This window comes from Euphorbia lathyris, chromosome 3 (assembly GCF_963576675.1).
Source record: "Euphorbia lathyris chromosome 3, ddEupLath1.1, whole genome shotgun sequence".
Taxonomy (NCBI): domain Eukaryota; kingdom Viridiplantae; phylum Streptophyta; class Magnoliopsida; order Malpighiales; family Euphorbiaceae; genus Euphorbia; species Euphorbia lathyris.
In genome coordinates this window covers 108,611,160-108,683,248 of record NC_088912.1, presented here as the reverse complement: position 1 = coordinate 108,683,248, position 72,089 = coordinate 108,611,160, and the positions used below count along the sequence as shown (strand labels likewise).

Below are 72,089 nucleotides of genomic sequence, written 5' to 3'. Positions count from 1 at the left end.
TCATATGGAATTAACAGACCAAGCATTGTTAATAATGTGGAGTGTGCTTTGTCTCTAGGTAGTGACACTACTAGGACTTCAGAAGCAATCATAATTAGAAGTTACATTCATGTGTGTGAGTTCATTAACCTCTGCTGCGTGACTTCCATAATGGATCATCTTCCATAACGGCTCATCTTCGGCTCAAATAATGCATGCACTAGAAATACAAATTTTCCTTTGACTCCCTCATCTATTTCTTCCCCAATCACCAGGTCTTCTCTATGGGTAGACTAGACTCTTCCCTACATATTACCCATTTTCATTCCTCTTTGCCTTCCACTTCTCCTGTGGAACCAGCTTTCCTTGACTCAATCTCTCATCCTGCACATTGCCATCCGATGCATCTTCGACCTTCCACAATGCAGTCTTGTCGCAAATTTTCAGTCCTTTCCTCTTCCAAAGTTGATTCTTCTACCGATCCTAGTTGTTTCTCGAAAGCTATCAAAATTAAGTAATGTGTAGATATTGTGTCACTTGAACTCAAACCCCTTATGGGTAATATACTTGGTCCTTGGTTCCTCAAATGGATACATTATCACATGTCAGTGGCTTTTTCGTACTAAGAAATATGTCGATGGCTCAATTGAGCGATATAAGAAATGTATCAATTTATCGTTCATTTATATCATGGTATGCTACAATTACTATTCATTTTTTACTGTACTAATTATTTTACTTATGTTAAATATCTATATAAATGAGATGAAAAATTTCTAAAACTGAACAAGTTGGAGAATCTTGACTTTAGGTGACAATCAGATCTTTTTACAGTACTTTCTTCTTGTGTCTTTATGGTTATGTGAATTATCTACAAGGACTTGATTATGACTATGCATCCATATGCCTTTTCATAGTAAAAATTGCCATTTTCTTTTTGTTTTCAGGCATACATTTGTGTATTTGGTTGTTGCTTTATTATCTTTAGTTACTTATTTTCATCTTCCAGGTGATAGTTCTGTTGTTTTTGTAGGAATAGGCAAGCATGTCAAAGCAATCTCTCTCTCTTTGTAAGCAAGCATACATATACAACCTAAATCACCATCAATCAAATGGGGCAAAAGAATGATGTATTGGGCAGAATTATATATATAAACTCAAAGTTCAAATTGGCAAGCCATATATATATATATATATATATATATATAAATTAGACACAATTTTGAACAAACATACCAGTAACAAGTCATTGAAAAAATATTCAAAAGGCCTTAATTTTTGAACGAGTCATTCAAGTTTACCATGGAATTTTAGTATCATGTATCGAGTCTAGCATCCTAGTTAAATCTGAAACACAGGTCTCAATGTCTCGCGACTAACGTTTATTATTTTATTGGTTTAATATATTTATTTGATAAGATTAGAACTGATGTAGTAGGGCTCTTGCGCCATTCTATTGTGGTGTAATATATATTTTTATCATTTCAGTATTTATTTATCGCTTTCAAACGTAAATCCAAAATTAAATGGAATTTGATTAGAATATAAATGATATTTTAATAAAAACAAGTTTACACGTTCATTAATCAGACTTTTTAAATATTTAAATTACGAACCTAACTTTGAAGAGATGGCATGTTGTGAGCCCATGTTCCATCTAAAATGTCATATGTTCCCGAACATTCAAGCTCGGGTGGCCACTCTCATATAATTAAACAAGCCCACAAACATGATAAAGGCGTTAGTAAATAATCTGAATGCATACATTCGAAACGGAGACGCTAAGCATCATCCTTAAAAATGGTAAGGGATGGTGTTATGTAAAAACGATCTTATTTGATGCTCACATCACTTTAAGTCTATCGAAAGGTGACATCACCATTATGATGGGAACGCAAAACATATAACTTGTCTATCATTTTTATCCTTTTAATATAAAGTTTCCAGCTTTGTGACCTATGGAGTTCTCACAAGTGTTAATATTTCAATAAGTCTGTTGTCTTGTCTTATCCATTCAATTCGACTTATTCTTAATTAAGCTAAGTCTTAATCATCATAATAATTATCAAGCATCATATCATACATGTCATGCATGGAGGTCTAACTCATCACCTAATGTGCACCGCCTATCTCACAATTGTCCGAAAACATAGTTCTGTCTCACCCGAGCAAGGGTTGATTAAGCAGAAAACCAGATTCAAAACTAGAGCTTCAGAATCTTGAGGAAGGTTGTCAGGTAGTGATTCAGACAAGATCTTAGCTTTAGTTCAAAGTTGGTCTGAATCTCTAGTAAGACATGCTCCAATAGTTGATTTGAGACAGATGATGGAGGACATGCTCCAATAGGATTCCCTAAAGAAAGTTTTGTTTCTAGTGCTGTTAAGGCTTCTAATTCCACATCTAATTCTGGCGAGCATAAGCAGAAGTTTGATACTGACGGGAATGAGATTATTTCCTCAGATGATGAAGAAAGTGAGGGAGATTGCAAATATGATCAGCAGATGGCTGAAATGGAGAAGCTCCAAGAGAAGCTCGAGAAAAAGGTCCAAAATCCAACCAGGCTAGTGTGTTTGGATGTCAACGCTCATTATGAGAAAGAGACTGGTACTTTCCCAACGAGATTCCGGATGCCCAGGCTACCAACTCCTATGTCATGATCGGAGCATGAGCTACATAGAGCCAACTGATCAACTTATTTTCCACCACTTTAACTGATGTTGCACTACTCTGGTACAATAATCACACAAAAGAGGTTCAGAATATCTGGAAGCTCCTATTTGATGCTTTCCTTGACCATTATGGGTATCACACCCAAATCAAAGTCACGATGAGCGATTTAGAGATTGTCAAACAGAAGCATAATGTAGCTTTCAAAGATTAGTTCAACAGGTGGATGGATAAAGAGTTCCTTCTTAAGAACAAACTCGGTAAGGAGGACATGGACATCAAAGTGTTAGAAGGTTCTCTTTCTGCTTTCAATGATGCAATGAAGTATTTGAATCTTGAATCCTAGGATGAGGCTTACAGAATGGCTCTTCGTGGTCAAACTTACAATCAAGTTGACCCACATGCTAACTTTAATAATCCGAGTAGGGTAATTGATTCTCAAAACAAAGCCTCTACTCCTGTAAAGGTTCTTGATGTAGCAGCTGTCACAAATACGAAGAAAGAATCTGCAAATAATCAAACTATCAGTCGATGAGGATTTCCCCCGAGTTGAAGAAGGTGAATCTTCTTGAGTCACTTAAACCCTATGCTAATCTACCTCAGGTAAGGGAATTTCTATTTCTATCATCAGAATATGAGTCATCACACCAATAACTGCAAAATACTTGAATGGGACATTCAGCTCGTGATCGACGATGGAAAGGTAGTCGATCCATCGAAATCTAGTACTACTATAGTAATCCGCTTCAAGATTTTGGAAAATGAGTTCACATGGTACTTTGAAGGGTGAGTGAGAGCTTTGTTTTCAACAAGATTAGGATGGAAAATCGAAGGAAACTCAACACCTTAAACTTATTCAATTTGATATATTGAGTTATTGTAACCTATTGAATTATTGAATTCGAATACTTTGGTGATCGTGAAATTTCATAAAGCCAAACGATTATCATCAAAATGAATTTGTATCTAATTCTTATGATTTTATTTTGTATGTAATTGAGGTTTTATAATGAAAATACTAAATGTATCTATGTACATATTGAATTGATAAAGTCTCTTCATATGCAACACAAGAAAAATATTGATTGTAATAGTTTATAGCATAATAAATTGATGTTTTTTTCATTTCAACATAGACGATATTCTTTTTGTATCGTAGATATAATGTTTAATTTTAATTGTATTTTAATTTAATTTTAGGTTTTTGATCGTATTCTAATATATTTCTTAATTAATCTCATATTTTATTATTATTATTATTTTAAAGAATTTATGTTAGAAAAACCATATGAAAATCTATATATTAAAATTACTAAAAGGTACAAATCATTAATTTTCGTAAAACTAAATAAATCATTCACATTTAATTAAAATTTCATAAAAAAATTAATCAATTTTTATTTTCAAAATTAATTTAATTTGATTTCAATTATCAATAAAAAAAATATATATATTAAATTGAAATATACATAATAAAAAATATATAACACCAAAAAACTTAGTCTAATGATTCAATACCATTAAAATATAAAATAAATCATACTGAATAAGAAAAAAATATTTATACGATATAGATGTTAAAATAATATTAAAAATAAACTTAATGTTTTTTAAAAAGAATTGAAATAGTTGATGTTTTTTGTGTCATTAAGTACAAGAAAAAAGTCAAAATTGTAGGCATAAAATTAAAGTTTATTTTTGTGGTATTAAATTGTACAAGTATGTGGTAGGAATTGAAATGAATAGGCTATATATAGTATTGTAATATGTAAAAGAAGGAGATGTAAGAGTGCAATAAAAATTATAAGTTATTGTGTCTTTTGTTGCTTATTTCCGAAAACATATTTGGTCTTTCAAAAATATATATTAAGTCCTTGGTAAATTGTCATTTTAGCCTCTCTAATTCAACAAAGTGGTATCAGAGCCACGTTACGAGAGTCAGTCTTCCGCAAAACAAACCCTACAAAAATGTCAGACGGTCTCAAACTTCCTTATCAATACCCTCAGCTCACCAAAACCAATTATTCAAGTTGGTGTATTCGAATGAAGGCGTTACTCGGATGTCAAGATGTCTGGGATATTGTCGAAAAAGGCTACGTAGTCCCGACCAACGAGGCAGCGTTGACACAGGCAGAAAAATATACTCTGCAGAAAAATCGCAAAAGCGATCAAAAGGCGCTTACTCTCATCCATCAAGGTTTGGATGAATTAATGTTCGAGAAAGTAGCCGAAGCTACCACCGCCAAACAAGCGTGGGAAATCCTACGAGTTTCTCTTCAAGGGGAGGAGAAAGTTAAAAAAGTTCGTTTGCAGATGCTGAGAGGAGAATTTGAGATGATGAGGATGAAAGAGACAGAGGCTATTAGTGATTACTCATCCCGAGTAAAATCTGTCGTGAATCAGATGCGGCAGTATGGAGAAAAAATTGAAGAGTCCAGAATTGTTGAAAAAATTATACGATCACTACTACCAAAATTTGATTACGTAGTGGTGGCTATGGAGGAGTCCAGAGACATCAGCGAAATGTCCGTTGATGAAGTTGTAGGGTCATTACAAGCACGCAAGGAGCGATTTGAGAAACGAAGAGAAGATTCTGCAGAACAAGTCTTAGCAACAAAGACTGTGTTTAAAAATGGCGAAAGTAGTCAGTCCGGCAGAGGACGCAGAAGAGGTCGAGGAGGAAATGGTAGAGGACGAGGACGTGGCAGAAATCAAGGCAGAAATGAAAACGGCAACAACAACAATGACAGAAGCACTCAATTCACCAGAGGTAGAGGAAGAGGCCGAGGACGCGGTCAAGGAAGAGGAAACTGGAGGCCGAATGAAGGACGCGACAAGTCCAATATTCAGTGTTATAATTGCTCCAAGTATGGTCACTACGCGGTAGAATGTTGGAGTCCGCCTAATGAGGTAGAGGAGACTGCCAATAATATTCAAGATGAGGAAGTAACTGGCACAGTGTTACTTACCTACGAAGGTGAAGAAAATCGCGAAAATAATATATGGTATCTTGACAATGCGGCAAGTAACCATATGTGTGGTGACAAGAAGATGTTCGTGGAGCTCTATGAATCTGTTCACGGTAATGTTGTATTTGGAGATTCCTCCAAGGTTCCTATTACAGGCAAAGGAACAATTCTTATTCGGCTCAAAAATGGCGCTCACCAGTTTATTGATAATGTTTATTATGTTCCTAACATGAAAAGCAATATTTTGAGTTTGGGACAATTACTGGAGAAAAATTATGAAGTTCACATGGTGGACCGGAAACTACTCCTGTTGAATGAGAAAAAGGAGCTGATTGCACGAGTACCCATGGCGAGAAATAGAATGTTCACAATTAACATTCATACGGACGTGGCCAAATGTTTGAAAGCTTATGTGCAAAGTCCCCCCTGGTTTTGGCATTTACGGTACGGACATCTCAATTTTGGAGGTCTGAAGCAGTTGGGACAGAAGCAGATGGTAAACGGATTGCCTCACATTGACCAGCCCCATCAACTGTGTCAAGGATGTCTTGTTGGAAAACAATTCAGAACCAGTTTTCCAAAGGAGTCCATGTCAAGAGCAAAGGCCCCACTTGAGCTAGTTCACACAGACGTGTGTGGACCGATCACTCCACAGTCATTGGGAAAAAATAAATATTTTCTACTTTTCATTGATGATTATAGTAGAAAAACTTGGGTGTATTTTTTGAAGGAAAAAACAGAAGTATTTGAGACATTTAAAAAATTCAAAGTCCAAGTAGAGAAAGAAAGTGGTCATTTTATTAAGGCACTCAGATCAGACAGAGGCGGTGAATATATGTCCATCTCTTTCAAGCAATTTTGTGAAAAGCATGGAATCCGTCATTTCCTTTCAGTCCCCAGATCACCTCAGCAAAATGGCGTAGTAGAAAGAAAGAACAGAACGGTGCTCAACATGGTGAGGAGCATGTTAAAAAGCAAAAATTTACCGAAGGAGTTATGGGCCGAAGCAGTAGACTGTGCTGTCTACCTATTGAACAGATCGCCAACTGTCAGTGTTTGGGATCAAACTCCACAAGAAGCATAGAGCGGAATAAAACCCAGTATTTCTCATTTGCGTGTTTTTGGCAGTGTTGCTCATGTCCATGTACCAGATGAAGAACGCAAGAAGCTAGATGATAAAAGCAAGAAATATTTGTTTGTGGGCTATTCAGAACATTCCAAAGGGTACAAAATGTTCGATCCGCAGACTCAGAAAATTATAATCAGTAGAGATGTCACCATTGATGAAGAAGCAGTTTGGGACTGGACCGGTGAAAAAGAAAACAACTACAGTTTTTATCCTTTCATGGATGAAGACAATGATCAGGAAGAACCAGCCACAGTCACAGCCACAACACCAGCAACCAGTTCGACATCAGCAAGCTCATACAGTTCGAGTTTGTCCTCGAGTGATGGAGACAGTTCAGATGAACATCTGCCCGGAAAGCCAAAAAAATTCATACCTATTAAAGATCTCTATGATGTAACAAGAAATCTCGAAGATGAATTAACTCTTTATTGTTATTTTGTTAATGATGAACCAACAGATCCAGAAGAAGCAATGAAGGATGAAAAATGGAGACAAGCCATGGAAGAGGAGATTCATTCGATCGAAAAAATAAAACATGGGAGCTGACATCACTTCCGGCCGGTAAAAAACCCATTGGAGTTAAATGGGTGTTCAAAGCAAAGAAAGATGCAAACGGTGAAATTGTCCGACATAAAGCAAGATTGGTGGCAAAAGGGTTCAGTCAACGACCCGGAATTGACTACAATGAAGTTTTTGCTCCTGTTGCCAGAATGGAGAGTATCAGACTGATAATTTCAGTAGCTGCTCAACACGGATGGAGAATCCATCAAATGGACGTGAAATCCGCATTTCTCAACGGATATCTGGAAGAGGAAATTTATATCCAGCAACCACCTGGGTATGTTGTGAAAGATCAAGAAAATAAAGTGCTAAAATTGAAAAAGGCACTTTACGGTCTCAAGCAAGCACCACGAGCCTGGAACAGTCGCATTGACAAATATTTTCAAGAAAATGGTTTTGTCAAATGCCCACATGAATATGCCCTGTATGCAAAGGTGAAAAATGGAGATATGTTACTTGTTTGTTTGTATGTGGATGATCTCATTTTTACAGGGAACAATCCTAAGATGTTTGAAGAATTCAAGAAGACAATGGCTCGTGAGTTCGAGATGACTGACATTGGTCTAATGTCATATTATCTTGGCATTGAAGTGAAGCAGAATGACGACGAAATTTTTATTTCACAAAGTGGTTTTGCAGAGGAGATCTTAAAGAAGTTCAAGATGGAAAATTGTAATTCCGTTAGCACGCCAGTGGAATGTGGAATCAAGTTGACAAAAGATGAAGGTGGAGACAGAGTCAACCCGACACTATTCCGAAGCTTGGTCGGAAGTCTCAGATACTTGACATGTACGAGACCGGATATTCTTTATGCAGTCGGCTTAGTAAGTCGATACATGGAAGCCCCAACAGTGTCACATTAGAACGCAGCTAAAAGAATTCTCCGTTATGTGAAAGGTACAACTAATTTGGATTTACTTTATTCAAAATCTGATGATTTCAAATTAGTTGGGTATAGTGATAGTGATTGGGCCGGTGACAAGGATGACCGAAAAAGTACAACTGGTTTTGTATTTTTTCTGGGTAATACCGCATTTACATGGAGTTCGAAGAAGCATGTAATTGTGACGCTGTCAACCTGTGAAGCTGAATATGTTGCTGCAACCTCATGTGTGTGTCATGCAATTTGGCTCCGGAAATTGCTAAAAGAATTTCAGATGACTCAAAATGATCCAACGGAGATTTTTATCGATAACAAGTCTGCACTGGCTTTAGCGAAAAATCCGGTGTTTCATGAACGAAGTAAACACATTGATACGAGGTATCATTTTATTCGGGAATGTATTGAGCAAAAAGAGGTGAAATTGAAGTACGTGAAGACTCAAGATCAAATTGTAGATATTTTCACGAAGTCGTTGAAGTACGATACGTTCAGCCATTTGAGAGCTCAACTAGGAGTCACGAAAAATTAAGTTTAAGGGGGCATGTTAAAATAATATTAAAAATAAACTTAATGTTTTTTAAATTAAAATATTGATGCATATTCAACCATGTAAGAAAATGGTTTCCAATGCATTTAATGATGTTCCAAAATGAGTAGACAAAGAATTGAAATAGTTGCTGTTTTTTGTGTCATTAAGTACAAAAAAAAAAAGTCAAAATTGTAGGCATAAAATTAAAGTTTGTTTTTGTGGTGTTAAATTGTACAAGTATGTGGTAGGAATTGAAATGAATAGTCTATATATAGTATTGTAATATGTAAAAGAAGGAGATGTAAGAGTGCAATAAAAATTATAAGCTATTGTGTCTTTTGTTGCTTATTTCCGAAAACATATTTGGTCTTTCAAAAATATATATTAAGTCCTTGGTAAATTGTCATTTTAGCCTCTCTACTTCAACAATAGATTCATTTAGAGTATTGTAAACTATTTAAAAAAAATAAGTAAACAATTATATTACTTATAATGCAAACTCACTACTATATGTTTCTTAATGTAAGAATTTACAAAATTTATGAAGCAAATGGTTGTATGGAGAGAAATGTCATTCGAATCGTTAACTATTTTTTTGAAGAACCAAAAATTATAACAAGTTATTTTTTTAAATAATCTTTTTTTTTGTAAATTTAAATAATTTAAAAAAAAATTATTATTATTAATTAAAAAAAATATATAATTAAAAAAATATGAAAATATTAAATTTTTGTACAAAAATTTAATCGGTCCGCAAAATTCTCGAAAACAATACTATTACATAATAAAATGTTTCGTATATGGAAATCCCAGCGCATAATGTCTAACCTTAACAGATAAAGATTATAGTTTATAAAAAAAAACACATAAAATTATTGAACAAAAATATGCTTCCAAACAGGGGGGAATCCAGCATGGGGGCAGTTGCCCCCACTGAAATTTGTATTATTTTTAAAATCCATGTATTAATTTTGAAGTTTTAGTGCTTTGCCCCCTAAGGTTTAAGGTTAATTAGTTTTATAATTGAGGATGAAGAATGATTTTAAATTTGAGATTTTATTTTTATTTTTTTTAATTCTGTTTTAAAGCAAAACAACATCGTTTTATTTAATTAGAACTATGTCGTTTTATTTACAACAAAAATACAAAGTAAATATTTAAATGTAAAACTAAATAGGTTCTAATCCCTGCAAAAAAAAAAAAGTTCTAAAACAAATCATCGGTCTCTCTTAGTCTCTTTAATCTATTTAGTTCTTCTTCCTCAATTCCTCTTTCTTCTGAAGTCTAAATTGAAATCTCTAATCCTAAGTAAAGATTAAATCAAAATCGATAGCCAATCCCTCCGTAATTGGATCGTTGGTCCAGCACTCCATCTAGATCCTCTCTGCTTTGGTATTTTTTTGCTCCTACTTGAATTTTGATTTGATATTTCTACTACTATTTTACTTGAACTTGAGCTTTGATCCCTGGTTTTATATAATTATTATTTTTTGGATAAACAAAAAGATTCCTATACAGAAACCCTAACTCTCCCAAATCTCATATAAATACCCGTTCTTTATGGCCGCCCAGTCCTAAGGCCTTCTTTGGGTCCATGTACGAGTTAAGACCTACAAGGTGTGACAGTTGTAGATTCTGAAGGAGCCATTGGTTTTGGTCTTTTCTCTTTCAGTGAGTTCTTTTTGTAAACTTGTATCCTTGCTTAGAAATAGAAATACAGGGAGATATGCAAGTATAAGGATATTCAGTTCCTTTTCTAAATCAAAAGAAAATTTAAACAGATCCATAATGATAGGGAAAAATCGGAATTGATATAGACATCAAATGATTTTAACAAGAATAAAAGATGATTTTAACCTAATTGTGCAGGTAAAACCATGGGGAAGAAACATGAAGAAAATCAATGTCAATATGTGAATTCTTTGAGGGATCCTCTACCAGTGATTGCAGAATGTGGCCGGCGAAAACATCATCTGAATATGATAAGAACTTGCAACTGTGATGAAGTTTTGAATTGCTATTTTTTTTTTATGTTAACATGTTGTTCCTGCAGATACATGCATTTTTATTTACTAAATTATTCATATGTTTTTATTTTTATTTTAGGTAAATCATAATTTTGCAAATTAACTTAACTTGGGTAAAGTAGTCTTCATCAATCTTTTAGAATTTAAAGAAAGAATTGGTGTAGTAAATTGTAATTGCATACTTAAAGTTTTGAAATTTATTTTTGAAAGGTATACACTTGAAAATTTACTAAATGATTCAAATGTTTTTATTTTAGGTTAATCCTAATTCTGCAAATTAACTTCAATATATGAATTTTTTACCAGCATATATATATGTACATTTTTTTAACAACTAACTTGAGTAAAGTAGTCTCCATCAATCTTTTAGAATTTAGAGAAAGAATTGGTGTAATATTGAAGAATCATTTTAACTAATTATGTTCCCTGAATACACTTGTTCATAATGTATTAAGGGTCAACATGCCCCTAAAGATGATAGTAGCCTAATTCTAGATAATAGTTGGTAATGTATTTGGGGTTGGTAAAAGTTGGTAATGTATTTAGGGTCAACATGCCCCTTAAAGGGAGGATATTATTTGTGGATAGAAAGAGACAGTTTTGATATTACTGCTTTTTCTTAACCTAATATTTATATTCCTCAATTAATATGCAGTGATTGCAATAGAGAAAATACTTTATGCAGCGAACAATGATGAAAAATCCACAGATTTTGCAATGTGCATTGGGGATGACAGATGCTATGAAGACAACCTCAAAAGCATTTGGAAAACAGCTTAGAGTATGTTATGTTCTTCAACTCTTGAGATTTTTTCATGCAAGTTGGACGACAAACCAAGCAAGGCTATGTACTATCTAGATGATACTGCTAATGTACTGCCATTAGTTGCTTCAAAGTTTGGTAACTCCTTCATGTTCGAAACTCAGGTGCAATACATAAGAAAAGTTTTTGTTTATTGAAATCTAAAAGCTAAATTTTTTTTATGGAATTTTATTTGGGTTGATAAATGTAGTCTTATACGGTATATTGAACTTATTTAGAGTTGACATTTTGAAAGGTTTAAACATGAAAATTTACTAAGTTTTTATTTTTATTTAACTGAAACATAATTCTACAAATTAAATTCAACATATGAATTCTTAGCCACTATAAATATACTTTTAGACTATTAAATTGGATAAAGTAGTCTTCATATATTTTAGAATTTGGTGCAGTAATGAAGATTTATTTTAACAAATAAATGGACAACTTGCAACAAATTTTGTTCCATGAAAACAATGGTTGGCAATGACTTATTAATTGATTTATGGCTAGTCTATTTTCATTTTTAAGATTAAACTTTTTGTGAATTTCTGTCCTTTTTCCCCTTACTTTCTCAAATTCTCCTTTTCTTTTTAGCTTTCAATTTCGTTTTTCATATCTTCTATTTGGGTTTAGTTTACATTACTTTCTTCATTCTTTTTGGTGATCGAAGCATCAATTAAGCATTGGTTGTTTGGTTTTTTTAAGGGAAATTATGGAACCTAATGGGAATCAAGAAACTGATGCTCATACTCTCACATTTCCTAGAAGAAAATAATTTTCCATTTTCTCTATTGTTTGGTTGCTAAGAAGATGTCAAAGGCACAAACTTTACTCATAGATGTGCTAATGTTAGTTCCTTTTTTGTTATTTTATACAGTTATCAACCAGAGGCATTTGAGAAGGCAAAAAACCGGAACACCATAGTTTACTTGGTGACATTTGATTTCCATCATGCTTATCCAAAAGTTATGCTTACATTCTCTCAACCCTTCTCCTTTCATTGCTATTTTCATGGTTCCCAAAGTTGTACTCGTCAAACAAGTATCACAAATCTGTTACGTCTTCTTGTATGGAGTGTCCTAAATAGCATTTAATCATGCTAGAGAACAACTCAGGTCCAAAAGGGATCACGATTCTCCCTTTTTGATGGTTCCCAGAGTTGTAGTCATCAAACAAGTATCACAAATCTCTTAGGTCTTCTAAGGAGTGTCCTAATCCTCATGACAATGTAGCATTTAATCATTCTGGGGAACAACACAAGTCCAAAAGGGATTACAATTCTCCCTTTTTGCCAATCACAATTTCTTAGTTCTTTTCACATGTGGTTAATCAATGATGGGTTCTTCAATATAAAACTCATACTTTGAATTAAAAGTTAGCATACATCAAAGCTATGTGTGCTCTGTCCATGAGGAGTTGAATTTTTAAGTTGATCTCCTTTGACTTTACATACCTTGCCATTTCAAAATTCCTTCTTGTACAATTTCGTTTTCTGTTTTCTTTGACTGACTTTGCAAACACGTATTGTTTGCTGCTATAAATTGCCCCTTCCAATGATTATATATTGGAAATCAACAGCGAAGTTGTATTAGCATATTAATGCATCTAAACAATAAAATAAGGATGATTGTAAGCAAGAGGAATTCACCCAAAGCTTGGGCCAAATGTGGGAACATGAAGCGTACTGTTCCTCTCTTTCGAATTTCACTTTTGGGGAATATATTATATGTAATATCTTCAAACCTGGATGAGTCATAGAAACAAATTTTGATACTGTCCAATTCTAAGTCGAATGTGTTCTTGAGCTTCAAACAATATCAGTTGATAAGGATGAAGAATGCACCCAAAGCTTAAGGCTACCCGGCAGTAGCATTCAATTGATGCAGCTTCCTTGGATGAAATCGAACAGCTTAAGATTCCGCCTGAGATGGTGTTAAGATATTTATTGAATGTGAGCTCACCTACACCCACTTGCACTTGATTCCCGTATATTTAGGCTTTCAGTTGTAATTTGTTATTTTAGCCTTCAACTGTGTATAAATAGCATTGATTACTATCTAATAAAGAAAGGCAATATTTACCAATTTCTTTCTGCATGGTATCAGAGCACAAGGCTCAATAAAAGTTTGCGAATCATCCTTTCTTCCATGTTCTTGCTTTACTCTTTCCTCACCTAAATCAGAATCTCTCTTCTCTGGATTTTTTTCTTCTTTCTCCTGCACTTCTCAACAATGGCGGATCTTGCTGGTTTTGATCGAGTTAGCTTTGAGGATGAAGAGGATTCATCAGATTCTTCACCTCCTTCACCTGTTAGATCAGTTGCTGGAAAATCACCGGTGGAAGGACCGATTCCGGCTCAAGTTTTACCGATTCCATCGAATCGACCTCCAACTCAATCGCAGAAGAAGAAGCATAACAGTCAGGTTCCTCCTGTTGATTTTTCTTCTCTTCATACTGATAACAAGATATCTTTCCAGTATCAGCTTACTACGGCTGATAATCCTGGAGTAAGCCTAGTTACTGTTCCGTTGGACGGAAAAAACTACGTTTCTTGGAGCAGAGCCATAATTTTAGCCTTATCAACTAAGGAGAAGTTGAACTACATATTATGTGATGATTTTCAGCCTACTCAAGGCTCACTCATGTATTCACACTGGAAACGAGTTGACTCTATGGTGATTTCGTGGATTCTGAACTCCATTGCACGCGATCTGGTTGAGGCATTCATCTTCACAACTTCAGCCAGAGAACTTTGGAAAGAGTTGGAGCAGAGATTCGGTGCATCAAACGGACCACTTCTATATCAACTCAAAAGAGAGATAAGTGATTTCAAACAAGGTAACTTGTCTGTGGCAATTTATTTTACAAAATTAAAACGACTCTGGGATGAGCTTGCATATCTGTGTCGTGCTGCTATATGCACTTGTGAGGCTTCACAAATGTGTTCATGTTTTGTTGCAAAGAAAACATATAGTTCTCATAATGCTGACCAATTAGTTCAGTTTTTAATGGGGTTAAAGGATGAATATGCTCATGTCAAGGACCAGATGCTTTTGATGGATCCTTTACCAAATATTCAGAAGGCTTATTCCATGGTTCAGAATGTGGAAAAACAGCGGGAAGTTCATTCTGAAACCTCTAGCCTTGAGATCGCAGCACATATTTCTACTCCCAAGCCAAATAATAGTGATAGAGGGAAGAAACGTGACTCTGGAAACAAATCTGATCGTTTCTGCTTTCATTGTAATAAATCAGGACACGAGAAGGAATCTTGTTTTAAATTACACGGCTATCCTGAGTGGTTTTAGGAGTTTAAGAAGAAATCTAAACATAACAAAGCCAAGGCAAATGCTGTTTCTGCTCAATTTGAAACTCCAATGGGTAATTTTGATGAAGGAACTCATACTAATCTCCCTCCTGGATTTGCTGAGTATGTTCAGAAAGAGATTCAGAAAGTTATGAAGGGAAAGGGATCAACAGAGTATGCTGAGGAAGGAAATCAATCTCATTCTTTCTCTGGATTTTCTGGTTATGCAGGTATTAACTCTCTTCCTTCCTCTCACTTAATAAATAATTGTTTTAATACAAATACTAAACATGCTATACGTTCCAATATTTGGATAATTGACACAGGTGCAACATCACATATGTGTGGTGATCTTAATTTGTTTCAATTTTATAAATCAGTGTCACCTAATCATAAAGTTCACTTACCTGATGGGAGTAATAAATTGGTTAAACATATAGGTTATGTTCTATTAGGACCTGATTTGCTTATACATAATGTCCTTCATGTTCCCACTTTTCAACATAATCTACTATCTGTTGGAAAATTGATCCATGATTCTCAATTTATTGTTAGGTTTCTTCCTAATATTTGCTTACTACAGGCCCATCTCTCTAATAAACCTGTTGCTGTGGGATTTTATCATGAAGGACTTTATGAACTAAACTCATCTTCCTTTATACCACATATCTTAGCTCAATGTAGTAGGGATACTGATATTTCTGCACATTTTACTACCTCTTTACATTCCAGTAATTTTGTAAACGATCCTGTAGTTGATCCTATATGGCACCTCCGCCTTGGACATGCTTCTGCTTCTGCAATGCAACATATACCTGTTGTAAATGGAAGATTTAATAAAATTACTTGTGATGTTTGTCCTATGGCCAAACAACACAGACTCCCTTTTACTTCTAAAAATATAACTACTACACATAAATTTCAATTAATACATGTCGATGTTTGGGGACCGTATAAACTCACTTCCCTTAGCGGTGCTAAATACTTTCTTACCATTGTAGACGATTACACACGTACTACATGGACAATTTTGTTACTAAATAAAACTCAAGTACTATATGCCTTAAAAAATTTCATAAATATGGTTGAAACTCAGTTTTCAACTAAAGTTCAGTACTGAGTTTATAAATAACAATTGTAAGGATTTTTTCCAATCTAAAGGAATTCTCCATCAAAAATCGTGTGTTTATACCCCTCAACAAAATGGAATTGTTGAGAGGAAACATAAACATTTATTAGAGATTACAAGAGCACTCTTATTTCAAGCAAAATTACCAAAAACCTTTTGGGGAGAAGCCTTATTAACAACTACCTTTTTAATTAACATTCTACCCACTAAAATCTTAAATTGGAAAACTCCTTACCAATTATTATATTCTAAGATACCCGATTATAAATTTTTGAAGGTTTTTGGATGTAAATGTTATTTTTCTAACTTACATCCTACTCGTGATAAGTTAGATCCCCGTGCTCTTAATGGTATTTTTGTGGGATATGCCATTGATCACAAAGCCTACAAAGGGTATGATACACAAAGTGGTCAAATTTGTATAACACGTGACGTTATATTTTGTGAGGATATTTTTCCGTTTGACAATATATCATCTTCTCATACTCAATTTCCTCATAATCCAAATATTTTAACTACTTCCTCACACACCATACCTATTCCTATCAACCCACAAAATGAAAATGATAACAATATTTCCTTCCATTCACCCTCTCCTTTCATATCACATGACTCTACCTCATCCCCAAGCTTCCCAATTGCATCAACAGGGCCCATTAATCCAACTAATCCAAATGATCAACCACATATTAGTTCTACAATTGTTGTACCATCTCCTTCCACTATTTCATGTCCAAATATAACAAATCCAACTTCTCCTACTATACCATCTTCTCCTACATTATCTCTACCTAGCAAATCTTCTTCACCAGATGTTTCATCATCTGCACCCTCCCCTACTATACCATTGGTTCCACCTATTGTCACTTCACAGGCTCCGACTACATGTCAAACTAGGAGTGGTAGAAATGTTAAACCACCACAATGGCTACATGATTTTGTAGCACATAGTTCTTTTAATCCTTCTTTGTATTTCCCATCTCCCATTTCTCTTCCACAATTACCCAGTTTTAACACATTGCATAATGCATTTCTCACCACACTTGACATAACCAAGGAACCCGAGACCTTTTTACAAGCTAGTCAGGAACCTCAATGGCAACTAGCCATGGACACTGAGTTACAAGCCCTTGAGGCAAATGATACATGGGAAATTGTTTCCCTTCCAAGAGGAAAAAAACCTATTTCTACCAAATGGGTTTTCCGTATCAAACGTAATCCCGATGGGTCAGTTGACAGGTACAAGGCTCGGCTTGTAGCTCGGGGTTATAACCAAATTCATGGCATTGATTATGTTGAGAGTTTCTCTCCCGTAGCTAAAGTGGTCACAGTTCGTTTACTGTTCACTATTGCCGCTGCTAAGTCTTGGCCCATCCATCAAATAGATATTAACAATGCTTACCTTCACGGGTTTGTTGATGAGGACATTTACTTAACTCCACCACAAGGGTACACTAAGTCTATTCCTGGTCAAGTATGCAAACTCAAAAAATCCTTATACGGCCTTAAGCAAGCCGGTCGACAATGGAACAAGGAATTTACATCTCAAATACTTTCTTTTGGTTTCATACAAGTAGCTTCAGATCATTGTCTTTTCACATATACCACCACGGATATATTTCTTGTTCTTATTATCTACGTTGATGATGTCCTTATCACGGGAAATTCTGAAATTGCTATTAACGATGTTAAACAGCATCTACATACTCTTTTTACCATTAAAGATTTAGGTTCAGCTAAATATTTTCTTGGTATCGAAATATCAAGAACTACAGATGGTATTTTTTTGTCACAACGTAAATATATTTCTGATTTGATTCTAGACGCTGGTCTTGAACAATCTTCGACTACCCTTTGTCCCATGCGACCTGATATTATTTTAGATCCTTCTGAGGGATCTATTTATCCAAAACCCGACGAATATCGCCAGCTTATAGGTCGTCTTCTTTATCTTAATTTTACCCGTCCAGATATTGGATTTGCAGTCCAACAACTAAGTCAGTTTATGCACACTCTGTGCTCTCACCATATGGATATAAACATACTCTGACTTATGGTTTATTTTACAGCTCTACAAACAATTTACAACTAACAGGGTTCTGCGATGCTGATTGGGGCCGATGTCGTGAGACAAGACGCTCTGTTAGCGGATATTGCATCTTCTTAGGGAATTCGCTTATTTCCTGGAAAGCCAAGAAACAAGCTACTGTCAGTCGGTCTTCTGCTGAAGCCGAATATCGAAGTATGGCTAGTACTTGTTGCGAAATCAAATGGATTTCTTACTTATTACAGGTTTTCCAAATTCCACTTGCGCTTCCTATCACTCTTTATTGCGATAGTGAAGCCGCCATTCACATTGCCTCTAACCCTGTTTTTCACGAACGAACAAAACATTTGGACATTGATTGTCACATTGTTCGTGATCACATCACCATGGGTTTCTTAACCACCCCGCATATTTCAACCAAACTTCAACTCGCCGATATCTTCACCAAACCATTGTCAGCTCCTCATCTTAATATTTTTTTGTCCAAGATGGGACTCGTTTCATCACGGCCTCCATCTTGAGAGGGGGGTGTTAAGATATTTATTGAATGTGAGCTCACCTACACCCACTTGCACTTGATTCTCGTATATTTAGGCTTTCAGTTGTAATTTGTTATTTTAGCCTTCAACTGTGTATAAATAGCATTGATTACTATCTAATAAAGAAAGGCAATATTTACCAATTTCTTTCTGCAGATGGTAGCTGAATCTGAGGCACAGAAGAATGTGCTTAGGAACTGGTGGAGCAGATGAAAAGGCGTAAGGAAGAGACTGGTAGGCCTATGAATCTTCCTTAGAATACATGTTTAAGTTAAAGATGAAAATATTTGGCAACCTCATTATTGTCTTAATTGGATTAGTGAGGCGGATAATTAGTGTTTATTTTCAAGTACATTTTCTTTTGTCCACTTTTGGGTCCATATTTCATAATTCTGGATTATTTGTTTTTTTTTAAATGAATTCTGGATTATTTTTTATTTTTTATGTACAGAGTCAATAGTGTCGTATGTACCTTTAATGCTTTTATTTTATTTTATATACATATATGATTTTTTTTTTTATCAAATTTAAGAACTTTTCAATATTTGTTATCAACCCATTTTCTAAATTAAATTACTGAAAGCATTGAGTTTGCGACTTGTAAGCAGTTATTATTTGAATATTATGAAATGTAGGAGATTGGTCATTCGGGACAGTGGACGTTTGGTAAAGCTTTCTTCTAATTCCTAGTATGTAATGTTCTATGCACTTGGTATTAGTGCTCATCCAAACAATGAATGACTAAATTAATTGAACCATTCAGTGTTAGATCTAGATTTATAAATCTCCACCATATAATACTAAGAAGTCTACATCTACCATGGTCAGTTGAGCAATACTAATGACCTTGGTGTTATTCAATGATTAGACCATTGAATTAATTTGTCAAAACATTAATGAAATTGAGATGCCATTGTAGTCAATTATGGTCTTATTTAAGGTTAAAATTGTTTCATTCACAACATCATAATATTCATTCCCAATAAGTTATAAAAATAAGCTTTAATAAATTTGAAATCTACAAAAAAATATAAAAAATTAAGTCTTGAACTTTTTTGTTTGAGATTGTTGTGTTGTTGAATGTTTAGAGAGAAAACTAGAAAATGGTGATTTGAAAAATCCAAACATATTCCAAAAATATGGTTCTAAACCATACAATACATCACAAACGTTTTTTTTTTCTTTTGGATAAGAAGAAAAATCTGACCAAAATTTTAACAAGTTCTGAACTCTTGAAGATATCAGCATTTTCTGTATGTTTGTTGAGAGTTTGTGTGATTATTGTGATTTTAACAATAAAGAAGCTCTCAGCATTTACCGTATATTTGCTCAGTGTTTGTGTGCTTCCTTTAGTTTTATGTTCATTAATAGTACTAATAATAATAAATAGTTAAGCAAATCTATATTATGCATCTTCTCTTTTATTACACTACTCTACACTCAATTCAGCGTAGAAGTTCTTCTACAAAAAGAGTAAGCTAAGTCTACAATTTTCATTTATATTCATTTTATTTAGAATCTGTAGTGGATTTGGCACTGGCCACGAAACATGGAACAAAATTATTAGAGAATATCTTTCAGTTAGTTATAGATAACACTGTATCACAACCGTATTTCCTATTATCTAGGCCTGTATCTAGATTAGTCTTTGAATACGATATAAACTGTAATCTGTATAAATACATATTCAGTCATCAATAACAATTACGGAAGATTCCTATTCGTTACATGGTATCAGAGCCTAACCTATTTTCTTCGACCTAATTCTACCTCCTCCCTCCCGATCCCGACCTCCACCACGGCTGTCATCGCCACCGCCGCTTGAATCTCCTGTTCCGAAACACCGATCGAACTCCCCCTCCCAAATACAAACACCGATCATCTCCCCCTTCTGGAAAACCTAATCACCGATCTCTTCCTTCCATAAACCTAATCCAAACACTACAGTAGCCATGACCAACACTTTCAACAATTCCAATAATTCCTCAACCGGACCGAACAATACAAACACCGTTAACTCCCACACCAACAACACAGAAACCGCCATTACCAATCATCCCTCCCTCACTGTTTCCAACATCTCCACATTCATCAAAATAACCCTAGACGTTGAAAAAGGAACCTATCCTACATGGGCTGCTCTATTCAAACTCCACGCCAAAGCCTTTCAAGTACTCGATCACATCATCCCTCCCCCCACAAACACAGCCCTGCACCAATCTAATCCCGATCTCTGGTCCCGTATTGACGCTGTGGTCCTGCAATGGATTTATAGCACCATATCACTTGATCTTTTACACACAATTATCGAAGCTGACTCCACCGCAACTAGAGCTTGGACCCGTTTACAGGAAATCTTCTCTGACAACAAGCACTCTCGGGCCCTATTCCCTCAACAGGAATTCTCCAAAACCAAACTTGACAACTTCTCTGATATTTCCTCCTATTGTCAACATCTCAAGTCTCTGTCTGATCAATTGTCCAATGTGGACTGTCCTGTCATGAATGATCAAATGGTGTTACAGCTTATTTCTGGATTGACTGATGCATATGATACCGTTGGTACCCAGATCAGACACGGAGATCCTCTTCCCTCATTTCCGAAAGCTCGTTCTATGCTCATGCTTGAAGAAACAGCCCGTTCCCGTAAGACAACGACACAGTTAGACACCGTTGCTCTTTCCGTCGCCACTGCCGATTCTGCATCAGCATCATTCCCACCTGCCCGTCCTGCGATTCAACGTCCCCACTCCTACAACCGCGGCGGCAGGCACAGTGGACGGCACCATTACCGCGATAGACACAGCAATCGTAGTGGGCAGCGCCATCCTGGCTCTTTCCATCACGGCGGCTACAATCAGCAGTGGGGATACTCTCTTCCTTGGGGCCCGCAACAGCCATGGGAGACACCACCTTGTCCATTTCCTATAAATAACTGGGTAAATCAGCCTTACACGGGCCGTCACCAACAACAACCAGGTATTCTGGGTCCCCGCCCAAACACACAGCAAGCTCACCTAAGCATGACTAATCCGACATATGCACCAACTCACATTGCAGAGGCAATGCACACTATGTCCATCACACCGCCATCAGATTAGTGGCACATGGACACAGGAGCCACCTCTCATATGACAGCCCAACAAGGTACACTCACTTCTTATTTTAATTATAGCCTCAATGAGAATATTATTATCGGTAATGGTCACTGTATACCTGTTTGTGGGTCTGTCACTGCTTGGTTAAAAACTAGAACCCAACCTTTGAAATTAACTAATTTGTTGCATGCTCCTAAACTTATCAAAAACCTTATTTCTGTTCATCAATTTACTAGAGATAATAGAGTTTTTGTGGAATTTGACCCTTTAGGTTTTTCTGTGAAGGATTTACAGACGGGTACCAGTATTATGAGATGTAATAGTAGCGGAGACCTATACCCTATCGCGTCTAGCCCCTATCCGTCACCGTCATCTCCTTCTGCTTTTACTGCTTTGTCTTCTGATGTTTGGCATAGTCCTTTAGGACATCCATGGCTTCCTGTTTTGAATGCCCTGTTGAATAAAAATTTCATTTCATGTAATAATGTTCCAAATGTATCTGTTTGTTCCTCTTGCATTAATGGAAAACAAGTAAAATTACCTTTTCACTCCTCTTATAATTTTGCTTGTATGCCATTTGATTTAATTCATATCGATATTTGGACCTCTCCAATCTTAAGTTTAGGTGGTCACCGTTACTATGTTATGTTTCTGGATAACTACACAAACTTTTTGTGGACATTTCCCTTAGCTCATAAATCACAAGTTTATAATGTCTTTCTCGCTTTCCGCTCTTTAATTCGCACTCAATTTGAACGCGAAGTTAAAGTGTTTCAATGTGACAATGGGGGTGAATTCAATAACAATTCCTTTCGCCAATTTTGTCACACTCACGGCATGCAATTTCGATTCTCGTGCCCATACACTTCTCCCCAAAATGGTAAATCTGAACGCACAATCCGCACGATAAATAACATAACCCGAACTGTTATGAATCATGCGTCAGTCCCGTTTAAATTTTGGCACCATGCCCTTGAACTAGCAACATATCTGCTAAACATATATCCTCATAAAATATTAGGATATCACCCAAATTCTATACAAACAGGACCCTACATACTCTCATCTACGTATTTTTGGATGTCTCTGTTTTCCCTTAATTCCCTCCGTGTCACGTCATAAATTAGAAGCACGCTCCCATCCGTGTGTATTCCTGGGTTACCCATCCAATCACCGCGGTTATAATGTCCACCAACAAAATTACAATATCTCGACATGTTATCTTTGATGAGTCTAAATTTCCTTACTCGGTAAACACACTGTCAAATTATTCCAGTCCAAGGACGGTTGCGGTAGACGAAAGTGGCCTGCTTCCTGCAAATCACCTACCCCTATCGCAATTTCCAGTCAGCGTGACCTCTCCCTGCGTCGTCCCCCTCTCGTCGTCCACGTCTGTCCCGTCTATCCCGTCGTCCGCGTCTGTCCCGTCTATCCCGTCGTCCGTGTCCATGTCGTCCGCCCCTTCATCTACCTATTCCGAGTCAGCAGCGTCCCCTGCTTCTATATCGTCAAATTCATCTCCTACGTCAACAGCGTCTTCTGAGTTGAATTCGTCCAGCCCTGCTCCGAGTCCTGCCCCGCAACAATGCACATCTCCCACAACACCTAGTTTAACAACTTCCTCTCAGTCTAATCGTATTAATGGTACCCATGTTCAATCCCAAACAATAATCCCTTCCTCATCAGCGCCTCCCACAACACATAATATGGTCACCCGAGCCCAACATGGCATACGAAAACCACGTCGTATGCTGAACCTATCCACGTGCACACAATCCGTCATCTCCCCCATACCAAAGACACCAATCCTTGCATTAAGTGATCCGAACTGGACACAGGCCATGACCGACGAATTTGAGGCTTTAATTCAAAATAAGACGTGGGTACTAGTACCCCATCCCAAAAATTCTAATGTTATTCGTAGTTGGTGGATTTTCAGGCACAAAACAAAAGCAGATGGCTCCTTTGAACGTTACAAAGCACGATTGGTTGGCAATGGATCAGGTCAGTTAGCTGGGGTTGATTGTGGTGAGACATTCAGTCCTGTGGTCAAACCAGCAACAATTAGAGCAGTTCTCAGTATAGCCTTGTCCAAGAATTGGAATATTCGGCAATTAGATGTCAAAAATGCATTTATGCATGGGGATCTTGATGAGACTGTCTTCATGCACCAACCATTGGGCTTTCGAGATCCTATGTATCCTGATCATGTATGTCTGCTCCGCAAATCCCTATACGGTCTTAAACAGGCTCCTCGGGCCTGGTATCAGCGATTCGCTAATTTTGTAATCAAGGTGGGATTCACTAACAGCATTTCAGATAGCTCTCTCTTTGTATACAGCCAAGGTACAGACACAGCTTATCTCCTCTTGTATGTCGATGACATTGTTCTCGTCACTTCCTCTGACAAGCTACAGACATCCATTATCTCTCAATTAAATTCTGAATTTGCAATGAAAGACTTGGGTCCATTACACTACTTCTTGGGAATTTCAGTTACTCGCTCTCTAGGCTCACTCTTTCTTTCTCAAAAGAAATATGCTTCCGAAATCATCGAAAAAGCTGGTCTTAGCTCCTGTAATGCAGCCACAACTCCCGTCGACACCAAGCAGAAGCTCAGCATCTCATCTGGCTTACAATATTTGACTCTTACTAGGAAGCTCGCAGGAGCCCTACAGTATTTGACTCTTACTAGACCTGACATCTCCTATGCGGTACAGCAGGTCTGCTTGTTCATGCATGATCCCAAAACATCTCACATGGCTGCCCTTAAACGTATTCTCCTGTATATTCAGGGCACTCTTGATCTTGGTCTTACCTTATTAGCTTCATCACCTAATCAACTGACATCCTACACAGACGCCGATTGGGCCGGGTGTTCGGATACTCGCCGCTCCACTTCCGGGTATTGTGTCTTTCTCGGGGACAGTCTCATATCATGGTCGGCCAAACGACAGCCCACACTTTCAAGGTCCTGTGCTGAAGCCGAATACCGTGGAGTTGCAAATGTGGTGTCTGAAACATGCTGGATACGCAATCTTCTTCTCGAACTTGGTTGTCCGATCACAAAATCTACCTTAGTCTATTGTGATAATGTCAGCGCTGTCTATCTCAGTGGCAATCCTGTTCAACACCATCGCACCAAACATGTTGAAATGGACATACACTTTGTTCGGGAAAGAGTGGCAAAAGGTGAAGTGCGAGTCTTACATGTTCCCTCCCGCTATCAGATAGCTGATATCTTCACCAAAGGTTTGCCGTTACCCTTGTTTGAAGACTTCAGAACTAGTCTCAATGTTCAGCCTCCGAACCTTTCGACTACGGGGGTGTATTAGAGAATATCTTTAAGTTAGTTATAGATAACACTGTATCACAACCGTATTTCCTATTATCTAGGCATGTATCTAGATTAGTCTTTGAATACGATATAAACTGTAATCTGTATAAATACATATTCAGTCATCAATAACAATTACGGAAGATTCCTATTCGTTACAAAAATTATTCATTGTTGATCCTCAGTCACAATTTTTCTTGTATTTAAAATATTTTTGGCCCGTAATTCGAGAATACTTTTAACTCTTCAACTCTCTTTATTTAATTTTTGCACGTGCATGCGAAAATAGGATTTTCCTTTCACATCGCTGTTGAGGCAAAAAAGTAATGAAAGTGAATTTTATTTTTTGAGGAAAATACTTCAACTTACTAATTCAAAGAATCGAGATCCTTACAAATGGCAGCTGTTAGCCATCTTGGAATAATAAAAGAATCAAACTCATTAGCATTGGAAAGGGCATGTCATGCAACGGTATGTGGAACCCCATTCGCTAAACGAGGAGAGAAAGACACCAAACAATGGGGTCAATTAGAGAGTATGAAATGACAATCATGAATAATAGTGCCGAAATCTGACAAATCAGCAGTATAAGAGTTGAACTTATCCACCACGCGCTTCCCATCACATTCAAATATAAGGTTTTGACAGCTAAGCGAGAGGACCCAGCTTATGGACTGGCGTAGAGCGAGGGCTTCAACGATATCTGTAGTAAACAAGCCATCATTCCAGGCCCTATAGCAGGCCACAAAGCTGCCATCAGAGCTACAAAGAACAACTCTCATTCAGCCATAAACATAGTCGCATCACAATTGCATTTTGTGTAGCTGGTACCAGGTTTTTCCCAGCCAATTTCACTCCTAACTGAGCTGCTCCCAATGACATCCCGCACCTGCAGTTGTGATTTCCAGTCCACCAAGATCTGCATACAATTTCAAATCTTCTTAATGGAAGATGAGTGTTTTCATTAATGAAAGATGCATAATTTCAAGCATTTGGTGGTTAGAACGCTGAAGTTTAGATGGTGATCAAAACTTGAAATGACACATAGAAAAAACTCACATTGTTTTTTTTACCGAGGTTTGATATTGCACCATTTATTGAAAGTTAGACATTAAGATTGGACTATTATGTATGTGGAATCTGAATGAACTCTCCCTAGTAACCATAGACCTAAATTTGTACCTTATATAATTATATCTTTGCTTATTTTTTTTGGTAGGAATAAGAAAAATAAAAAACAAACAAAACAAAACCTAACCCGGGATTAGCCTGGAAAAGCTAACTCCCACCACATCATCCAGAAGGATTGAGGAGAGAAAGGCCGGAGGAACAGGATAATTAGTGACTCCCCAACTTCCTTCATGACCTGCAGCCGCTAGACGATCCGCCACCCTGTTCTGCTCTCTAAAGATATGACAGAAAGTGATAGAAGCAAAGGAATGGCAGAGCCTCTTGATCCCTTTAATAATATTTTTGCCTTTCATCCCAATAGCTAAATTGCTGGAAATTAACCTGATAGCTTCCTGATTATCAGATTCAACACTCAGATTAACAATCCCCATACTGCTGGCCAGTGCAAGACCAGAATAAATACCCCACAACTCGGCTAAGAAGGAGGACCCTATGCCAAGATTATGCGAGAACCCAGAAATCCAAGCACCCCCATCATCTCTCAAGACTCCACCAGCAGCAATATTACCATTAGTAAGACAAGATCCATCCGTGTTGAGCTTTATCACCCCTTCTTGAGGTCTTCTCCAGCAAAGAAAGTGAAGAGACTTCCTCTGAACATAACGATCAAAAAATTCAATTGCCTCTTTCACTTTGAAACCTTCCATTTACCTTCCGAACTTGTTTAATAAATCTGTTAAACGTACCTATTAGCCTCTTGAATTTTCTTAAAGTAATCTATTAGGCCTTCTCACTTTTCTTAAAGCGTACACCATTTTACTTTTTCAAAATTTGTCAATACTTTGCCACGCGGATTTCAATGAATTAATAGATCACTTCAAAAAAATGCAAAAGCTAAATAAGATATTTTAAAAGTATATCGGAAAATAAAGTTTTTTTTACAAGTATAGGAAACTAGTAGGGATGACAACTGGTACTGTACCCATGAGACCCGGCACTACCTGACCCTAATCGGACTATCCATACACTATATAAAAAAGTATGAGACGGGTATGAAATCATAACCGCTACCCGTTAGGGTAATGTGACGAGTATGAGAATGCCTCTGGGTACCCGGTACGCGTTATCCATCATAACTTGTTTGTATATTAAAAAATATTATTGTTTTTTATATATAAGATGTGAGATTTGAAGCTGAACATTTTGTTCTTCAACAATTGTGTGATACCACCAAACTCTTTTATTCTTATTAATTAGGGTTTAATATGTTCAATTTTTAGATGGATGATTTATTAAAGTTATACTTTGTTAAATTTGTAATTTTTATATTTTATTTTTTTATTCTTAACAGGCAAGGCTACCTACGAATTAAATGGAACGAACATGGGATGTAAAACGTATACTCGTTAGGGTAATGAGACGGATATGGTCAGATAAAAAATCAACGGGTAAGAGTTTAAGATTGATACTATCCACAGATACTCTGCTAATTGTGATCCCTAGGAACTAAGAATCTATTAAGACTTTCTTTAGTGATTTAAACCATTTTTATTGATTTTTATTCATATTTTAACTACAAGCAATAAATAAATTCAATCCTCAAAATGCAAATTTAATGAAAACAAAAGGTAAAACGGACATTTCACGACATCAAATAAAGGCACCCAGATTTTCCTCTGGAAAAGCCAAATGGAATGGTCTAGATAAACTGACCCTTGTGTGATCCTTACAAAAGTGACATGTTAAAGCACATGGGTTTAACTTAATAACATACAGCAATACAGAGAAAATTACTATGTTTCTATTGTGCATATAGCCTCCTCTAAGACAAAGTAGACATGTGGGATGGATGGTTGCATCATTTCTTAGCTAATAATGATAATTCATGATATCAATTTTTTTTAATTGATGATAACATCATTATCATTCTTGAAGTTTTCCAATTTGGTTTTTTACTTCTAATAATACATAGGGTAAATAACTTATTAGTTCCTAATATATATTTTTGTTTTTTTATTTTAAAAAACATATTATAAGGTGTTTATGATTTTATTAATATTAACCATTTGCTCTTTTTATCTAGTTTTTTTAGATTTTTAATGGAACATATCTTTGAATATTAATATTAATTCTCATATTTGTATGATAAATTACCACTAAATGTGGGTGAAAACAACCTAGCCGCCGCCCGCTGCTAACCCAGCTGAGGCCCTATCGCCATGGCCGCTATGGCCCTTCCGGCCACTGCTTCTCTTGATGACTATTGTGGTATTAGAGTTCTCTTCAATCCAAAATTACGATACGACACACCTATCAGATCGATCGTACCTCAACAGCAGCCTCCGCGCAGCAGTTCATATGCGTCGATTTTGAATCGCAGCGCTGCACCAATCCCGACCTCGACAGCGACCATTACTGATATAGGCGGCATTAAAACCATGAAGATCACACAATCGGCTTACGATCGCAGGGTCGCGCTATGCTCCTCCTCTCTCATCGGACGTTTGATTCTAAGCAAAAGAGATACTCCTTGGCGGGCCGCAGAGCTAAAGCAATCGCTGGGCAAAAATTTGGGGACTACAGAATCCATAGAGACTGATCTCGATCGGACATGGGTTTTATGAGATCATCTTTGATTCTCCGACCATGAAATCAACAGTTTTTGCCAAGGGAATTGTAAACGTCAAGCCTGGAACCTTCAAATTACAGCCGTGTGTGCCAGACTTTGACCCGTATTCAGAAAAGACTACAAATGCACAGGTATGAATTCGTCTTTACTCTTTGCCCTGGGAGTATTGGGACCCTCAAATACTCTCGGATATAGCCAAATGTATTGGACGATTACTTAGAATTGATAAAACAACCTTGGAAGGGGATTTCTGGTCATTTTTCTCGTATGCTTGTGGATGTTGATCTAAATACAGAACTGGCTGTGAAGTTAGGTATTGAGAGGGAGGGCAAACAGATTTGGGTTGACGTGGTTTATGAAAAACTACCAAGTTTCTGCAGAGTTTGCTCCAGCATTTGGCATATGGCATACGACTGCAGATGGAACAAAAAACCAGTTGACGAAAAGAAAAAACAGAAAGATGACGAACCAAAGAAGACGGTTTATGCTAGAACCTACATGGATGTAGTGCCGGTAAAGGAGGCTACTGCCCGCATCATTGAGGATCTCCAGCCTCAGCCTTTAAATGAGGTTGCGGAGGGGCACCAGCATGTGACAAATGAGATAGGCGACGGTAAGGAGATTGACTTGACTGAGCCGGAACTGAACACAGCTGCGGAGGATCAGCGACAGGTTACGAATGAAATGGGCAGCACAGAAATTGACATGTTCGACAGTCCGCAAATTAGAGAGCAGGAACTTGACATTGAGCCTCTTGACAGGCCCCCATCTCCAGGTATTGAAAACATATCAGCGATAACTCCTAGCTCTGCGAAGTCATAGGCTGATATGGCAGATGAAGAGGATACTAGTACTTGGGAGACAGTTGCATCTAAAAATCCAAAGCGAAAGAATAAGGCTCGTGAGGGGGCTATAGGTATTTCAACCTGGGGACGTCGGGTCAGTAAAATACCTATACGTTTTAAATGAATATGGTGGCCTTTGACACTATTAGACCCTCCTTTTGGGAACGGCTTGGGTTGCATTTTCTTGCTTCCACACAGAAAGACCTACCGTCAATGTGGGTTTTTATCTCAATTAAACAAATGTCATCAGTTGTGGTTTGTTGTTTGTATGAGCAGTTTGTCTTATTAGACTGGTCTATCTCGGGCAGCTCCAACTTTGTATGTCTGGTATACGCCATTGTATAGGCCAATAGAAGAGTTGCGCTTTATAATCAAATTTTGGAGCTAAGATCACAGTTCAGTGGTTGTTGGGTCGCCTTATGGGATTTTAATGCAGTCCTGGGTCACATGAGAAAACTGGTCGGGCGCCAGCAACTAGACCTTGCAGGGAATTCCGAGAGTTTATTGAGGAGGGCAACTTTATTGATGAGCCAACACATGGTCTCACTTACACTTGGTGTAATGGAAGATTTGGGGCTTTAAGGGTGGACAGCCGCCTTGACAGAGCTCTTCCTTCGTCGGATTTGCATGCCTTCTGGAATCGCTACAGCTGCACTGTTTTAACACGACATCAGTCTGATCATAGCTCGGTTGTTTTCAGTTGTTCGAATCATGCCGCCTCCTATCCGCAATTCCGGTTCCAATCAATGTGGCTTAGTCACCCCAGCTTGAGAGAACTTGTCAGCAAGTTTTGGCATGGAGAACACGTCAGACTTCCCCCAATGCAATCTCTGTGTAATAAATTGAAGCTCCTACGACCTATGCTCTGGAAATGGAACAAAGAAATTTTTAGAAACATTGATGCTAATATCGCCAGGGCTGATGCAGTCCTAATGCAAATTCACATAGAAATTGAAGAGGATGGGCTGTCTGAGAGGCGTCAGCTACGTGAATTGAAAGCACACGAAGATCTGAACCTTGAGATGAACAGGAAGGAAACCTACCTAAAGCAGAGAAGTTGGTTCCGTTGGTTGAAAGGTGGTGATCGTAACAGTGAGTTCTTTCACTGCACGGCTACCGTCAGAGCTGCGACTAAGGGTATCACGGCATTGTTGATTGATGAGCAGGTGAGCACTGATCCGATGCTAATAAATGAGCACATCACGGGCTACTATTCTAATCTGTGAAAAAACGAGGCCAGCCAGCCGCGGGATCTCTCGCTGGTCCACTCGGTAATTCCGCGCCTGGTCTCAAACGCTGAGAACTCGACTTTAATCGTCTGCCCGACTTTAAGGGAGGTGAAAAAGGTTGTGTTCTAAATGGATGCCGGTAGTGAACCGGGTCCTGATGGCTATACAGGGGTCTTTTTCCAAACTTTTTAGGATATAGTTGGCGAGGATGTCTTTGCAGTGATAAAAAGCTTCTTCAGTTCTGGCTCAATTCTGCCCGGGTTGAAGTCAAGCCTAATGGTTCTTCTCCCGAAGATGGAAAATGCAATCTCAATTGATCAGTTCCGTCTTATAGCAATGAGTAATTTCTGTTATAAAATCATCGCTAAGATTCTAGCCGACAGGTTATCTGCGGTGGCTTCCCGTATTGTCTTCGGTAACCAATTTGGGTTCATACCGGGACGTATCATACATCAATGCATTTCACTTGCCTCCGAAGGAAAGAATATGCTTAAAAAACACTATCTTGGTGGAAACATGACTGTTAAGGTTGATATCAAGAAAGCATTCGACACTCTTGATTGGCATTTCATCCTTGAGGTTCTGGATTCTTTTGGCTTCTCGCTTCAATTCCGTGACTAGATTCTCAATATCCTCTCTTCGGCCCGTATCTCCATTTTGACAAGCTCGGGTCAGACTGGATATTTTAAATGCTCTAGGGGAGTCAGGCAAGGAGACCCGCTCTCACCACTGCTATTTAGCATTGCGGAGGATTTTTTAAGCCGTTGGTTATTGAAATTGTCTGACTCAGGAGATCTATCAGCGATGAAGTACTCACGGTCTGCCAATTTCCCTACTCATCTTCTGTATGCAGATGATGTAATGATATTCTGTCAGGCTATGGCAACTAATATGGGGATCATCAGGGATGTCTTCTCTTCGTATGGTTGTATATCGGGTCAACAGGTCAATTGGCACAAATCTGACATCTTCCTGGGCAATTTTATTAGCAGACGTAGGGGCACACACCTTGCAGGGTTAATTGGAATCAAGCAAGGCAGTCTTCCATTCAGGTATCTCGGTGTTCCTTTATTCTTTGGTTCACCTCGCAAGCAACACCTCTGTGGGATAATGGATAAAATTATATCACACTTTACTCGCTGGAAAGGGTCCTGTCTCTCCTTGGCTGGCCGAGTGGCGTTGGTCAGCTCGGTGATTACTGGGAGTTGTATACACTCCATTGTGTACAAATGGCCATCCTCTCTACTAACACACTTGTCTAAATGTATGAAAGATTTCTTGGGGCATAATGCAAGAAGACTCGTTATGTTTTAACTTGCTCCGTTCTAGGTTCATTAACGCTGTTGGGTTGCCTCGTGTGGTGATTAATTCAACTATCTAGGGGTCAGTTCGCAGGGTCCATGGATTGCTGATGCGGCATTGTGCTTGGTGGATTGGACATCAATCAAACTTGAATTTTTGGAATGGTCATTTGATCTCGCCTACTGTTGCGGAACAAGTTGGGCTGAGCGTAACAGAAAAGCGCAAATGCAAAGCGAAGGTCGGTGAATTCCTAACCGAAAACGGGTGGCACGGCTTGCCTCATCTCCCAAATGAGGTCCTTCTTCATGTTCTTGACGTCAGAAAGGGGTTGGACGCAAACGACACCTGCATTTGGAAGCCTGCGGTGGCTAAATGTTTATCGGCTAAACTATTTTCTGCATGGTTGAGACCGCCGGAAATTACGCAATGGTGGTGCCGATTCATTTGGCAACACACCATTCCTCCTTCCCGTTCGACGGTCTGTTGGCGAGAGTATCTTGGCTTTCTTCCAATGCATGACAGGATGACTCGTAGGGGGCTGGTAATTGTTTCCCGGTGTGGACTTTGTGGTAGCTCGCAGGAAATGGCAGACCATCTGTTTATTAACTGTCCCTTCTCAACGCAGATTTGGTTTGGGATCAGCGCACTCTTCGGACGGAGAGTCTGCACCGATTCATCGTTGGTGGTACTGGTTAATGAGGCTCTAAAGCAGCGATTCAGCCCGCAGATTGCCACTTTATGGGCATCCGCCATTGTAAGCGATGTGTGGATAATATGGCAATTTCGGAATAAGGCGCTTTTTGAGAACGAGAAACCGTGTATACACCATGCTTTGCGTTGCCTTTGGAGGCGTATTCGTGAGTCTGATAAGCTCGCCGCTGGGGGAATGTGGAACTCTAATACTGAACTATACACTATTAGTGAACTTGGCATTGGCCGACGTCCGCACAGAGCTCCTAAAGTAATTCAAGTTGGTTGGCAGCCTCCTCCGCCGAGATGGACGAAACTAAATACAGACGCTCCATCACTGGTAGCCCAAGAACTGCAAGCAGGGGGGGGGGATTTTCAGATCACAATATGGCTTTCTCGAAGCATTTGCCCTCCCGATGCCGATCGCTTTCCCTTATGCCGCGGAACTGACTGCTGCAATTTACGGGATCAATATGGCCTTCAATCGGGGATGCACTCACTTATGGTTGGAAACCGACTCGGCCTATGTAGTCTGCCTTCTGCGCAGTGGTTCTGGTACTGTTCTTTGGACACTACGATCGGATTGGGTGAAATGTTTCGCATAGATATCGTCAATGACGTTCGCGGTTACACATATCTACCGAGAGGGCAATCAAGTGGCAGATCTCTTGGCAAATTTTGGCCGTACAAGCAATGAGGCGACTTGGTGGGAGGAGCTGCCAGACTTCTGTGTTTCTGCCTATTTATGTAACCTTAGCAAGAGATATGTTTATCGTTTTGCTTGAGGTTTTTTTAATTTTTTCACTCTTGGACACATGTATTCTTTTTTCCTATTTAATAATATTGGTTGGGGTCTGCGGTTTGGGGTGTCAACATAGTTGGGATGCCTGCCCTCTCCCTGGTACCACGCCTTCAATTAAAAAAATAATGGAACATATCTTAATTTTCAGCATGGCCATAGTAGATGCCAAATGATCATGTTATTATAGTTTTTGTCTCTTTATGCCAAATATAACCCTTAAAAATCTAAAAAAAAAAATAGATAGAAGAACTAAAATCTTAATATTAACAAAAGATAAGAATATTATAATGTATTTTTCAGAATAGAAGATTACACATTTGATTACATTACAACATTACATTGCATTACATTGCATTACAACTAACAAACGCACCCTTAAAGTATATTTCTAGAAAAGTCACTATAGTTCACCAGCATATATAAAAATAGAACACACATAGAGTTCATATACTAATAATTTTAAGCAAATATTACTACTTATAAGATAAAATAGTTTAAGCAAAAATTAAACCAATAAATTTTTATTTGCGATTTGATTAATTTGTAAAAATAATAATCTGATTTAAAAGTTTATAAATATATGTTTGTACTTTCTGCATTTCACAAAATTGAACATTTTTTAAAAAATTATTGTAATTACTATATTTACCCAGAAAATGTGCAATTTTGAGTAATTAAAAAAACTGACTTTCCAAATTACACCATATATCAAGTCTAACTTTGTAAATTAACTGAAACACAATTATTGTTTAGTTGAAATTCGACTCATATATCATTTAAGTGCAAACTTCACAAACCTCAGATCCCTATTTATAAGTTTTTAAACCCCAAGTTGGAAAAGCACCATTTTTTTACTGTACTCTTAAAATCTGAATGTCATAGACGAAAATTAACAAAAAATGCCGAAACAGTCAATGGAAGTTACTGAATTTTAGTCGAAAAACATGATTATAATTATATTAAAATATTGCATAAGACAAGAAAACCTAAATTTTACTCACATAAAAAACCAAATTCTGTGGTGTCAATTGTACATGTAAATGATAACAGGCATACATACCTTATCTTAAATTGTAAAATATATATTGAAAAAGAGAGTAAATAGAAAAATAAAAAATATAGATTTACCAAAAAAAAAAAATAAAGTAGGAATTTGGGGCAAGACAATTAGGATCCGTATTATCTTGCTCCCCTAGAAAATAAGAAGCGAACCCTGCTACTGAACACTCCCCTCTCAGCTGTCGTCTCCACCACAACCCAATGAAATCACACTTTCTTCTGCTATCACCTTCTCCATACCCATATCCGACGGCCTCCCTCTCTACCCAAACCAAATTAAATTCCCTTCAATCCTTTGTTTGTTGCCCTCCCTGTCGTGGAACCGATTGAACTAAAAGCTCGAGCTGATGGTTAAGGCCCAATCATATATCTTAGATTAAGATCCCAAACACCCCACAGGCAAATGCCCATTGGGCTTGCAGCGTGCACAACAGAGGCCCATCCGCCATGTGTTTTTAATTCCACACATTAATGAGGTTACCGGGACTCGAACCCTCGACCGTTTGTTCCTAGAGGCTCTGATACCATGTCGTGAAAGCAATTGAACTAAAAGCTCGAGCTGATAGTTAAGACCCAATCATATATCTTAGATTAATCTCTGACACTCCCAACACTATTGCCCACGAAAAGTTTGAAGATTTATGCATTACTAGAGCCATGCCCGTGGGTGGCTTCTCTGAACCTGAAATTGAAACTAAGGAGACCAATCTTTGGGGTGGAAGGTTCAAAGAGAGCACGACTCATACTGTCGAGAAATTTACTGAGTCTATTTCTTTTGATAAGTTGCTGTATAAGCAAGACATTGAGGGTAGTAAGGCTCATGCCTCTATGCTTTGCAATCAGATTATTAATATTTCTGAACAGTTTTGTTGTTTTGGTGTGGTGATTTAGAACTGATATGATATGATATTATTCTGTTTTAGGAACTGATAAGCTTGAGTGATAGAGATAGTATGTACAAGGTCTGGATGAGATTGAAAGACGTATTGAAGGAGGTGAGTTTTTGTGGAGGACAGATAGGGAGGATGTCCACATGAACATTGAAGCTACTTTGACGGATATGATTGGTGAGCCTGCAAAGAAACTACATACAGCTCGGAGCAGAAATGATCAAGTTTCCACAGATTGGTGTCATGATGCTATTGATAGAATCATCTTGTCTATCAAGAATCTACAAGTTGCATTGGTGGCTTTAGCTTTGGAGAATGAGGGACTCATTGTTCCTGGTTACACCCATTTACGAAGAGCACAACCTGTTCTATTGCCACATCTTCTTTTGACTTATGTTGAGCAGGTAGCTATTTCTCTAACAAACTTGAATTTATTTAATCTACTTCTAGTGTCACCGAAAAAAGACTTCCTCTCCTCTCCTCCTGTAGCTTGAACGTGACTTAAGTTTAGTTATTTCATAGTATTGATGCAGTTTCAGACAGAGATGTCGTTTTGGAGTTTCTTTCTGCTAATTCCATCACAGCCATTCATCTATCTCGTTTGGGTGATGAATGGGTATTGTGGGCTTCAGAGGAGTTTGGATTTATCATACCCAGCGATTCTGTTTCAAGAGGAAGCAGTATAATGCCTCAGAAGAAAAATCCAGATCCTATGGAACTCGTTCGAGGAAAGTCTGCTAGAGTCATTGGAGACTTCGTTACTCTTCTCACATTGTGCAAAGGACTTCCTTTAGCTTATAATCGTGATTTTCATGTACAACTAAAAACTTTTGTTACGCATCTTTGCAAACAAATGCTTTCACATATACTATTCTTTTCAGATATGCTTTTCTTTTCTTGAGACAGGAAGATAAGGAGTCTGTATTTGATAGTGTTAAAAGAATTATAGGGATGCTTCAAGTTTCAGCTGAGTTTGTGTTGGAAATGTGGCTTAGTTAATTTATTAGCAGATAATGTTTATTTAATTATTTGAATTCAGGAGAAGTTATTCAGTTATTGCTTATTATTGGAGAAGTTATGGAAGTCAGTTGTAACTGATGTTTGTATTGGTGTATAAATTTCCTGAAGTTCAATAGAAGTTTAGTGTTGGTTCCAAACTCTAAAAAGTTAATTACTACAGTTTTTGCTCAAAACATTACCTTCAATCCCACAAGAATTCAGAAGGCTTTGCCAGCTGGCCATCTTGAGGCATCTTATTATCTTATATAGCTGGCCATCTTGATGCATCTTATTATCTTATATTTCTATGAATTTTTATTTAAATAGAAATGCATCACCCCAATTATATAGCTCGAGTCTAATCTGTCCTCCTTAGTTTTAAGGGCATACAGTAATATAGCTATCAACATTTTGCAAAAGTTCTGTGCAGCTGATGTGTGTTAACAATCATCATCAATCAATTTAAAACCTTTATCTCAAATATTTTTTGAAGAGAAATTTTGTCCATATTGTGTAGAAAATATTGGTTTCCTTCTCTTGTCCAGAAACTACTCCTTGACATTAACTAGAAAGAATAAATTGACGACACTATAAGCTGATCTGACAAAGGGAAGATGGATGATCTCGTCACGAATTGAGATATTTTGACTATAGGGATCATAAGAATAGATGATTCTGGTGGGATAATAACACAAGCAGCGCCGAGTATTAATAGTGACTATTTGTTTTAAATTCCTATGCTAAGCATACTTACTAGTATAGTGCGCTTGTGTTTTGGCAAGGTTTGTATATTATAGCCGTGGAACAAATGTGTATCCAGGCCAGAAACCATACTCCCACTCTGTGTGAATTCTTCTACTTTTCCCCTCAAAAGAAAAAATCAAAGTTAGCTCATTGTATTGTATGGAAGAAGCATGATTATTGATGTTTATTCTGCAAATTTAATAGGAAATGGATTGATGACTTCAACCTCTTTATCTGGAGGGGATGCCTTTCAGAACTTCCCATGATATAGTTGGAAGGTCTGTTGCCTTGTGTGTTAACTTTTGAGGAGGACGTGTACGAGTATCTTGGGGTTGAAAATGCTGTTACAAAATTCTGCTCATATGGTTCCACGGGATCTACCAGTGTTGCCGAGCAACTTAACTACTGGGTCAAGAAACTTGAAATTAGCAACCTCATTAATTAATAGTCAGATGTCCCTCAGAAAACTAGACCAAAACGAGCAATCAAGACTCGAACATAACTAGCAAAAGGAGAAACACAATTGCTGGAAAGGATGAGTCGAATAGAACAATGCCATATGAAGACTTGGGAACTGTAGTTTTATAATATTTGACTGTTATTGTGACTGATTGAAATTTCAAAGAAAAATTTGAGCATAATCCTTAAAATGGAGTTCAAGATTTCCAAGTTTGTCTAAATATTTGACTTTCACGGTTATTGTGTGACTAAACTTATTCATATAAATGAGATTGACATACAAATTCAAGTTGATTCCTCAATACCTTTCCAATTGGAATTTTGAAACTCATATACTTTGTAATTATAATATGCAGGTCTCAAGTTCCATTCACATAGCAATAGCTCTAGTTTCCGAGCATAAAGTTTGTTATTTTAACCACAAAAAATTTCAACACTGGTACAACAAAAAATTTGTTTGCTGGCATATAATTCTCGTCCTGTGGAGAATTAATTGAAATCCCCTGATCGTCCATCCTCTCCTCGTAATGATAACATCCTGTCTGACCCCAAGCAAATCAAATTGATTAGCTGATTTGGTTGGGTGGGAATCCGACCCATGAAAGCACGCCAAAAAATCAACTAGTGAGATGGAGGTATGAATGGTTGCCAAAAAAGCTTGATGGGACGAAGCATAGGCGGGATCATCAGCCATTTATAAAAAAGAGCCACAGTGAATTATTTAAAGCAAATTATTCGAGAGATCTTATATTGTTTAGATGCATTTTTTGTTGATGAATCATAATAAGAATCATCTATGTATATACATAGAAACTAATGATTAGTTGTTCATCTAATTTGGATTGTAAGCAATTCCTACAGAAACATGGTGGTGGTGTTATTGCACCTAAACTTGCCAACAAAAAGCTTAGTCTTGGATGTTAGGGGTTGAATTTTTCTAGTGTAATCAAAGTGTACGAAAAGGGGATATTGATTGAGAATTTAAACAATGTGTTTCTGACACGGACTTACACGCAAATGTGAGAATAAAGGACCTTATCTCTTCCATGTCTTCTAAGACATATACTTATTTTGACAGCTTTTGTTTTGGTATTTAGGGTACCATTGCCTTTGATGACTTTATTCTACTAGAAATTTGGGAATTGAATACTTCTCTCTCACAACTGAGACTTCTAATTTATTTTTTGTACATATAGCTTAAATTCCCTTGAACACTTTCTAGATATTACTATGTGATTTATGGCAATGCATGATATCATATTATGATATGTATTATCATTGAGTTGGTAATATGTTCTCTTTACTATTTGTATAACAGAAAACCTAGTAGAGAATCTACTGGGAGATTTTGAATATAAACTTCAAATGCTTCATAAGAAGTTTGGTTTTATAACTCAAGTGAATTGCGAGGAAGTCGTTGCACTCTTCAATAGGTACAATGTATTCCATGTCTAATTTATTTTGATTGATTTTATACATGTTCTAAGTGCATAATGTGTATCACCGATATGAACCTTTAGTCAATATGTGATTTAGATATCCAACTATTGAAAATTCACAACCTTACATTCATTTATTTCTTTTTATATTTTCTTAATATAAAATTTTATTAAATATTAAGGGTTTGATAAAAACTTAGTACATGGGTACCAAAAAGTTTAAGAAGACCCTGAGTAAAGGCAAACAGATGCCTTCAATGGTAACTGAAAGTTCTCCTGTGGGATCTCTAGAGACAATTTGGTGCATGTTCTACTCCAACCCCTTAAATTCAAATGGAGCTTCTGGTGAACCATCCTCTAACACAACCATACGGGTCCAAGTAGCAGCCTAAACAGGGAAACAGTCTTTAGATGTTGCAGATCCATTGAATGTATCAACACCAACGAACCAAACACAAGCAGTTGAAACACAGTTTATTCATGTCGAATCTCAACCTAACCACCGGGAAATACCTTCCAGCATACAACATAAAGCTGGTGTTCCGCAAAACTCTGCAGACACATTGCAAGACTCTGAATCAAAGGTCATCCAGACTTTTGAGAAACTGATAACTGAAATAATCAAGAGAAATCAAGTCCTGCGGCAGTCGACAGATACTAATACTAGCTCTGATGCAAAATTGTCTAGTGATGATTCTAGCACTTCTTCGGATGATTATGACGACGACGACGACGACGACAATGAGGATACAGATGATGATGATGCACTTTCTGTGGAAGCCAAAGAAATATCTGATTTATCTCGATGATATTACTAGAGGAGAAGAAAGTGTAGAAATACCTATGGTGAATGAATATTGATGAAAACTAAACTAACTTAAATATATCACAAAGAGATACCATTTCATTTTTTCTTCGAAAATAACACCCGGTTAGGTTGAAATCAAGTGATGATGAGGAGGACAATGATGATTCTGATTCCGGCGGAGATAGTGTACTTGATCGTGGATTGGATTTGTACCTGGATTCAAGGTTGATGCTATCCCACTGTTACGAACAAAGAGGGTAATTATTTTGTTGTTCCATAAAGAAATTTATGTGTCTTAGGCATGCTCTAAATGGGAAATTTCATGATTAATAATCATATGCAATGGTTTGCTATAGAATTACAAAAATGATTTTCAAGTACTAAGAGCAACCATTTCTACTATCAGGTACCTCAAATCTAAACCAAGCATTTCGAGAATTCATTTACCATTCATCAAATGGTTTATAATTAAGCATAAAATACTGTCTATCAAAATTTTGGCAATCAAATATGTGATCTTCTCTTCCTCTTCTCGAGCAGCTTCCACTAAGCTTTAACTCTAACAAATGCACTTCCACTTCATTACTTTCTTATGACAACAATTGAACTCCTTCTTTGCCGAGTTTAAACTATCCCATCCATTATATGGAGTTAATATCCGTGGAAGCATAGGCGAATTTCCATCATTAAGATTATAAAATTTGTCATTTATCAATTCTTTTGATTTTTCAATTCCTTTGAATCAAGATATGTTCCGGGTGTTTAGCATTATTTGACTTCTAAACCTTTGAAAACAAATTTCAACTTTAAACAAGTTCAGTCTAGCACTATATTTTACTTTATAAGACTATATCATTGCCAACACAAACTAAAGACGTCTACCATAAAATCGTCTATATTTTGCTGCATAAGACTACCTTTTGCTTACACTAAATTGGGATGAAAATTTGTCCAAATTAATGTAACAATTACATGAAATTATTAATTTAAAACTCAACTTACCTGATGTTGGCAACTTCAGAATCGCGAGGGATTGTTTTCGCCGGCCACGTTCTGCAATCCGTGTTAGAATGTCCTTTTTTGTTCTCCTGAGTGCCTGGAAAATGTGTTGATGCAATCACATCATGACATGAATTTTTTGCTTTCTGCAGAAAATTAATTAAGTTAAAATAATGGCCTAATATATCACCAACTCTCTGAACTTGTCCAAAATAGTAGATTGGCTCGCTAAACTTTACAAGTGTCTCACCAGCTCCTTAAACTTGCTTATTTCGTGTCACAAAAATATGGAAGCTTCACAAGGGAAAACAACAAATTCCACAAAGCATTATATGTATAAACTTAATGGTGCAACTCAAAGTTCAAATTGGAAAACGATACATCTGTATTAAAATTAGGAGCTTTGAGTATATTAGAAAAACAAACAAAATAGACACAGTTTTGTATCCAATCAAATGAACATATATACAAGTAATGAGAGAGAGAGTATTCATACATTTTCTGGAAAATTAGAGGCACAATAACGACTCAAATAGAGAATTGGTTCATTCTTTTTAAGTAAATACAACCCAAGATTAGTGCGATTGACTCAGATAGAGAATAAAAGAGAGGAAGACACTTTTAGTACAGCTGCGGCAGATATATGAGATCTAGAGGCTAGGGTTTCTGTTCATCAACCATGTTGTTTATATATGAGATTTGGGAGGGTATTTTTGTAATTAAATTTTATCTGTTAGGGTTTCTGTACAGAATCATTTTGCTTATATATTTTAAAATTTAGGAATAAGATTTTTATATATTCCGCCCATCAACACTTGGGTTTGGTTGTAATTTTTTGAGATAATGATGAAATTTGGTCTAACATTTTTTGAAGTGCAGATTTAGTCTTAAGCTATGAAATAGTTCAACTTTAATCCTAACATTTTCAAGCAATATCAATTTTAAGCTTACCTTATTGAGAATTTGAAAAAACTTGTTTGACTATTATTTTATTGTCACATCAGACATTCCAAACAAGTTTATTAATGAATTGAATTATTTTTATAATTTTTTATAAGGTAGGGCTAAAAGTTATCTTACTTGAAAATGTTAGGGTTAAATTTGATCCATTTAATACATTACGGCTAAATCTTCCATTTTCATAAAACCTTAGGACTAAATTTGGTTTTATCCCTTAAGAAAATAGACTAATGCTTTTTATTAAATTATTATTAAAATAATGTTTTATTGATTTTTTAAAAAAGAATTTGAAGACTTTAACTTCATTCAAAATTTTAGTAATTGGAATGTTCAAATTTGTCATTTTACCCCTCCAACTCATCGAATGTCCTATTTACCCCGTTAACTGCCTAAAAATGGTATTTCTCACCCCCTTAACTTGTCCAAATTTGTCATTTTACCATTTTTCAACTCATCGAATATCCTATTTACCCCCTTAACTCCATAAAAGTGGTATTTCTCACCACTTATGATCCTATTTACTCACTTAACTCCATGAGAAGGAACGAATAAAAAAATACAAATAACAAGAACATTAATATAAACAAGTTACATACATTTTATGTAGGGATAATATACCAAAATAGGCCTATGATTTTTGAGGAAAAATTTAGGTTCCACTTACAAAATAGCATAAATATAGGTTTAACGTTTAAAAAAAGTTATCAATTTAGGCTTCGATAACGGATTGTAAGGGGTGAAAAATAGCACTTTTACAGAGTTAAGGGGGTAAATAGAACATTCTATGAGTTGAGGGAATAAATGGATAAGTTGAGGGGGTGAGAAATACCACTTTTATGGATTTAATGGGGTAAATAGGACATTCGATGAGTTGAGGGGGTAAAATGACCAATTTGGATAAGTTAAGGGGGCTGGGGAAGCATTAGGCCAAACATTTATTAATAATGGTAGATTTTCCATTATTGTAAGTTTAATAATAAGGGGATTCATTTCCGTTATTAAAAACAATTAGCAAGGCAACGTTTAAGGGGTCCATAAGGGACTTTTCCACTTATTAAACGTCTTTACTAAGGGTATTTTGACTTTTAATAACCAATTTTACTATTACTAAAAGCCATTTTTTTTGTAGTGTTGAGTCCATTAAAAATAGTTTCCTATTATTGACATTATATCTATTTGGCTATCTAAATTAAAGTTTTAAAATCAATTAGAACTCTAAACTATTAAAATCATCAATCTAACTAAACAAATATCATCAATTAAATCTTTGTCCTATACTAAAATCAGAAATTAAGACTATTTGGTTTTGATTGCAATAATCTCTTCATTGGTCCAAAATAAGTTTGAAAAAGAGTGTGAAACTATTCAATCGAATGAGTTTCGATAAGACCTTAGTTGATGATTTTTGTTTAGAATAGGGACTCAATTGATAATTTTTGCTAAGTTCAGGGACCCGATTGATGATTTTGATAGTTTAATATCTTAATTGATAGAGAAACCTTAGTTTGAGGAGCCAAATGAGTATTGTACCCCTAATATTTTATCTTATTTCAAATATTATAGTCAAATAAATTAATTTTTTACAAAAGAAAAAATATGAAAAAACCGGAGTCAATTCTGGTCCGGTTGGACATTTAGATCATGGATTAGTCCCAATTTTTGTTGGATTTTGCATTTTCAAGAATCCAATAGATTTGGACTGGAAGTCTGTCTAGTTCCTGGTTCGAGAGATCCGATTGGCTAATCCAGACAGTCTCAGAACACAACATGATTTTCGATGCGAATTAAAAAAAATCAGTCACCTACTCGCTGATTTGCCAACAAGTCGTCCATGCTGGCGATCTATAGTTAAGAAATCAACCAATCAGATTACCCTGACAAGGATGGAGAAGTTACATTTTCAGTTATCTGGGATTTTGGCGCCCCACTTTCAACCGACCTACAACATTCCTCTATCGTCTCTCTCCCTATATAAAGCCCCCCATTTTACTTTTCCATTTTTGTAATTCCTTACTTTGTTTGATATTCAGAAATCGCAGTCTCTGTTCTTTCTCTTCTAATTTTGAAAGTGAAATGGCTCGTACTAAGCAAACTGCTCGTAAATGCACCGGTGGAAAGGCTCCCAGGAAGCAACTAGCAGCAAAGGTGTTAGATTAGATGCTTAATGCACTGATTTGTTTAGAGATCTGTTTAATTGCCTTTTTTAGGGTTTATGTTTCAATACATGTATACTTCTCTATTTATCAATTTCATATAGGTTGCTAGGTTATCGGCTCCTCCAAGTACTATTGGAGGACGACTCAAGAGACCACATGTTACCGTCCTGGAACCGTGGCTCTCCGGTATGCAGTCGCCGTAACTTCAATTCTATTCTTCTGTTGTAATTAATCCCGATCTGATGGCATCTTTTTGTTTGATGAATTTATCAGAGAAATCAGAAAGTATCAAAAGAGCACTGATCTTTTGATCCGTAAAATGCCATTTCAGAGGCTTGTTCGTGAAATTGCTCAACATTACAAAGTCAGTAATCCAATTTTTGTTATGAATTGTTAAGAAATTGGGGGAAAGGAAACCTGTTGGTGATGAATATTTTTGTTGATTTATGGCAGAATGATTTGAGGTTCCAGAGCCATGCGGTGCTTGCACTTCAGGAGGCAGCGGAGGCTTACTTGGTTGGTGTGTTTGAGGATACTAATCTCTGCGCTATTCATGCGAAGCGGGTAACGATAATGCCTAAGGACGTCCAACTTGCTAGGCGGATCCGTAGTGAACGTTTTTAGATTTTCTTTGTGTTTGGTGTTTTGGTTAAGCAACAAAGATAGTTTAGGTGATTGGTTTTATGTTTTTTAGAATTTGTGTTTGTGTTGTATAAAAGTTAAAATGTAATTTCTGCAAAATGTATATTGTTTGTGTTGTATAAAAGTTAAAATGTCATTTCTGCAAAATGTATATTATTTGTATTGTATAAAAGTTACGATGTAATTTTTATATTGTTTGGATGTTTCCACCTATTTTTAATTGATTTCCAACTTAATATAATTTTTTAATTTTGTTTTGTCCAATTTTCACGTATATGCAATGGAAATGTCAAGATTCATCATGCCAACTTATGATCATTAAGGGCTTGATTGGATGAAGGGTAGGGAAGGGTTAATAAAGGAATGGTAGAGAAGGGTATGGAAAGGTAGGGAAAGGTAAGGAAAGGGAAGGAAGGGTAATTTCCAACCCTTCCAAACCCACCAAATTGGAGGGTTCAAAATTGGATGGAATTTGTTAAAAAGAAACCCTTCAAAACCCCTCCAAACCCTTACCCTTCTAATTTTTTTGTGTTCCAAACATGGGTTTGTAGAAACCCTTACTAACCCTTCCTCCTCCCAAACAAGGGTTTCTATTAATCCTTACTAACCCTTCCCTTACTAACCCCTCTAACCCCTCCATCCAATCAAGCCCTAAAGGTAAAATTCCAATTTGTGATCATTAAGGGTAAAATTGTTCTTAATTACCAATGTTATAACCAATATGATTAAGTTTTGGATGTATTTAGTTCAACTTGGGTGATGGAGGAGGAATAGACTAGAAAGAATGTCAATATCGGACTATTGTGATGAGATGGATAAAGAATTTTGGACTTAACTAGTACAAAAGCGTGCGTGATATATAATGTCGATGAATTATTTTTGAGATTAATAGTTCAATATATTATAATCATAAATTTTCTTATATTTTAAAGAATAAGATTTAGATTGTTGATTTTCTTTAAATAACCATTAAACTTATTATACACATACATTATCATGCATGCATTGTTATTGTATAATTATATAATAGAAATATTTATAGTTTTTTTAATATATAATTTGTAAATCAACTTTCGATTTTTTATTGCATAAACCATAATAATTAAATTTAATACTTTAAAAAGTCAATTAAAAAAACACTCTAAGAAGAAAATATGAAAAAGAATTAATAGTGTTAATTTTACTTCAAATTAGAAAAATGTATATATAATTATAATTTCTTTTTATAATTCTTAGTTTTTTTAATTAAGGTAATTTTTTTTTTATCAACAACAAAAGGCTTGTATTTTTTTTTTGAGAAAATGCTTGTAATTTTATTAGATAAGAAAAGAAGTAATATTGGCAACACATCCATTAGGAAAAGAGATAGCACCGTTATTATAATAACTTTGCTCCCCATTATCTCCCACATCATCAATTAAATTCTGTATCTGACACATTTCTAAATTGTAAATATGTTTTTTTTTTGTATGAAGTAAATGTGCTATTTCTAAAAACTCTTATGGCAGATTTCCTTCGAATATCACTAATATGACATGGAACATCTTATAGCTAAATATAAACATTAAAATGTAGTTTTTTATTTTTATTATTAAAAAATTACAGATAATATAATAAAAAATATTCTTATCTCTTAACTCTTAGTTTAAATTTTAAATTGTATTGATTTCTTAACATGGTATCAAAACATCTTAGGCCGAACAGTTTAACCGTTTGGTTCAAAAGATAATTATAAAACTATTTTTAAGTCTTAACTATCAGCTTAAATTTTTGGGATAAGGTGTTAAATCACAAATTGTACTTCTAACATCTAAAATCGTGTAATTTTACTCCTCACAATCGTAAGTTGGCCAATTAAAAAAAAATCATCAAATTGTATTCTCATGTCACGAATCTGGTCATCCACCCTTCAGATGTGTGAATTTTATCATGCGTTGGTAGTAGGTCACAAACACATGAATAAATGTGAAAAAAAATAATTATACGGTATTTTGTCAAAGCAAAATAGAAATCTGCTTGGTTCCGTCTAGCAAATCGCAGAAATGTCTTAAACGCAAGGGAATTAAGCACAATTAACATGTTTTAATTTCCAAATGACACATGCTTTCATCCGGATAGAGGCGACTCTTCACCAACAGATATGTCTCTTCAACACACATATTGAACAATTATAAATAGAGGAGAAATTCAGAATTCAGTTTTGGTTGTTCTAGTTCAGAATTTTGTTAGATACAAACTTGTTATACGAGTTACAAATAGTTATAGATACAATATACAGATTTTATAGTTTACATTAAAGTTTTCTTCGAAGTCGAGTTTATACTCTGTAGTGGCCGAAATTCGAGGATTCAACGAGAAGAACCAGTATTGGGGTGACCTACGGTCTGACAAACCTACGATGTTGAGTAAAGGATTGACAAACCGAAACTCAATGTAGTCAAAAGCCAATCAAACTTCTTATTCTCTGTTAACTTGTGATGTTTCAATTCAAACTAATAAATATCTTTTTAATACAATTCCATTTTCACTATTGTTTTATATAATGTTGGATCTGATGATATTCTTTAAGTAAATCTAATTGGTGTTTACGTGCAAAAATATTTAGAAAGACATTTGGTAATTGTTCATGCAAACTTTATTGAACACTTAAGCAAATTCTGATTTACATTTGGTCGTTGCCGTAATTCGAATATTCCGAATTTGATTAAGGTTTTCAGTCTTAAGCTGAAGGGTATAGATTGACTACAATTCAATTCCTTTAAACTAAATTAATTGATAATTTGTTACATGTTTCTAAACAAATCAAAGTTATAAGTTGTGTTTTCGCATAGTTTCAGTTCATACGCGTAATTTCTGTTCATCCGCAATACTAGAAGTTCGGGCATTCAACCGGAATCACTTGATCCTGAAATTGAGAAGACGCTAAAGAAAAATAAAAATAATAAAAAGAAAATGAATAAAGAGACGCAAAATCAAGAGCCACAAGTAGTAGAAATGGTTAGAGAACGCCCTAGACTTATTGATTATGCTACACCAAGAGTTAACGGAGTTACCAATAGTGTAGTTAGACCCCAAATTAATGCACACCAGTTTGAGATAAAACCAGCATTAAGGGATAATAAATTTAGCTTCCATGTAGTGATTGCATCGTATAGTAAACATTAGGCTTATCCAAGTCAAATTGGATTTGTTGGACTTTAGTATTAGAGGTTAGAAGTTTTACCTTTTAACATTATTTTATTTTAATTTGTGATTTATTAGTTGCTACTCAAATAATTGCTCTGTTCCATCTCATACTATACTTGAACCACAAGAAGAATTTGGTTACATTGTTGTGATGATGATAACCATCTCATGTTCTCGGTTTCCATTGTACTCAAATTAACTAGGCTGTAGTACGTAGTTTTCTGCCCGCAAATCAACATAAACAAAAAAACTTTTGGTTGATGAATGCTAACCATAATATAAAATTTTAGTAATAGAAAGTGGAATTGACTGAGTTTGTTAATGGGTAGATTCGATTTTCAGAAAGCTTCAAGCAAGGGGAACATATTCATGTTGCAGTTGTCACATATTAACAACCTCCTCTATTGCACTTAGATCTCTCTCCCTGATTTGCACATTTTAGTTTTTCTTCCACTGCTATTTTATTGCCCCTTCTCCACTTTGTAACATAATATATCTCTCTCTCCACATCACGACACCTGATAGTAAATATTAAAATATCATATTTTTGGACAAGATGACTCACCTGAGGTCATAAATATACAAGAGGTTCCATATTTTGGCCCCTTATGTTTTGTTTACGCATTAGCATGTCAACAAACTACTAGTCAATTATTTGAATTTTTTTTGTAAATTTGATTCTTTGTAAATAAGGTGATGTTGTTTGTATATATTTATTATATTAATTCTCTACATATAATTTTGGAGATGATGTGGAGGTAATATGGACATGACATGTACCAATTAATGACCTTATACAAAGTCCACAACATTATTCCACTTAGTATTCTATTGATTTTTTCTAGAAAGAGTTTTGGTGAAATTTAATATAAATAAGAGGTCTTAGTGACACGAATTAAAATTTTGTGGTCATGGAGAAACAAACTCCTTTCTTGGGGTACTCTATGTGTGTTAAACTATATATATATGTGAGAAGGAAAACACTTCTCAAATGGATTCTTGGTTAAATTGATAATGCATAATAAGTATAGTGCCAACAACAAAATAATTTCCACCTTGATCATGACAAAGTTCTTGATTATCTATTTGAGTGCCCGAATGGTCATACTCTATGTTTGTCCTGCAAGGATAGAGTACACAACTCTTGTCCTACCTACCATGGAGAGATCCGAAATATAAGATGTTTGGTTTGGAGAAAGTTGTAGAATCACTAGAACTTCCATGCAAATGCCAAATTATTGGTTGTGCAATATTAACCATTAGAAGAATTGCAAATATTGTTGGTACAACTACCCGTATGTAGGGGCTGAATGTACAGTCACGTGTGATGTCCATCTCCTTGTAATGCATCTCAAGCATGACCACGATGTTTATATGCATGATGGTTGTACCTTCAATCATAGATATGGCAAATCCAAACGGCAATAAATTGATTATGCTACATGGATGTTAACTGTAAGATTATACTTTTTCAACTCAAGTTAACTGTACGATGTGCAGCCCTAGTGCCACTTTAACTCTAAACTCATTTTTTTCTCAATCAGTCATTGAATTTGAAAAGGGTATGATTAACAACATTACAATTAAGATTCATGCAGTTACTGGCATAATTCTGATGTAAATATGTAAATAACATTTTGAAATTGTGTGGGGTATCTAGAAAAATAATAATTTAGAATAACTAACCATAAAAAAGTTATCTTATATAATAAATTTTACAAATTTTGAATTATCAAATCCCAAAATCACTTTCTTTTCCTATATAATGTTTGAAGTATTTAATTAATTGTTTTTTTTTGAAGAAATATATAAAAAGGCCGTATTTAGAGGTGTACATCTCTTTTAGAGGTTTGACGAATTAGCCTTTTTAATTAGGTTATTTCTATATAAATGACATTTTTTCCCTAACTATTTCTTTATTTGTAATTTCACTTTTGGGATATTAATGCTTTGAATATGCTTAGTTAATAGCCTGATGCAATGCATGATTTAAAAAAAATGTTATGCATGTTGTTAAACAGGGATAAGAGTAGTCTAATACTATGTAAAACAATATACACATGCCTTCCTTTTATCTTTTCCATTCATGTCCAGTCCTTAATTCCTCTATGATATTCTCCATCATGTTGTTAACAGATTCTTGTGCCAAGCAACAGAAAAATATATATTAGTTTCTAACTGATGTCCACAATAGAAACGTATCCAGAATATTAATATTGTATCTTTGCTAAGGCCAAAAGGGCCTTCAAATAGCCTCCCACTTTGGTAGGACGAAACCTTCTCAATTAAGAAGAGGGGTATTAATGTACCAAAATTAATTAAACAAGCATCATAACATGGGCTGGAACAATAGAAATATCAAAATTACTCTACAAGTGGCACCACTCATAGGGTTCCACCACACTATTACAACATCCCTCCTTGCTCTTTGTCCCTCATGCACCATCCCTATAGTGGCCAGCTTACTTCTTATGACAAGCTCTTCCCAAAGGCAGATTCATCCATTACATGCTTATTGGCCTGCAATAATGCAATTTGTTGTGCGGAATTAATGAAAGATAAAATAATAAACAATCGAAAAACATAGATTTACGTGGTTCACCAACGTTGTGTTGGCTAGTCCACGGGCAGAAGGAGAATAGTATTATTAGGAGGCGAAAAATCGGATTACAATAATTAGGTTTACATAATGGGGTATTTATAAAAGGGAAAAGTACAAAAATAAACCTTGTGGTTTGGCCCATTTTCGAACTGCACCCCTGTGGTTTAAAAGTTTGCAAGTTGGTACCATGAACTTCATTCCGTTAGCAAACATATACCAAATTGACTAACGATGTTAAAAGTCAAAGGAAAAAGAGTTAATTTGGTCCTTATATTTATTTATTTTATAAATGAACTCCACTTATTATCTACTTACCACAAACAAACCCCAAAATTAAAAATAAGAATCAAATATACCATATTCTTCACCTCTCTTCTAATTTTTTTTTTTCTTTCTCTCCCCCTCTCCCAAAATTCAAACACGGTCTCCATTACTATCTAAGAATTTGAAAATGAAAATTAAACATCCATTAATTATATATTAAAGGCTGTAGTGTTGGTTTAAAAGCACAAAACCGATAATAATCTTGATCATCTGCCAAATTTCCTCCTTCACTTGTATCAAAGTTCAACGAATAACTCAACGTATCGTATCGGCACTGGATCTAAGACTGCCGTCTTCCGCCGCCGGACCACCGTAGCTTTCTCCCTTGCTTCTTCAACTTCTTTAATACCTTCCTCACGCCTCCACATGACCAACACGTATATTGCTCTTCTGATCCGATTTCCTCTACGGTCTTCGTTCCGCCGCTGGCTTTCGCGGTGGTTATTCTATTCGGCGCACCGGATTTGAGTGTGGCGGAGATATATTTCGGTAACCATAGGAGACGAATCTCTGCCATTTTCTCTCTCTGCAGGGTAGAGCTTTTTTATGTGAGAGAGAGGAGTGGCTGAAGTGAAGGGTTGAGAATTTGAGATTGAGACTTGAGGGAAAAGTTGAAGGAAACGAGAATATATATAGTGGAGTTAATTTTCATTTTCAAATTCGTAGATAGTAATGGAGACCGTGTTTGAATTTTGGGAGAGGAGAGAGAAAGAAAAAAAAAATCAAAAGAGAGGTGAAGAAGATGGTGTATTTGATTCTTATTTTTAATTTTGGGGTTTGTTTATGGTAAGTAGATAATAAGTGGAGTTAATTTATAAAATAAATAAATATAAGGACCAAATTAACTCTTTTCTCTTTGACTTTTAACACCGTTAGTCAATTTGGTATATGTTTGCTAACGGAATGAAGTTCATGGTACCAACTTGCAAACTTTTAAACCACAGGGGTGCAGTTCGAAAATGGGCCAAACCACAAGGTTTATTTTTGTACTTTCCCTTTATAATACCCAATCTAACCTAATCCCACTAGGAACCCATGATCCTAATCCCACTAGAAATCCATGATCCCAATCCCACTAGGAACCCATGATCTCAATCCAACTAGGAACCCATGATCCTAATCCAACTAGGAATCCGAAACCCAATACTACTCCGAATAGGAAACCCATGATTCAATGCATTACGACAAATATCTGTCTTGACTTGAATCCTCCTGAAAACATAACAGATGCACCCATGACAGTGCCAGATGAACAGACTTCTCCCTCTGCCTCAGAGTCGCCCCCACAGGGCAACTAATAATCTCTGACGTTTAGCAAGTCCAAACAGTGTTGAATCTTGCTATGTGGAACAGGCTTGGTGAACATTTCAGCCGGATTGTCAGCAGTGGCTACCTTCTTCACCTTGACCCTCTTCTCACTTCTCAGAAAATGATACCTCACATCTATGTGCTTTGTCCTCTCATGACGAACCTGATCCTTGGCTAAACAGATTGCACTAAAGCTATCACAATACATTGTAGCCTGATCATGATGTAGACCAAGATCACTAACCAGTCCTTTAAGCCAAATCCCCTCCTTAGCAGCTTCAGTCAGTGCCATATACTCTGCTTCCGCAGTAGACAAAGTCACTGTAGGCTGCAAAGTAGCTTTCCAACTAACCACTGAACCGCCAAGAGTGAAAATATAACCAGTCATAGATCTTCTACTGTCAACATCTCTAGCATAATTAGAGTCTGAAAAACTTATCACCAAACACTCTGTATCACCTCCATAAATGAGACCAACGTCAGATGTACCTTTTAGGTACCGAAAGATCCCCTTCACAGCTTGCCAATGCTCCTTGCCAGGTTCACCCATAAACCTGCTAACAACACTAACAGACTGTGCAAGATCAGGTCTAGTGCAGACCATTACATACATCAAGCTTCCTACTACACTAGCATAGGGAACTTGAGACATGTACTCATTCTCTTCAGCAAACTTAAGTGCAAAAGCAATAGACAGATGTGCACTTGCAGCACTAGGAGTATCTATGGGTTTTGCGGTAGACATGCCAAATCTTGACAAGATCTTCTAAATATAGCCCTTCTGTGACAGAAAAAGTTTCCTTTTGCTTCTGTCCCTGTAAATCTCTATTCCCAGAATTTTCCGAGCTGCACCCAAATCCTTCATCTCGAACTCTACGCTGAGAAGACCCTTCAACTTCTAAATGTCGTGCTTCTTCCTTGCAGCTATCAACATGTCATCTACATACAACACCAGATAGATAAAAGACTCATCTTCCAATTTATTGTAATAGACACAACAATCATATGGGCTCCTGGTGTAGCCCACCTGCATCATGTAGCTGTCAAACCTCTTATACCACTTCCTAGGAGACTGCTTAAGTCCATATAAGGACTTCTTCAACTTGCAAACATAATTCTCCTTCCCAGGAATCTGGAAACCATCTGGTTGGGTCATGTAGATCTGTTCCTCCAAATCTGCATGCAGAAAGGCTGTCTTTACATCAAGTTGCTCAAGCTCCAATCCTGATGTGCAACTATAGCTAACAACACTCTAATAGAGGTGTGTCTGACTACTGGTGAGAATATCTCATTAAAATCCACTCCCTCTCTTTGATTGAAACCTCTAGCAACAACTCTAGCCTTATACTTGACTCCCTCTGCAGGTGATATCCCTTCCTTCATCTTGAGAACCCACTTGCAAGTAATAATCTTTCTCACTAGAGGTGGTATGACTAAATCCCATGTTTGATTCTTATGAAGGGATTCCATCTCATCTCCCATAGCAGCAAGCCATTTTTTAGAATCGGTGCCTGAAACAGCTTCTTGGTAAGTTGATGGTTCACGAGTGTCCACCTCTTCAGCAACCTGTAGTGCATAGCCCACCATGTCCTCATACCTCTTAGGTGGCCTAACTCCAACCCTCCTTGGTCGATCTTGAGCTAAGCTACGATGTGTAGCTTTAGATGGTTGAGAAACTGATGGTGTAGACTCTGGTAGCTCTATTTCTGCTTCTAACTCTTGTTCCTTCAAGCCACTCTCACTCTGTATGACCTGAAACTCCACCTGTTTATCAATGCTATCAGTTTCTGTTGCAGTTGTAGGCTTCATAATAGGTCTAAGCACAAATTTTTCGTCAAAGACTACATTTTTGCTCAAAATGACCCTTTTCTCTGATGGAGACCAGATCCTAAAGCCTTTAACTCCATCTCCATAGCCTACGAACACTCCCTTCTTGGCTCTTGGCTCTAGCTTACCCTCATTAACATGATAGTAAATTGTGCACCCAAAAGCTTTCAAATTTGAGTAATCAGCAACCTTTCCTGACCACATTTCTGTAGGCGTCTTGAGTTGTATGCCAGTGTGTGATCCGCGGTTGATCAAATAATATGTTGTGTTCACCGCTTCAGCCCAGAATCTTCTTTCTAACCCATCGTTAGAGAGCATGCACCTCACCCTCTCCAGTAATTTCTGGTTCATTCGTTCAGCTACACCATTCTGTTGTGGTGTATTCCTGACTGTGTGATGTCGAGCAATCCCTTCATCCTTATAGAACTGATCAAACTCAGACGAGCAAAATTCCAGACCATTATCAGTTCGCAACCTCTTTATCTTCTTTTCTATTTGGTTTTCCACCAATGCTTTCCACTGCTTGAAATTCTTTAAAGCTTCACTTTTATGCTTCATCATGATGACCCAAGTCATCCTTGAATAATCATCAATCAGAGACATAAAATATATGTGACCTCCCAAAGACTCAACTCGAGATGGACCCCAACAATCAGAGTTGATGTAATCAAGTGTGTCTTTTGTTATGTGAATAGCTTTGGTAAACTTGATGCGATGTAGTTTCCCAAAGACACAGTGTTCACAAAGCTCAAGACTCTTGACCTTATGACGATCAAGAAGATCATCCTTCGATAGAATCTGCGTCCCTCTTTCGCCCATATGACCAAGTCTCATATGCCATATCTTTGTCATATCCTCCTGGTTAATCTCTGACGATGCAGCATTAGCTGAACCTGTAACAGTGGAACCTTGCAAGAAATACAAAGTACCATGTTTCACACCTTTCAGAATCACATCAGAACCTTTATAGACATGTAGAACTCCATCCTTTCCTGACCAGCTGAGACCCATGATGTCTAACAGACTCAGAGATATCAGATTCTTTGTCATCAATGGAACATGCCTGACTTCGTTCAACATGCAAAACTTACCATCATGTGTCCTCAAATTGATCGAGCCTATTCCAACTGCTTTGTAGACATGACTATTAGCCATTGAAATGTTACCTCCATCTACCTGCTTATAAGTTGAAAACCACTCTCTCCTTGGACAAATATGGTAAGATGCTCCATAATCAAGAACCCACACATCAGAGTGATTGTTGTGTCCATTAGCAACTAGAGCAATATCATTTTCAGAGCTGCTGTCGCCATCTACTACAGCAGCAGAACCTGGTTGATTTTCTGATTTCTTCTTCTTCTTTGGACAATCAGTTTTCCAATGTCCTTTCTCCTTACAGTAATTACAGGTGTCATCTGGCTTGGGACCCTTTGAGAACGGCTTCTTAGACTTCTTCTTTCCACCGTTTCCATTTCCCTTACTGCCGTTGGCAACCAGTCCAGAGGCCTGATTATCTGCACCTGTATTGCTCGCCTTATGGCGCAACTCTCTACTATGAAGAGATGTCCTAACTTCTTCCAGAGTCACAGAATCTTTACCAACAGTAAATGATTGAATAAAATTCTCATATGAAAGCGGTAAAGACACCAACAGAATCAAAGCAGCATCTTCATCTTCAATTTTCACACCAATATTACGTAATTCTAGTAATAATGTGTTCAATTGATCTAAATGATCCCTGAGTTGCATACCTTCCTGCATTCGTAGGCCAAACAGACGTTGTTTCAGAAGAAGTTTGTTCGTTAGAGATTTCATCATGTATAAGCTCTCTAACTTCATCCACAGACCGGCAGCAGTCTCTTCGTCTGAGACCTCAGTGATGACATCATCTGCGAGGCACAACATAATTGTTGAATGTGCCTTTTCTTCCATAATCGTCATCTCGACAGTGACTTCTCCCATTGCCTTCTTCAACGGCGTCCACAGACCTTGTTGTTTTAAGAAAGCTCGTATCTTGATCTGCCACAGACTGAAACTATTTCTCCCAGTAAACTTTTCGATTTTCACGTTCATCGCACACATCTTTCTCTCCAGAAAACAAAACCTCGATCGGAAACCGAAAGCTCTGATACCAGTTTGTTATGCGGAATTAATAAAAGATAAAATAATAAACAATCAAAAAACACAGATTTACGTGGTTCACCAATGTTGTGTTGGCTAGTCCACGGGCAGAAGGAGAATAGTATTATTAGGAGGCGAAAAATCGGATTACAATAATTAGGTTTACATAATGGGGTACTTATAATACCCAATCTAACCTAATCCCACTAGGAACCCATGATCCTAATCCCACTAGGAACCCATGATCCTAATCCAACTAGGAATCCGAAACCCGATACTACTGCGAATAGGAAACCCATGATTCAAGGCATTACGACACAATTCATACCATAAGTCCATATTTAAACACAAGTTGTTCTCTAGCTTTTATATGTAGAGTTCACTTTCATCAAAATCCCCCACACTTAAACAATGCTTGTCCTCAAGTATTGAAGTTACTTTATCATGGTTCGTTTTATGTACTATGCAAAATTAGTTTCATTGACTCTACTTACTAAGCACAATGCCGAATGGTCAACAAACATGTCTTATGCTCACTGTTGCAATATTAACCGGGATGTTATCAAATTTCAAGAGTTCCTACTTCTCTAGGTTCCTAAGGTTTTTCACAAACATTGTTTGTTCAAACTCATCTCTTAGTTAGCCATCATGTACAAGTGGTCACTCATTCACTCAAAATAGTTTAGTTTGGTGGTTCGAATTTAGTTTAACATAAAATAAGAAGGAAAAACAGTTGCATCATTTCATTTCATGTAATGCTAAAACCACTTTTAGTTTTAAAGTTGTTCACATTTTAAGAAATTCATTTTAGAGTATTAGAGAGTTATAAGTTAGCCTAATCATAATTAATTTAACACTAGATTATTTAGTTGAGAATAGTTGAGAAAGAGTTTTCTTGAAATGCCTAAGGATCCACACTTTGTTCCATAAATTCGAAAAACCTAATCTAAGAGAGAATTGTAAAAGGCAAAGAAGAAAGAGAATGATGCCACTCATTATGTAATTGATGAGCAAGGCTTTGGTATCTCTAATTGGTTTTTCTTTTACCTATTGCTTTCTCTTCTTTCTTGATTTGGGTATTCTATAATGAGGATTCTTTCTCTTCCTTTTTGTTTGTTTAATTTTAATTTTCATATTCTATCAAAAAAAAAAAAAAATTATTTGCATATATTGATTGTACACAAACACTTATTCTCATCTGTTTTCTAATTGAGCAAGATTAGGTTTTAAAATTAAGGGATAGTAAATAAAATAAAGACAAAATTAAGGGACCATGAAGATAAATTACAATTGATTCTTATATTACGTTTGATTAGTCTCACCGAGTAGTAAGGTACAACGCAAACAACACTGACGGAATAGAGAACAGTCTGATAGAGCTGAGTTAAGCCTATTCCCACAACAACATATCAATCATCTGAAACTGCATTCCCAACCATCCGATATCGCCTCTAGATCTCATCATCTGAAAACCACCATATATTCCCGGCATTACTGTAGTAACTCATCAAATCAGTTCCTGAAATCACCATCGTACTCAAATCACTTCCTAAAATCACCATCGTACACCTGTCCCCCATTCTCCTCAAGTACGCCTCGAACATAATCTGATCACCTCTGTTCACCATCATCAATTTATTATTTATTATTATTATTTTGGAGGATAAAATCCACAAATAAGTGGAAATTTATTATTTGCTATTAGATTTTAGGTTTTCTCTTTCAGTTGAAAGTGAAATCTACCATACAAAATGCATCTTTTAGGTGTTTGGATACATATTCATTCAGTGAGAGTTTCTGCTACCTGGCAAACACATACATCAACACAAACCGGTAAGATTAAGGGAAAATAGGAACAACTAGAACAAATACAACAATAACAACAACAACAACAACAAAGCCTTAGTCCCGAAATGATTCGGGGTCGGCTAACATGAACCATCATATAAAACCGTGAAATCAAGTCGTGTCAGCGACACAAATTCGCTTGCTCCACTCCGTCCTATCCACTACCATATTTTCCTCAACTCCCAGTAAACTCATATCACTCTCGATCACCCTCCTCCAAGTTTGCTTAGGTCTTCCCATACCCCTCACCACTACATCCTTTTACCACGCTTCGGTTCTCGTAACCAGCGCATCAAGCGCTCTACGTCTCACATGGCCAAACCAACTTAGTCGGTTTTCTCTCATTTTATTCTCAATAGATGTGACCCCTACTTTTGTCCTAATTATTTCATTACTCACCCGACCCTTTCTCGTATGACCACACATCCATCTCAACATACGCATCTCCGCCACCGACATCTTATGGATGTGGCAGTGTTTCACTGCCCAACACTCCGTACCATATAACAATGCTGGTCTAATTGCCGTCCGGTAGAATTTTCCCTTCAATCTATTAGGCATGTCGGGGTCACAAAGGAAACCTGTAGCACTCTTCCACTTCGACCAACTAGAACAAATGTCTAGCATAAATAAGGATTTAGATTAACTCACACATTATGGGTAAAATAAGATTAACCAAAAAACAAAATCAAATATGAATTCAATCAGAATAACAAAAAAGGCAAAATGAAATAATGATTCAGATGAACTCAGGGATCAAAATTGATAATGGAGTTATTATTGTTTTAGCACAAGATGGAGACGACCCATAATCTCTCTCTTGTTGATGATGTCTATGAGGAAGTATGACACTTATAATGACTTACAAGGGAATCTAATACATGGTGGAGATTTCATAAATTTCTGTACCAGATTTTACCATGATTTTACAGTTTACACATACACCCACCAAATTACATTCACGGTGGGCATATAAAAAAATATTGTGGTCTCTAGTTAATACATTTCCATTTATGTCAATTTTACTTCTACTTTTGGCCTAATACATTATCAGCTAACTGAACTTATCCAAAATAGTAGATTGACTAGCTGAACTTTGCAAGTGTCTCACCAGCTCCGTAAACTTGTCCATAAAAGTACATTAGCTCTTTGAACTTTGCAAGTGTCACACCAACTCCCTAAACTTGCTTATTTTTTAGGGAGTTGACGAGACACTTGTAAAGTTCAGGGAGCTAATCTACTTTTATAGCCAAGTTTAGCGAGCTGGTGATATGAAATAAGCAAGTTTAGGGAAATGGTGGGACACTTGCAAAGGTCAGAGAGCTAATCTACTATTTTGGACAAGTTGAGGGGGATGTTGATGTATGTTGGGCATGAATATGACTATAATTAAACAGCATTTTAATAACATTTTATGTGCATTTCAGGCAAAATATTCCGAAACATATGGACTTATGAGTGTTTTATGCAGACTGTATTGATTAAGTCAAAATGGGCGATAACACAGCCTGTTTTGCAACAAACCATAAGGAGTCGAGCATCCTTTGATCCAGCGGATTTCAGCTATGTACCCGATGACGGATAGCGACTGGACAAGTGTCAGGAGCGGCGCGGTAGGTGCAGCAGGTGCAGAAAACGCAGGGAGGCAGGAAAGCAACATGATGATAAGATGGATCACCCCTTGAGTGTTCAAGGGTCAACTAAAATTAATCATTCCCTAGTATTAGTAGCTGTAGGAAAACAATCTTTTTGTAATATTTGGTGGCATGGTTCGTTTTTCTTCCTTTATGTAGATGTAGTCGAGGGAAGGAAAGAGGACACCTTTTTACTCTTGAGACAATCGGTTTTAGTTAGAACTTTTGAAGAGAGGCGAAGCTCTCTTAGGACGATGACGCCTCCAATGGAGGTCTGTGGAATTAATGGTGGCTATTCACTCTTCACTATGAGTGAGTAGTCGTTTTGAATGGGTTTGGCCAGTTAGGGCCGGTTATGTAAGTCTTCTTTTAATCTTATTTATGAATGAATGTTGATATATTATGATGAGCTTGACAAATCATTAACTCCATTGCTAAATGCATGTATGTTAGTGTTAGATGCATGATAGGACACTGTTTTCATCTTCACGGAACCATTTGTCAAGCATTCAACCCCGAAACAGAAATGTCAGGAGGTTGCATCAAGGGTTTTCTTTATATAAATGCTGTTTAGATCGTAATGCAAGAAAGAACCAACTTTGGGGACGCTTAAGGTTGTAGTACGTCTTAGAATCTTAAGAACACACGAGAGTTGACTTAATTGAGCATTAAAACAGAGACCTTGGCATCACTTTAATTCATTCATGAATAAATAGGATGTTTAGAGACTGAAAGTGACCTGTTCTGTTGTGCTTGACCTGTTCTGCCTTTTTTTTATCATTAAGTACTCTTTGAAATCAACTAAAGATTTGTTCTTGTTTATGTTTGAACAACACCTCTCAAATTAAAGAATTGACACACACCACACACCCTGTTCTACAAAGTATTTCTTGTAAACTTTGATCCTCAATCCTTGTGGATACGACACTGGACTTATCATTTTATTACTTGTATCTAGTGCACTTGCTAGAGTCTCATAACAGGACAACAAGTTTTTGGCGTCGTTGCCGGGGATTGAAAGCAACAAAGTTTATACGAACTTTTCTGTGAAACAAGGTGTTTTTAATCTGTTTGCTAAATAGTGCAGACAGAAGGAATCTTTATCAGTTTATGCATAGTGCTGGACCTCCTGTTTTTCTTATCGATCTCGAATTAGAGAGAACGTGTAGACGAAATAGAGTGGGAGCTCGACGTACAAGACAAAGAGAACGACAAAGAGAGAGAAGAATGGCTGGAAGGGTACCACCCGAACAACCAGTTCAACCAAACCAAGAAGAAGAAGGGGAGAATAACAACCCTCCTGTCATGCGAATTAGAGATTATTCAAGGCCAAACAGAAGGACATTCATCATGTATCGTGTTGCCAAACGAAGGGAACAACATGTTCGAAGTGAAAGCGTCGATGATACAAATGTTACAAGACGCAGTAAAGTTCAACGGATACCAATCGGAAGATCCAAATGGGCATATTCTCGAATTCATCACACTGTGCAACACGTTCAGATCAAACAGGGGTGTTTCTGACGACGTAATCAGACTGAAGCTGTTTCCTTTTTCCCTAAGGGACAAAGTGAAGAATTGGTTGAAAAACATGCAACCAGGAACGATCACCACTTGGGAAGAAATGGCTAGTGCGTTTTTAATGAAATATTTCCCACCACGACAGGCCATTAAGCTCAGAAACGAGGTTTCCCATTTGGTGCAAGAAGAAGATGAATCACTAGCCGAAGCATGGAAAAGGTACAAGGAACTACTAAGGAGAGTACCCAATCATGGCATTCCTATGTGGATGCAGATGCAGAACTTTTACAATGGGGTAACCAACATCTATAAGATCCAGATCGAATCTATTAGCAATAGAAATCCCGAAGATCTAGAACCCCAGGCCTTGTACGACCTTATTGAGAGGGTAGTAAGCACAAGTTACAACTGGCACTCCGCCAAAAGTGAAGGAAAAAGAGCGGGAAATGAAGATGTTGTGTCAAAATTGACAAGCCAGGTAGAACAGCTTGCTAGACAGCGCGGCAAGATAAATGTGTCTTCAATTCACAACGAACCACCATTCAATGACATTTGTGATTTTTGTGGAGGGCTGCATTTCAATATAAACTGCCCAAGAGTCAAGCAAGGGAAGGGTGCACAGGCAGAATGCGACTATACAGGGTACAACCAAAGGAACCCGCCTAACCCGTACTCTAACACATATAACCCTCCCACAAGAAACCATCCGAATTTTGGATGGACAGGCCAGCTGAACCAGCAGGAACAACCGAGGTATCAGGAACAACCAAGATATCAACAACATCAAGGAGGACATTACCAAATACAACCTCAGCAGCATTACAAACAACCTGTTCCACCCAAGGAGGACGTGGACCCAGATATGAAGACGATGATGATGCAGTACATGAAACAGACACAAGCTTCGATTAAAAATCTAGAAACACAAGTCCATCAGTTAGCTGCATCTACGTCAAAAGGGAAGGGAATAATGCCAAGCAATACAGAGCCGAACCCAAAGGGCGATGTCATAGCGATAACTCTGAGATCTGGTAAGCAAACCCAACCCATTATTTCTGCTGATGAAAATGCTGAATGCGCGGGAACATCCAAAGAAGCTGAAGGGGAGCAGGAACAAGCTGTTCCCAGTGAAGAAGTAACCAGGAAAACAACCATTACCAGTAAGCAGGATCATGGGGAAAGCGAAAGAATATATAAGCCACCTCCGCCGTATGTTCCACCTGTGCCATATCCAACACGGTTGATTAACAAAAAGCTGGAAGAACAAAATTCTAAGGTGTTAGACACCTTAAGGAAGTTACACATCAACATCCCTTTCGTAGAAGCGCTGGCATAGATGCCGACATACGCAAAGTTCCTCAAAGATATCCTGTCAAACAAAAAGAAGCTGGAAAACATTTCCATGATCCAACTCAACAGAGATTGTTCATCAATACTCCAGAACAAGCAGCAGCTTCCAAAAAAGCTAAAAGATCCAGGGAGTTTTTCTATTCCCTGTTCAATTGGAAGTTTAATTATTGAAAATGCACTCTGTGACCTAGGAGCTAGCATAAACCTTATGCCATATTCTGTGTATGCTAAACTAGGATTAGGAGAACCACAACCAACCAAAATGTCTATTCAATTGGCCGATCGTTCAGTATGCTATCCTAGGGGAGTTGTGGAAGATGTGTTGGTCAAAGTAGGAAAATTCATATTGCCTGTTGATTTTATTATAATAGACATTGATGAAGACTTGCATGTTCCTATTATCCTAGGTAGACCATTTTTAGCCACGGGTAAAGCATTGATAGACGTAGGAGAAGGACGACTGTTCTTAAGAATTAATGGGGAGGAAGTCATTTTCAAAATGAACGAAGCAATGAGACGGGCTAACAATAATGATGACACATGTTGTTTCTTAGATGAATTCCAAAGTCTATCTACTTTGCAGGAATAGGACACTCTGGAAACTCTATTGGGAGAAGAGGTGAACTTATGTGAAGGAACAGGCTGTTCCATTGAGTCCAACGTACCTACTCCACCTTTAGATCCTACTGTCCCGACTCATCAAGAACCACCGGAGATACCAACTGTGCCATTATCTAAGCCATAATTGAAACCGTTGCCCTCACACCTCGAGTATGCCTTCTTGGAACCACCTAGTGGGAGCCTAGTGATTATATCCTCAAAGCTAACTCTTGATCAGAAAACTCAAGGCATGGAGGTGCTGCAAAGAAATAAGGATGCAATCGCATGGAAGATTGATGACATCAAAGGTATCAGCCCAACAGTCTGTGTCCATAGAATCTTGATGGAAAAGGATCACAAGCCCTCTATCCAACCATAACGTAGATTAAACCCCCACAAGAAGGAGGTTGTGCGAAAAGAAGTGATCAAGTTACTAGATGCAGGGATTATTTATCCCATTTCCAATAGTGTATGGACAAGCCCTGTTCATATTGTACCAAAGAAGGGAGGAACTACAGTAGTACTCAATGAGAAAGACGAATTGGTCCCCATGAGAACTATCACCGGATGGCGAGTTTGTGTGAACTACCGGAAGCTCAACGAAGCCACAAGGAAGGATCATTTTTTCCCTTGCCCTTTATTGATCAGATGTTGGAGCGGTTAGCGGGATATGCCTTCTATTATTTTCTTGACGGTTATTCAGGATACAACCAGATCGCAATTCACAGTGAGGATCAAGAGAAGACAACGTTCACATGTCCATATGGGACCTATGCCTACAGACGAATGCCGTTCAGACTGTGCAACGCTCCAGCCACTTTCCAAAGATGTATGATGTCTATTTTTCATGACATGGTGGAGCGGACCGTAGAAATCTTCATGGACGAATTCTCAGTTTATGGAGACTCTTTTAGAAATTATCTGAACAACCTTGAAGCTGTACTTGTGCAATGCAAGGAGACTCACCTGGTCTTGAATTGGGAAAAATGCCACTTCATGGTTACGAGAGGAATCGTTCTCGGGCACAAGATCTCAGAAAAGGGGATGGAAGTAGACAAGGCTAAGGTGGAAGTAATAGAGAAACTGGCTGTTCCAACTAGTGTAAAAGATGTGAGAAGCTTTCTAGGGCATGCAGGATTCTACCGCCGGTTCATCAAAGATTTTTCAAAGATTGCGCTGCCCTTGTCAGCACTACTTCATAAGGACGCAGAATTTTCCTTTGATGCAAGCTGTCTCAATGCTTTCGAACTATTAAAAGGCAAGCTGATCAACTCGCCTATATTGGCAGGACCAGACTGGGAACAACCTTTTGAGATGATGTGCGACGCGAGCGATACTTGTGTGGGAGCTGTTCTTGGACAAAGGATGGAGAAAAAGTTTAGGCCTATTTATTATGCAAGCAAAACATTAAACGAGGCCCAGCAGAACTACACCACTACAGAGAAGGAGCTTCTTGCAGTTGTGTATGTCTTCGACAAATTTCGACCCTACTTGGTGCTGTCCAAAGTTGTTGTGCACACAGACCACGCTGCGCTACACTACTTGTTCGGAAAAAAGGATGCTAAGCCTAGGTTGATCCGCTGGTTATTATTGCTTCAAGAGTTTGATCTCGAAATTAAGGATAAAAAGGGAACGGAAAATGTCGCGGCTGATCATTTGTCAAGAATTTCTCACCAAAGCAGCTAGGAACAACCAGAGATTTTGGAAAGATTTCCAGACGAGCGTCTATACGCCGCACAGCCTACGCCATGGTTTGTCGATATTGCTAATTACCTAGCAAGTTCGCTTAAGCCTCACAACCTGTCCACTAATCAGAGGAGGAAGTTTTTTGCTGAAATTAAATATTATTTTTGGAAAGAACCCTATCTTTTCAGGTTGTGCGCCGGCCAAATTATTCGAAGATGTATATCTCAGGAGGAGGGACAGGGTGTTCTAAGCCATTGTTATGACCGAGAAGCTGGAGGGCACCATAGCGCTAGCAGAACTGCAGCCAAGGTTCTTCAGTCAGGTTTTTTCTGGCCAACACTTTTTAAAGATTCCAATCTGTTCGTTAGCACTTGCAATGAGTGCCAACGAACAGGCAATATCTCGGCTAGAAATGCCATGCCCCTAAATAACATAGTTGTTTGTCAAATCTTTGATATATGGGGCATAGATTTTATGGGACCATTCCCTACATCCTTCGGGCACAAATATATCTTGGTAGCTGTTGATTATGTGAGCAAGTGGGTCGAAGCAATGGCTAGCCCCACCAATGACGCTCGTGTGGTAGTTAAATTCCTGAAAAGGCTGTTGGCCCGATTCGGGGTCCCACGAGCAATCATTAGTGATCAGGGAACCCATTTTTGTAATGCTAAATTTGAAAAGTTAATGGGAAAACTTGGGGTCTCTCACAGAATTGACACACCATACCATCCACAAACAAGTGGACAGGTGGAGATTTCGAATAGAGAAATCAAAAGAATTTTAGAGAAAACAGTTGGCAATTCTAGGAGGGACTGGGCGAACAAGCTCGATGATGCTCTGTGGGCGTATCGAACAGCCTATAAAACACCAATTGGAATGTCTCCCTTTAGATTACTGTACGGCAAGTCTTGTCACTTGCCAATTGAAATGGAACACAAGGCTTTTTGGGTATTAACATTTTTAAATTTTGAGCAACAGGCTGTTGGAGATCAGCGAAAACTTCAACTCTGTGACATGGAAGAGTTCAGGCTGTTCTCGTATGAAAATGCCATAAATTACAAGGATAAAACAAAGGTGTGGCACGATAGAAAAATCCAGACAAAGACGTTCCATGAAGGTCAAAGAGTTCTCTTGTACAATTCGAGACTCAGGTTGTTTCCTAGGAAGCTGAAATCAAGATGGACGGGACCTTATCTACTACATGTTAAGCCTAAAATATACCTAAAATATCATTAATAACTACGTCAGTTTTGCTATGAATTCGTGCTATTTATAACTGTTTAGAAAGCTTTTACTCTCGAATATGTTTCTTTCTTGTAAGGTACGTAAATATTTGGTAAAATCCAAATAGGAACAAAAAGAGCTCAAAAACAGAAGAAAAACCTTACAAAAGGAGTCAAAAACAACAAAGATCAATTACACCAAAACGAGGACAAAGACGAAGTCAGAAACAAAGAAAACTGCAAATTCTCAGCAGAGAATCCAAAATTCTCGGTAGAGAATTTGGGGCCGCTATAGGGAATTTCAAATTCTCGGTCGCGACACGCCATTTCGTCCGAAGGCTGAAAAATCAGTTCCTCATTCTCGGCAGAGAATTTCCATTCTCGGTAAGAGCAGAAATTCTGCCAAGTACAATGAACACATGTTTAATTCGAAGAAACGCGATCATTCGGGTGGATAAAGACGTCCTTTCGCAATGGACACGATCCTTCACAACGGACACGACTCTCCACAACGGATACGTCTCTTCACAATGGACACGACACTTTAATCAAGACTCTTCAACATCTATAAATAAAGAGTTGATTTGAGAGTTGAAATATTAATGAGAGAGTTAGAATTTAAGATTAGTGCAAGAGTTATGCAGAAACTCTGACTCAGAAATGAGTCAGAGATTAGAAGTTTGATTCTGTTCAAAGCAATATGATGTACACACATTGTTTATTCAATAATAACAAGTTTAGTAGCGTTTAGACATTGTTCCAGTTTAGTTTTCATTTTGGTAGTGGACCGACCCAGTCTCTATTACGAAGATTCAATGAGAAGATTGAGTAGAGGATTCGCCCCTGAGCCTGACAAACTCTAACGAAACCCAAGGAAAGGATTGACAATCCGTTCACTTGCACCCCGTCGAAGAATTCAATGCTCCATATTCTCTGTAAACTTGTATCAATTTATATTTCATCTAATAAAGTCTGTTCTATTCGATAGATTCTTATGCAGCACTTTGGTAAATGAGCCGAAGTGGATTGATGCTGGTGTTTTCATTAAAACGTATTTAATCCAAAATCTTTACAAGGAAACTTTGTTGAACACTTAGGCAAATTATTATCTCGGTAGAGTTTTAATTTGGTTAAGGGCAATTATCTCGGATAAGGGTTTTGTCGCGTTCAAAGCCAATTAATTAGAGGTTCCGTCATTTATTTCATCTTTATAATTCGTACAAAGTTTAAAGTTGTTTCTTTGCTTAATGCAAACAAATATACTTGTTTACTTTTCTAAAGTACTAAAACGTTCCTGTTTTGCAAATTCATTTTTAATCAGATATTTTCTAACATCTTCATATTCTAATCTAATTCTCATTCTAGCAATTTCAAAACCAAAACCGATTAAACGATTTTTTTCATATTATAAACCTTAAAGTAAATTTAACCGATTATAAATAAGTTTTGTTTAAAAAAAGCGTTCCCTGTGGGATCGATATCTTTTATTACTACAAGCGTATACCGTGCACTTGCGGAAATCGCTCAACAAGTTTTTGGCGGCGTTGCCGGGGAACGCCAAATTTTTAACAAAAATTTATGTTTTTCGTGTTTTATTTCGCACCTTGGTTTATAATATATTTATGTATTTATGTATTTTCTAGTTTTTATTATTGAGGATGGTCACTAGGACTAAATCCTCGTTGTTATTTAACGTTTGCAATTATATGTTTGCAGATAAAAAATTCAAGTTTTTTCAAAGATAACTTGGAGATTTGATTATCAATAAAATTCACAGAAGGAGTCTACAGAAATGAAATTAAGCCTGCAGTTACATCAGAAGGAAAAGAAAATTTTATGAAACAGCATGTCAGACGTGACAGATGATTTTTCCAAAAAATTTACCTCTTCCCAAACACATTTACCTCTTTTCTATAAACTTAGTCCTTCACCAAAACGTCATATCTCTTTGTTAAGAAGATATCAATTCCTACACTAAACCCAAATAATTTCCTTTTTATCCTTTCCTTAAACGCCTACATCTTCTCAGACAAGATATATCAGAAGTAGGATAAATTACCTTATCCGCCAGGAAGGAATTGTATACTTTTAATATAGTTTTGAAAGTTTCGGTTCATGGCGTAGTTTTTGTTCGTGGCCAGAACTAGAAGTTCGGGCATTTACCGAAATCATTAGATTCTTAAATTGAGAAAACGCTAAAAAAGAAAGCGCTTAAAAAAATGTTAAAAAAAAAGAAAAAGAAAAAAATATACAATACTAATTTCAAGTTGGGGGTATAGTTTTACTTTTTAATTCCCGCTTGAAATTATTTCCAGGTAAGTTAAAATGGACAAGTGCATATTTAGTTGATAAAAATATTTTGAATAAGAATGAGCTCCAATTCAAGCAATTGAATTTGTGAACAAGTTATTTGAAAATTAATTCGCTTAGTTTTTACATTTAGATTTTCGTACTTCTTATCTCTTGTTCATAATTTTTATGTTTATTTGTTTTTAGTTTAATTTATTTTTGTTATATTTTTATTTCATAAGTTTGATTCTTTAAAAGTCATGTTTCTAAATGTTTTGCAAAAAATAAAATTTTATTTCTGAACTTACTGAGAATATGAATTCTCAGTTGAGAATCTTCCTTTCTCTGCCTTGAAAATTTCGGAACTTACTGAGAATATGAATTCTCAGTAGAGAATTTAGGATTTCCAAGGAAAGGAAGAGAAAAAAACTTCTGAACTTACCGAGAATTGAAATTCTCTGCCGAGAATTTAAAATTCTCGGTAACTTCAGTGAAGCGAAAAAAAAAAAAAAAATTGTCGCGGCCGCGGATCGCCATTCACGGTCGCGACACGGGTCATTTTTTGACCTGTATCTTTTTTTTTCTTTAAATTCATGAAACTTTGCTTTACATTTCGAAAAATTAAGTTTGTTTATGTTCAAATGGTGTGAATTTACACCTTTTTTAATCCCAACAGACACCTTGATTTGTCCTGGATTGATTATAAAGTAATTGACAAAGTTCAGACTTCTGTTCTTACATTTTTTTATTCATCTCTATCAGACAGAATCTGATTTCTCTTTATTTCATCCTAACATAATTAAATAATTAGAGAAGATCAGATTTCCATACTTTTTCATCTCTTTCAGACAAAATCTGATATTCTTCTCCAGTTATTCAAACCTTTCAAAAAGTTCCAGAGCCTTTTTCCTTTTCTCAAAACCATGAATTCCAAGCATAAATCTTCCAAGAAGATTACTGCTGCACGCAACAAGCGTCCTGATTTTTCAGAATGCTATGATGCACCATTTCCCATTTACATACATACTGAAGAACTAAGATATTATAAAACTATTTGTTGTATATAGTTTGTATATAGGTTTGATTTGTGTTTGTTCTTTCTGTAACTAGTATATATGTCTTCTAATTTTATTAAACTATCAAGTTTGATTCTTTGATTCTTTTTGCTTAAACATACGTTAACCATACAAGTTATACGAATACATCTGAATCTAAGTTTAAATGAAATAGTTTAACTTTTAATCTGAATCCAAGTTTAAATGAAACAGTATATCTTTTACAATGACTCTGTAATTATTTTGAATCTGTATCCATTTCAGAAATGTTTCTGAACATCTGACTTTTCATATATATTACACGCTCATAAATTATAAATCATTAATAACTATTTCATGAACGTTCATTTTATATGATAATTCTAAGTTTTGTTCTGTATATATGTTTTTCAATTTTGATAACATATCAACTTTGATTCTTTGGTTCTTTTTGATTCATATGTGTTAACTATGCAAATTATTTGAATGAATCGGTATATATGTCCACATGGAACAGTATCACCATCACCATGAATTTGTCTATAATAATAAAATGCCTCTGTCAATAATTTAATTAATCTGTATCAGTTTCAACGTTTCAGACTTAATATGAATAAGTGATTAATATTTGTTTAATTTTCATTTGTTTGTTATTGTATATAGGATCGTTTTTAATTTTTCTAGTACATATGTTCTTGTTCATTTATGTACACATGTGTTATGCAATAAAACTTCATTTGATTTCATACTTTTAATTTTTCATTATGTCTGTTCAGATTTCTACACAATTATCACATGAATCTGTATGAACCGCTTTAATGCTAATAAGTTATGATCATTATTAACTATATTAAATTTTCATTATTTAGTTTAATTTTAACTTATATCGTGTTTATTATTACATATATCAGTATGAACTTATTATTATGAAACATACAATTTTTCATATGAATCTGTATCAGATAGAATGCAGTTAAATGTTTCGTTATTTTAATACTGATTTAATTTGAAAACGGTTCATGTTTAAGTTTTAAGCATGAATAAATACCTACATAAACTTACATTGATTATCTTTTAGAAGATTAATTTACCTTATGTGAATTAATGCACATTCATGATTAAATTCAATTCTCTAACAGTGTTAATGATCATTTATGATTCATTTAATTCAGTTCGGTCATTTAATTGATTCATTAATTCCGTATTTATCAAGGCTAAACCTATGGTTTACCTTGAATTTAATGTTTTAAATTTGTGTTCTTAAGTGCAGGTACAGCTTACATTAAATTCAGGACACATTTAACCAATTAAATTACACAAACCAAGTCAACATGGACAGAAACAGCCACTTTGGACCTATCCGCGGCCGAGAATTATATATTCTCAGTAAGTCCAGCGAAAACAGGCTGAAATCAGAGTGAAAAATTCTCTGAATTTCGCGTGCCGCGGCCGCGGCTAGGCAATTCTCGGAACGTGACCTGTAGGACGGGTATAGGCACAAATTTATCCAATTTTGCAACTTTTTCCTATTCCTACACTACTTCCTCACACCTATATTCATAACTCTATTTACCTATCCCTTACACAAACTTTACATCACCTCCTATTTTACCCAAATTCCACAATCCAAACTCTTACCTATCCAACATATTGGTTTCCCAAACACAACATGCATAACCTATCCCTCTATTCCACACCATGCCTAAACATCAGCAGGTTACTCACACGGTTTCCTCTACATCTAATAATTGTTTGCATGTTGAATATGGATCCATTCAACATTATTTCAGATAGGGTTAGGCACGTGGTACAAGCACTATTATGGACATCGTGCATAGTGCAACAGACATTATTGTATTGGTTACGCTTTCCTATTCTAAAAAGGAATGAGCGGATTACATTTAGGGATTTCGGTTAAATTTATGAAGTTGGGGATAAAGAGATGAGTATTTAGTTTGGATATCCTACAAAATAATTTATTGTTAAGCCCATCAATTTTTACAACAATCTGGTTTGGACATATTTTGCCTAGATTTGATAAATTTATGAAGATCACGATTTGAAGTCCGGATTTATTTGTTCCTTTTGGATTACATCTTCAAGGATTTCGTGGTAGATTAATGTTGGACTGTTTTCCGATGTTGGATTATGCCAAAATTTTACACATTCATTTAGTGGTTAGCCAATGTTGGTTAGTTTTACAAGTTCGATGTTGATAGTTCCAGTTCACATGGTAATGTATTAAAGAGGATAGTAATTCGAAGACACATTTTTGTGAGGATGACGATATGCCTTATGATGATGAAGATGATAATGGTGCGGAGCAAGAGCATATTGATGCTTACACGCAAGCACAGGCGGATGTTGAAGAAAAGCACACTATTGATGATCCTGTTACTTTGACACAAATTTTGAACCAACTGCGTGCATGCCACCGGCATATGTATTTGTGGTTCGATGCTATTGTGGAAAACAGTCAAAATATGAGTTCAAGATTTACGCGGTGAATGCCAATATCCATACTTTGAGGAGAGATCATACGTCAACCCGACGCCAGTTGTTTTCATTTTTCAGTCGTCCAGGCGTAGTGACCACACCGCCTCCACCGGATTCCCTTCACAAGGATAGGTTTTATCTTATCTTTTCTCAACTCATTTATTTTTATGTTATTTTTGATTAAGTTTGGTACAATTTCAATTTCTATTTATGTTGGATACAATCCATTTCATATTTATATATTTTCGTAC

At 36.6% G+C, this 72,089-nt stretch overlaps 1 long non-coding RNA gene, 1 other non-coding gene and 2 pseudogenes across 2 annotated transcripts; 2 read left to right on the top strand and 2 right to left on the bottom strand.

The window, feature by feature from the left end:
* Positions 1-35,350: 35,350 nt before the first annotated feature.
* Positions 35,351-37,771, top strand: LOC136222853 (argininosuccinate lyase, chloroplastic-like; annotated as a pseudogene).
* A 1,767-nt stretch (positions 37,772-39,538) lies between these two features.
* Positions 39,539-41,655, bottom strand: LOC136222022 (uncharacterized). Its single transcript, XR_010685466.1, has 4 exons — positions 41,528-41,655; positions 41,035-41,177; positions 40,125-40,271; positions 39,539-39,995 (listed from the first exon to the last, which is right to left on the bottom strand). It is a non-coding gene; the product is annotated as an uncharacterized lncRNA (long non-coding RNA).
* Positions 41,656-44,064: 2,409 nt separating this feature from the next.
* LOC136223499 (histone H3.3-like) lies at positions 44,065-44,771 on the top strand (annotated as a pseudogene).
* A 16,540-nt stretch (positions 44,772-61,311) lies between these two features.
* LOC136225244 (small nucleolar RNA R71) lies at positions 61,312-61,418 on the bottom strand. The gene has a single exon (XR_010686970.1). It is a non-coding gene; the product is annotated as a small nucleolar RNA R71 (small nucleolar RNA).
* Between the last annotated feature and the right edge of the window lie 10,671 nt (positions 61,419-72,089).